Source organism: Momordica charantia (assembly GCF_013281855.1).
Source record: "Momordica charantia cultivar OHB3-1 chromosome 7 unlocalized genomic scaffold, Mcharantia_2.0 BLBB01000007.1, whole genome shotgun sequence".
NCBI classification, from domain to species: Eukaryota; Viridiplantae; Streptophyta; class Magnoliopsida; order Cucurbitales; family Cucurbitaceae; genus Momordica; species Momordica charantia.
The window spans coordinates 1172059-1244147 of record NW_028275165.1 but is presented as its reverse complement, the minus strand read 5'-3'; the positions used below and the strand labels follow the sequence as shown (position 1 = coordinate 1244147).

The 72089-nt window shown below is 35.4% G+C and overlaps 3 protein-coding genes across 3 annotated transcripts; all 3 read right to left on the bottom strand.

Moving 5' to 3' along the window:
• Positions 1–2331: 2331 nt before the first annotated feature.
• On the bottom strand, positions 2332–2724 carry LOC148209979 (uncharacterized). Its single transcript, XM_088126593.1, has one exon. The coding sequence runs from the start codon at positions 2722–2724 to the stop codon at positions 2332–2334; it is 393 nt and encodes a 130-aa protein (XP_087982719.1).
• Positions 2725–2748: 24 nt separating this feature from the next.
• On the bottom strand, positions 2749–4328 carry LOC111024288 (uncharacterized). Its single transcript, XM_088126592.1, has 2 exons — positions 3115–4328; positions 2749–3004 (listed from the first exon to the last, which is right to left on the bottom strand). The coding sequence occupies exons 1-2, from the start codon at positions 4326–4328 to the stop codon at positions 2749–2751; spliced, it is 1470 nt and encodes a 489-aa protein (XP_087982718.1).
• Positions 4329–45237: 40909 nt separating this feature from the next.
• Positions 45238–47643, bottom strand: LOC111024284 (uncharacterized). Its single transcript, XM_022301931.2, has 2 exons — positions 46727–47643; positions 45238–46270 (listed from the first exon to the last, which is right to left on the bottom strand). The coding sequence occupies exons 1-2, from the start codon at positions 47589–47591 to the stop codon at positions 45630–45632; spliced, it is 1506 nt and encodes a 501-aa protein (XP_022157623.1). The 5' UTR covers positions 47592–47643; the 3' UTR covers positions 45238–45629.
• Between the last annotated feature and the right edge of the window lie 24446 nt (positions 47644–72089).

The following is a 72089-nucleotide window of genomic DNA, read 5'->3' as shown; positions in this document are numbered from 1 at the left end:
AACCGGATCAATACTACTTGTGAGCTAGGAAAAGCACGGAAGGGATCCTCAAAGGGTCGACCTCCATAAAGAAATGGGTCGACAAATGGTTCTTCGCCTCCGGAGTGTGGTTGGCTAGGGACAAGTCCAACCAACCTTTTTACAACGTCCCCTGTAGGTTTGGGAATTTAGGTAAGGAATAGACTGTTCGCTTTCATCATCTTTTTTTTTTCTTTTATGTTCGGATTGCTTACTTTTCTATCTTTCACAGTTGTTGTCCGACCTATCCCTTAGCTCTCCTCGTCCACTTTCAATATCCTGAAATTTTACAAGGACCAATTCAAGAGCGATAGGAAAATCAGCAACTTCCTGACCGACAAGCTTATTGCGGCTTCAGGCCTACTCGACTACAACCCACTGCTCGTTCCTCCTAAAGCTCATAGACCCAACTCGGAATTAGGTAAGTCGTGCTCAATCTTTAATTCATAGTTTGTTTATGTTTTTTAGTCAACTAAGCTGGTTCATTTTCTTGCTTTAGCGATGGTTTGTGGTTTTTCTCAAGACATAAGGTGGAAACGTCCTCGTCAGGGGCAGTCTTCTAAATCGAAGGAGGCGCCGAGCTCAGCTCTGCCCGACCCACCTACCGAGGTCGAAATGGTCAATGTGGAGTACAAGGCCCCCACTTTGCAAGGCGCGCAGGCGGTTGACGCCTCTCTGGATCGAGAGATCCTTGATTTCTCTCCCTTTAGGGAGGTTCAGAGGAAGACCTCCCCAAAAAAGTCCAAGAAGAAGAAGTGCAAGGCTAACTCTTCCGAGGACGTTGTAGAGGAAGTTCAGGTTGGCCCGTGGTCTAGCTCTTTTGGAGATCTAATCGACGACCCGGCTGCAAGAATAGGTGGCACCTCCGACATCGAGATGAGATTTAAGGTTGAGCCGTCGAGCACTGGGGTAAAGGAAAAGGCCATGGAGATGTCGAACTACTGCTTCGACCGTTGCTAGAGGAGGGCTTCTAAGTTTGTTAGCACTCTCGGGTCGGCCATCCAACGACTGTTGGACTATAATGCTAAGGTGAGACCTGACCTGCATTCTTTTGCTTTTGTAGAATTACCTTTTATGCTAACACTTTGGTTTTATTTTCACACGCCCATAGGCTCACGTTGCGGCTTGCCAGACTGCTATTATGGTGAAGGCCGAGGTGGGTGGGCGCGACCTCTTGACTTTGAAGGAATGCGAAGTGTCATCGACCGCTCTCAAGACTGCCACGACTTTGGAAAGGGAACTCAAGGAGGCCCGAGCTAAAGCCCAAGCATGGAAATCTACCTCAGAGGCCGATAAGGCCGAGCTGTAGAGCGTGAAGGTGGAGGCTGACTAGCACATGGAGCATCTGAGAGGTGCGCACGCTGTGGCCAAGGGCCTGGAAAAGAAGAAGTTTCCGCTGAGGAAGGAGAATGATGAACTTTAGCGCTTCCGAGAAGACCTGGGAGGCAAGCTAAAAGTCTGTGACTCCGAGGACGGCAGAGCTGAAGGGCAAGCTTGAGCTGGCGAAGTCCAAACTCAGCAACAGGATTCTTCTGGAAGAAGCCTTTCGCCAGCACCCTGACTTCGACGAGTTCGCTAAAGACTTCAACGATGCTGGCTTCTGGTTCCTGATGAAGGGGTCAAGGAGGTAGCTCCCGAGATCAACCTTGCACCTATCAAACTCAGGTATGCCCAGAAGTGGGCCTCGGGTCCAAACAGGACTCCTACTCCCAAGAACTTTATGGAGCAATGCCTGAAGAAGCTCGAATCTGACACCAAGCTTAACAAGGGGGAGGACACAGGGTCTTCTTCCCAAGAGGCTGATGGGGCCCCCTTGCAGCTGCTGGCGTGAACTCCTCCCAAGAGGTTAGGATGATAGACTCTGAGGAGGTCGACATCCTAGGGTCTCAAGGCGAGTTCAGGTCGCACCTTGGAAGTAGTTGTGGCTTCTCCAACTCTTTCGACTTTCTTATCATATTTTCACTTTTTGATCATCTGTACTGGGTCTCGAGGTCTATACGCCTCGGCCCAAACTTTTAAGTATGCATATACTGTTTCCTTTTTAGTTCTTTCTAAGTTCGCTTCATCGTGTCTTGAACTTGTAATTTATAAAGCGTTAAATTTTTCTAAGTTTTAGTTCACATCTTAGTTCGAACTCGTAAGTTCTAGAGGCTTTAATTTTTCCAAGTTTTAATCCTCAGCCGGCCCCCATTTAATTTTACGTCGAACTCAGACCCTTAGGAGACATGGAATTAAACAACACGAAGCCCTTTAGTGGGGCTAACCCTTGAAAATCTTTACAAGTCCCGTTTACTTTTGGACCATTTCCACATTTCAAGGGTAATATCGCTTCAGATGCTCTGCGTTCCATGGATGCGGGAGTAACTTTCCTTCAAGATCGGCCAGCATGTATGTTTCAGGTCGTACTATGCCTTTGACTTCAAATAGCCCCTCCCAACTCGGCTCTAGCGTATCCACATGCTTCTGCACCTTACGGAGGACCAGGTTTCCGATCTGGAAACTCCGAGGCCAGACTCTCGAGTTGTAATGCCTTGACATTCGTCTTTGGTACTCTGCCAGGCGTAGTTGGGCCGCTTCTCTTTTCTCATCAAGGAGGTCGAGGTTGAGGAGTAGCTCTTCCTCGTTCCTTGCATGCTCGTAGTAGTCTATCTTCTCGGTTAGTAACCGAATTTCTACAGGCACCACGGCCTCGGAGTCGAAGGCCATAGTGAAGGGAGTTTCGCCAGTGGACTATCGGGGCGTAGTCCGATATGACCAGATCACCTCAGGCAGCTCCTCGACCCACCTGCCTCTCCTTGCATCCAGCCGTAGCTTAAGACCGCGCTTAATGATCTTGTTGACTACCTCTACTTGTCCGTTGGCTTTGGTGTGAGCTGGGGACGAGCAGGGGTGACTGATTTCGAGCTTACGGCAGAAGTCCTTGAACTTTGCGTTGTCGAACTGCTTGCCATTGTCCGTTATAATGGCATTGTCGAACTTTGCGTTTCTGTGGACAATGTTTGTCCGAATGAAGGTCGTGACCCTGGCTTCTGTGATTGTAGAGAGCGCCTCGGCCTCGGCCCACGTGGTAAATAATCCACAACAACCACGACATACTTGGTCTGCCCTTTGCCCAATGGGAAAGGTCCGATTAGATCGACTCCCCATTGTGCAAAGGGCCATGGTGTTGAGATCGGAGTCAGCAGCTCGGGAGGCTGATGGATGATATTCGCAAACCGTTGGCAGTTATCGCACGCTTTCACGAATTCCTTTGCGTCTTGATCAACCGTGGGCCAGTAGTAACCCTGACGAATGACCTTCGTCGATAATGACCTGGCCCCCAAATGGTTACCACAAACCCCTTCATGCACTTCCTTAAGAACATAACTTTCATCTTCTTTTGAAATGCACTTAAGGAGGGGTAAGGAGAACCCACGCTGGTACATTGTTTCATCTCGGAGCAAGTACCGAGCTGTTTTTCTTCTCATCTTTTTGGCTTCCTTCGGGTTTATTGGGATATTGCCTTCTAAGAAGTTCCTGATTGGATCCATCCATGACAGAGGCTTGGAATCAACTTCCATCATATCCAGCTCCAAAATGGAAGGGTTATCCAAGATTTTCACCAGGACTGATCTCGCTAGGTTGGTCTTGTAGGCAGATGCTAATTTGGCCAAGACATCGACATTGGAGTTTTGTGACCTCGGAATCTTGCTGATTTCGTAAGCTTGAAAATGGGTGAGGTGTGACCTGACCTTTCCCAGGTATTTCTCCATCCGAGAGTCTTTTGTCTTATACTCTTCTTTGATCTGATTCACTATCAGCTGAGAATCACTAAAAATTTGAAGGTGACTGGCTCCAAGTCCTCTTGTCATGCGCAGCACGGCCAACAAGGCTTCGTACTCGGCCTCATTGTTTGAGGTACGGAAGTAGAAGCGAAGGGCGTACTCAAAACGTATGTCATCCGGGGCGAGGAAGAGCACGCCTGCGCCGCATCCTTTTTCATTTGAAGACTCATACACGTACATCATCCACAGCTGGTCGAACTCGGACGTTGGAGTAGGAGAAAGAGTTAGCTCACCTATGAAGTCTGTGACAACTTGCCCCTTCACAGCTGTTTGAGGTTCGAATTGGATATCATACTTGCTCAGCTCTACAGCCGATTTCATTAAGCGGTCAGATGTCTTTGACTTGTGTAAAACTTGTTTCAAAGGCAAGTTTGTGAGCACGGTCACAGTGTGGGCTTGGAAGCACGGCCTCAGTCTTCGTGTCGAGGTGACCAAGGTGAGGGCCAGTTTCTCCATTTGAGGGTACCTGGTCTCGGCCTTGGTCATGGCCTTACTTGTGTAGTAAATAGGACTTTGCCGCACTCCGTCTTGTTTAATTAGGGCCGATCTGACTGCGTTGTCGGACACGACCAAACATAAGTGTAGTTTATCTCCTGGCATAGGCTTCGCGAGCAATGATGCCGAACAGAGGTACCTTTTGAGTTCTTCAAAGGCTGTTTCACATTCGACTGTCCACTCAAAAGGTCCTTTCTTTCTTAGGGTTTTGAAGAAAGGGATGCATTTATCCGTGGACTTGGAGACAAACCTGTTCAGGGCAGCGATTCTCCCGTTAAGGCACTATAGCTGCTTAAGGGTCCTTGGGGCTTACATCTCGAGCACGGCCCTTATCTTCTCTGGTTAACCTCTATGCCACGATTATTCACCATGAACCCCTGGAACTTGCCAGATGAGACTTCAAAGACGCACTTGGTAGGATTCAACTTCATCTGGTATTTCCAGACGACCTCGAAAGTTTCGATAACGTCGGCCAGGTGCGACTTGGACTGCTTGCTCTTGAAGAGCATGTCGTCCACGTAAACTTCTATATTGCGTCAGATTTGGTTGGTGAACATCTTGTTCACTATCCTTTGATAAGTTGCCCTTGCATTCTTTGTTGGCTTTTTGGCCTTAATCTCAAATTAATTAATTAATTAATGTTTTGATGATAACAAACTTAATTTTATTTATTGACATTTTGTGTATTTTAAAGTGTCCACAGTGTGGAGCTCGTTACAACGATTCCAACGACTGTTAGATCATCCAAATCGGAGCTCAAACAGAGAAGTTACGATCGAAACAAATTGGAAGGAAAAATACCCGAGAAGATGACGTGGACAGTTCGTAAGCTGACAAGTGACAAGCTTCTTTTTAAAGTATATATATATATATATATATATATTGAAAAAAAATGTCCCTTCACATTAAATGCTGTCACTTTAAAAAAAATATATAAAAAAAAAATTTGAAAAGTTACCGTTTCTCACATATATTATTATATATATATATATAATTAAAATAACTTGTCACATCACTTTTATATATATATATATATATTTTATTTTATTTTATCATTATTATATATATATATTATACTTAATTCTTTTTCAAAATTATCTCAACTCTTTATTCCTAATGATTAAGATCTAATGGTTTAAAATTAAACTTGATTTTTTTTTACCATTTTCTTCCCTCTATTTAAATTAAACTTCTCATTCAAAATCAAACAACAATTCTCTTATTCTCAATCCTCCATAACTTCAAAATTTTCTTTTTGCTAATCTCTCCAAGTTCTCAATTTTTCTTTCCATCTTATTTGTGAGAGAAAATTATTGGTGTGAGGATTGAAATTTTTGTGAGCTCAAATTTGTATATTTACTCTATTTGAGAGTTTGTAAGTGTGTGTTTCAAAATCTTCAACTCATTGTAACGGTGTGATCCTCACCGTGGAGAGGATCGTCTTTGCTCTTGTGAAGAGCAGTGTACCGGTTTGACTCCTACCGTGGAAAGAGTCAGAATTTCAATTTACAACCCAAGAGGTGCTTGGGAAGTGGAGTAGGACAGTTGTGCCGAACCACTATAAAAATTCCCGGTGTCAAATTTCTCTAACTCTCTCTCTTATTTATTTTTGCAATTAATCTTAGAATTTGATTGTTTGCTTGAAATTTCTCTTGTTTGCCTTAGAATTCATTTTATCTTACTTTTTTAAAATTGCATATCTCAAAAAGTGTATTATTTTTGTTTAAATTAGGCCCATTTATTAAAAAGATTATATTTTGTTAATTAAACTCTATTCACCCCCCCTTTAGGGTTGCCATACCAATCCAACAATTGGTATCAGAGCGAGGTTGCTCTTCTTTGATAAACTTAATTGTTTTTTGAGCTATGGCAACTTTAGGTTTCATCCCTTTTACTGGTAGTCAATCTATTACTAAGCCTCCTTTCTTTAATGGTAATAATTATAGTTATTGGAAAAATAGAATGAAATTTTTCTTGCTTTCTATTGACTATGATTTGTGGGATGTTGTTGAAGAGGGATTTAAAATTCCAACAAAAGATGTTGACGGTGTTAGAGTTGTAAAGCCTAAAGAAGAATGGTCTATAATTGAAAAGAAAGCATGTTCTTTAAATGCTAAAGCTATTAATTGCTTGTTTTGTGCTTTGAATGAAGTTGAGTATAATAGGGTGTCTATTTGTAAAACCGCTAAGGATATATGGGATAAATTAGAAATTACTCATGAAGGAACTAGTCAAGTAAAAGAAACAAAGATTGACATGTTAGTTCATCAATATGAAATGTTTAAAATTGATGAAAATGAAGCTATTTCCGATATGTTTATTAGATTTACTAACATTGTCAATGCTTTAGAAGGACTTGGAAAAGAATATTCAAATCTTGAGAAGGTAAAGAAGCTCTTATGGTCCTTGCCTAAACAATGGGAGCCTAAAGTCACCGCCATTCAAGAGGCAAAGGATCTCAAGACTCTCTCCATGGACGAACTCATTGGTTCGTTGATGACGCATGAGATAAAGATCAAGAAAAACATGGAGGATGAGAAGAAAAAGAAAGAGAAGAGCATAGCATTAAAGGCCATCACCTTGGAAGTTGACTCCGAAGGTGAGAATGCTCTTGATGAAGATGATGTGGCCTATCTCTCACGTAAGTATAAAAATTTCATCAAGAGAAAGAAACAATTCAAGAAGAATTTCTTCAACCAAAAAGAGTCAAAAAGTGAAAAGAGAAAAAAGGATGAGGTAATTTGTTATGAATGCAAAAAACCGGGTCATATTAGAACCGATTGTCCTCTTCTTAAATCATCCAAGAAATCCAAGAAGAAAGCAATGAAGGCTACTTGGGATGATAGTGATGAAAGTGGAAGTGAAAGTGAGAATGAAGAAGTGGCCAACTTTTGCTTCATGGCTCATAGTGACAAGGAGGATGAACAAGATGATGAGGTAACTCTTGATCCCCTTTCTTATAATGAGTTGTTTGAAGCTTTTGAGAATATGCAAAATGATTTAGAAAAGCTTGGTTCTAAATATGTTATGCTTAAAAAGAAATACAATGTCTTAACTAGTGAAAATAAGTCTTTACTTGATGATATTGCTTGCTTAAAAAAAAATGAGCATGATGTTGTAAATATCTCTTGTGATAAGCATGTTCTTGATTGTGATGAGAAAAATACATTACTTGATAAAATTAGATTTCTTGAGCATGATGGTTGTGAAAAAGATAATTTGATTAAATTGCTTAAGAAAAATGAATCAAATGCTTTAGTGGAACTTGATAAGGCTAAAGATTCTATTAAAAAATTAACAATAGGTGCTCAAAGGTTGGACAAGATTATTGAAGTAGGTAAACCTTATGGTGATAAAAGAGGTTTAGGCTATATTGATGAATGCTCTACTCCTTCAAGTTCTAAAACTATCTTTGTTAAAGCATCTTCTAATATGCCTAAGCTTGTTGCTCCTAAAGTTGTATCTAAACATGCTAAAATTAACTTTGTGCCTATATGTCATTATTGTGGTGTTGAAGGTCATATAAGACCTAAGTGCTTTAAATTAAAATATGCTCAAACTACTAGAAGAAATTTTTCTCAAAGAGCAAAGTTTCACAATGCTCCAAGAAAGATTTTCTCCAATAAAAGTAGGATGCATAAATTTGTTGCAAAAGATAATTCATTGCATAATATTGTTTGCTTTTCATGTGGCAAGTATGGACATAAATCTTATTCTTGTTACTTGTCTAAATCTCATGCTTTCAATAAAAATGCAAAAATGAAATGGATCCACAAGTTCTAGGACCCAAACAAGTATGGGTACCAAAGGATCAAATTTAAATTTTTGTGTTTGTAGGTTTGTTTGAAAGCTTCTTAGAAAAGTAAGTGGTACTTGGATAGTGGTTGCTCAAGGCACATGACGGGAGACCAATCCAAGTTTGTCACTTTCTCCAAAAAGGATGGAGGTTTTGTAACCTTTGGTGATAACAAGAAAGGTAAAATAATAGGTAAGGGTAGTATAGGTAATGAATCTTCTATTTTGATTGAAGATGTACTTTTGGTTGATAGTTTAAAGCATGACTTACTTAGTATTAGTCAATTGTGTGATAAAGGATTTAGAGTTGTGTTTGATAAAAAGAATTGCATCATTGAAAATGCTAGTGATAGAAAAGTTTTATTTGTTGGAAATAGAGATGAAAATGTGTATACTATTGATTTGAATGATTGTCCTATTAGTGATAAATGTTTATCGGTCTTGCATGATGATTCTTGGTTATGGCATAGAAGACTAGGACATGCTAGCATGCACTTAATTTCAAATATTTCCAAGAATTCTTTGGTTAGAGGTCTTCCCAAATTTAAATTTGAAAAAGATAAAGTTTGTGATGCTTGTCAAATGGGTAAGCAAACCAAGTCTTCTTTCAAATCTAAAAATATGATCTCTACTACAAGACCCCTACAACTATTACACATGGACTTATTTGGCCCTTCTAGAATTGCTAGTTTTGGAGGGAATTATTATGCCTTTGTGATAGTTGATGATTTTTCAAGATTTACTTGGGTTTTGATGCTAAAACAAAAGAATGATGCTTTGAAAAGTTTTTCTAGTTTTGCCAAAAGAGTTCAAAATGAAAAAGGATTTTTGATTTTTAAAATTAGGAGTGATCATGGAGGAGAATTTGATAGTAATGCTTTTGAAAATTTTTGTGAAGAAAATGGATTTTCTCATAACTTCTCCGCTCCAAGAACTCCTCAACAAAACGGTGTGGTTGAAAGGAAAAATCGTACTTTGCAAGAATTTGCTAGGTCAATGTTACATGAGTATGGTTTACCTTTTTATTTTTGGGCGGAGGCCGTTAATACCGCTTGTTATGTTTTAAATAGAGTTTTAATTAGACCCTCTTTAGATAAAACTCCTTATGAACTTTGGCATAACAAAATTCCAAATATTGGATATTTCAAAGTTTTTGGTTGCAAATGCTTTATCTTGAACAACAAAGAGAGACTTGGAAAATTTGATTCTAAGACGGATGTCGGTATTTTCCTTGGTTATTACTTTACTAGTAAAGCTTATAGAGTTTTCAATAAAAGAACCTTGGTAGTTGAGGAATCTATGCATGTGGTATTTGATGAATCTTTCAATGTTGTTTCTAATGATTCTTTTTGTAGTGATTCTTTAGAAAGAAATTTTGGAGATTTACTTGTTAGTGACAAAAGCAAAGAGATTGCTTCAAGTAAGCAAGAAGTGAGCATCAACGAAAATATGGTGGACGGTTTTTCATCCATGCCTAGGGAGTGGAAGTATGCTCCATCCCATCCTAAGAATTTAATTCTTGGTGATCCCGAACAAGGTGTGAAAACTCGTTCTTCCCTTAATATGTTTAATAACATTGCTTTTGTTTCTCAAATTGAACCAAAAAATTTTAAAGATGCCGAAAGTGATGAATTTTGGATTTTAGCTATGCAAGAAGAATTAAATCAATTTGAAAGAAACAAAGTTTGGGAATTAGTCCCTAGGCCTTCTAATGCTTCTATAATTGGGACTAAATGGGTCTTTAGAAATAAAATGGATGAAAATGGAAATATCATTAGAAATAAAGCTAGACTTGTAGCTCAAGGTTATTGTCAAGAAGAAGGAATAGATTATGAAGAAACTTTTGCACCCGTTGCTAGATTAGAAGCCATTAGAATGTTACTTGTTTTTGCTTCTTATAAGAATTTTATTTTGTACCAAATGGATGTGAAAAGTGCTTTTTTAAATGGTTATATTATGGAAGAAGTTTATGTGGAACAACCTCCGGGTTTTGAAAGTTTTGATTTTCCAAATCATGTTTTTAAGTTGAAAAAGGCTCTTTATGGTTTAAAACAAGCTCCAAGAGCTTGGTATGATAGACTTAGTAATTTTCTTATTGAGAATGGTTTTAAAATGGGTAAAATTAACACTACTCTCTTTATTAAGTCTAAAGAAAATGATATGCTTCTAGTGCAAATATATGTGGATGATATTATTTTTGGTTCTACTAATTCTTCTATGTGTGAGGAATTTTCTAAATGCATGCATAATGAATTTGAAATGAGTATGATGGGAGAACTTAGCTTCTTCCTTGGACTCCAAATCAAACAACTCAATGATGGTATCTTCATAAGTCAAGAGAAATACACAAGGGATTTGCTCAAAAGGTTCAAATTCAATGAAGGTAAAATTGCCAAAACTCCTATGAGCACATCCACTAAGCTTGACAAGGATGAGAAAGGTAAATGTGTGGATGTAAAGACTTATCGAGGTATGATTGGCTCTTTACTTTATTTAACCGCTAGTAGACCCGATATTATGTTTAGTGTATGTGTTTGTGCTAGATTTCAATCTTGTCCTAAAGAATCTCATGTGCATGCCGTTAAAAGAATTTTTAAATATTTGCTTGGAACTATTGATTTAGGCTTGTGGTATCCTAGAAATATTGAATTTAATTTGGTAGGATATTCTGATGCGGATTTTGCGGGTAGTTTACTTGACCGAAAGAGTACTAGTGGGACTTGCCAATTTCTTGGTAGTTCCTTAGTTTCATGGTTTAGTAAAAAGCAAAATTTGGTTGCTTTATCAACTACCGAAGCAGAATATATTGCGGTTGCTAGTTGTTGTGCTCAAATTCTTTGGATGAAACAAACTCTTTGTAATTTTGGATTAAAGTTTGAAAATGTGCCTATATTTTGTGATAATACAAGTGCCATAAATTTGACTAAAAATCCTATACATTATTCTAGGACTAAGCATATTGATATTAGGCATCACTTTATAAGAGAGCATGTGCAAAACGGTCATATTACTCTTGAATTTGTAAGCTGAAATAATCAATTAGCGGATATTTTTACCAAGCCTTTAAATGAAGAATGTTTTTGCAAAATTAGGCTTGAGCTTGGTATGATTCGTTGTGATGCATCTTGATTTTGTATTTGTTATTTTTTAAATGCATATTGATAAGGAGAGCATTTATGCAAAATTGTGTTCATATTTTTAGGGGGAGCTTTTTATGTTATTAATTTTTTTTTGTTCTTTTTGATGATTCCAAAGGGGGAGAAGTTTAAGAAAAACTTGTTCTAAACATGTTCATTAATCCATGGATGTATCAATTGAGGGGGAGAAATTAATCTTTGAATGTTTTTTAAGTAAGTATGATATTTTGGATTTAGTATGATGTCTATGTACTTTTCTTTGGAAGTTTGTCATCATCAAAAAGGGGGAGATTGTTGGCTTTTTGGCCTTAATCTCAAATTAATTAATTTTAATTAATTAATTAATTAATGTTTTGATGATAACAAACTTAATTTTATTTATTGACATTTTGTGTATTTTAAAGTGTCCACAGTGTAGAGCTCGTTACAACGATTCCAACGACTGTTAGATCATCCAAATCGGAGCTCAAACGGAGAAGTTACGATCGAAACAAATTGGAAGGAAAAATACCCGAGAAGATGACGTGGACAGTTCGTAAGCTGACAAGTGACAAGCTTCTTTTTAAAGTATATATATATATATATTGAAAAAGAAAAAAAAAAGATTAAAAATCAAAAAAAATCAAAAAAAAATTTTAAAAAAAAAGTCAAAAGTTACCGTTGGTAACTTTGTTAAAAAAAAATGTCACTTCACATTAAATGCTGTCAGTTTCAAAAAAAAAAAAGTTTTTTGAAAAGTTACCGTTTTCTCAACACACACCTATATATATATATATATATATATATATATATATATATATATATATATATTATTTTATTTTATCATTATTATATATATATTATTCTTAATTATTTTTCAAAATTATCTCAACCCTTCATTCCTAATGATTAAGATCTAATGGTTTAAAATTAAACTTGAATTTTTTTACCATTTTCTTCCCTCTATTTAAACTAAATTTCTCATTCAAAATCAAATAACAATTCTCTTATTCTCAATCCTCCATAACTTCAAAAATTTCATTTTGCTAATCTCTCCAAGTTCTCAATTTTTCTGTCCATCTTATTTGTGAGAGAAAATTATTGTTGTGAGGATTGAAATTTTTGTGAGCTCAAATTTGTATATTTACTCTATTTGAGAGTTTGTAAGTCTGTGTTTCAAAATCTTCAACTCATTGTAACGGTGTGATCCTCACCGTGGAGAGGATCGTCTTTGCTCTTGTGAAGAGCAGTGTACCGGTTTGACTCCTACCGTGGAAAGAGTCAGAATTTCAATTTACAACCCAAGAGGTGCTTGGGAAGTGGAGTAGGACAGTTGTGCCGAACCACTATAAAAATTTCCGGTGTCAAATTTCTCTAACTCTCTCTCTTATTTATTTTTGCAATTAATCTTAGAATTTGATTGTTTGCTTGAAATTTCTCTTGTTTGCCTTAGAATTCATTTTATCTTACTTTGTTAAAATTGCATATCTCAAAAAGTGTATTATTTTTGTTTAAATTGGGCTCATTTATTAAAAAGATTATATTTTGTTAATTAAACCCTATTCACCCCCCCCCCCCTCTAGGGTTGCCATACCGATCCAACATTCTTTAGATCGAAGGGCATGATCTTATAGTAGTATAGACCTTGATCCGTTATGAAAGAAGTGTGGACTTGATCTGGCTCATGCATCTTTATCTGGTTATATCCGGAGTAGGCATCTATGTAGGTGATCAGCTCGTGCCCGGCCGTAGTGTCCACGAGCTGGTCGATCCTTGGCAGTGGAAAACAATCTTCTGAACAAGCTTTCTTAAGATTGGTGAAATCTACGCACACTCTCCACTTTCCGTTGGATTTTTTAACTAAGACCATGTTACAGAGCCACCGGAGATACAAAATTTCTTTAATGTATTCAGCTTTTAAAAGTTTGCTTACTTCCTCAACAATTAGATCACTCCTCTCTCTATTTACAGGTCTTCTTTTTTGCTTGACAGGTTGGAAAGATGGGTCAATGTTGAGGCGATGGACCATGTTAGGGTGTACTTTTTACCGTAGAAACATATGTCGGTAGCCCTGTTTGACCACGTTTTTTACTCATTTCCCATTATTATTTGCCAAAAAGGACCACATATTCTTAAATTAGAACATATATAGATTATTTCTGCATAAAAGTCAAACTATGGTACTTTAGAAAAAATATGAGATAAATGCGGTCAAAGTTGGAAGAAAATAACAGAATTCTGTTTTTTGCAGATTTGCGCTCGGCGCATTTTTGGAGGGCAATTTGTCAAAACGCACGTTTTGATTAATGAAGGGCAATGAGGACATTTCTCACATGTTCAAAACCGTGAGTCCAAGTCCAAGTGAGGTGGTTAGGTGAATCTCAACCCTTTTCCAACTAAAATGGAGGGGAGTTTCAACCAACCTATGGTGTTATAAAAGGAAGTCATCCATCCCTCAGCAAATCATCCCTTCCATGCTTCATTTCATCTTCTTTTAGATACTCTCTAGTTATAGAACACGTTTTTAGGGTTTATGTTCATGTTCTAGTTGTTCATTTCTTTGTTTTTCACGTTCTTACCTTTCGTAATGCTTTTAATTCGAGTTCTTACTTCCGTTCTTTGTTCATTCTGTTATTTTAAAGTTCTTTAGCGAGTTTCAACTCCCCTCACGCTCGAGAGAGAAGAGGGTCAAGCTAGAACTTCTTGTACGGCTTATTTATTCATTTAAATTCAATGAAAAATACCTTCTTTATGTTTTCGTGCATTTAATTTCATTTAATTATGTTCTAAATTAGTTATCAACCTTCTTGTGGAATGCCTTAGTCAAATGATTTGATTTTCAATACGCTGGGGATTTTGGCCAGATTGCGCCTGACACTTTTTTGGGTTGGTTTCTAAAAACTTCTCTTTATGTATTTTTTCCATTTGGCTAGTGGGAACTTGATTTATATACCAAAGCCCAACCTTGGGAAAGGTGAGTTAGGTAAAATAATAGGAAACCAATATGGGATGTGATTTAGGAATAAGCGCATAAAACATGGTCCTAGGCATAAGCCCTCTGACCCATAATGGAAATGAGTTGGTAGATATTCTCTAGGATTGTAATCACACATAGGAATATGATTGTAGGCTACCCTAGCCTCTGCAGCAACCAAAAGCGGTAGTGAAAGAGTAGAACTCAAATCCCAAGAAAAGTCAGGAATTGCGCCTGGTGCATTTTCCCAACATAGTGTGGTTTCCATGTTTTTCATCAAAACTAAGGTAGGAGACAACGAGGTTGAGTTTCATTAAATTTCTTGTTAGTTAAAACCCCAAACAATAACATTTCACCACTATTTTCCTTCCTAAATTCCAATTGCATATTTGAACCATTTCATTGCATTACTTGATTTTGAAAAGCAACAAGTCCCTGAGGATTCGACCTTGGATTACTTCCGAGTATTACTTGTGACTGTGTGCACTTGCACGAGTCTCTAATCTTTTTAAAGGTAGAGAAAATCCCAACAGACCATAATCTTCAAATCTATGCCCAACATGTCCTCATGAGACCATGTGAACACGTCTGAGTTCGCCTTGAGGAATGAGATTAGCTCTTCTCTGTTCACGGCCCCCAGCTTCGTGCCTATGCTCACTTGCTTTTCTTGACTGAGTAAAGAGACAAGCTCCAACTCCTCCATAGGCGCAGCCACTTCTCGCTGGCTAGTTCTGGGCAGCTCGTCCTCGGAAGCTTGAGCTATTGGACTTAGAAGATTTGTCAATTCCTTCAGGGCGCAAACTGCTGATCCCTTTAGTGCAGAGGTATAGCACTTGTGGGACGTTTTCTGCTCTCCTCGGATCATGCCGACCCCATTGACTGTAGAATACTTCATGACCTGGTGCAGAGTTGCAGGAATAGCCCGAAGTGAGTGGATAATGGGTCGCCCGAAGATGGCATTGTAGGCCGATCTGCCGTCTATATCCACGAACTCAGCCATCTGGGTGACTTGGGTGTCACCCTAGCCGATGGTAATGGAAAGATCAATACAACCTTCGGGAGTGACAGTCTCTCCTGCAAATCCAACTAAGGGTGTTGGACTTTTTTTCAATTGTGCCCTGGTCCATCCTAGCGCCAAGTACGTGGTGAGAGATAGGATGTTAGCTGAAGCACCCCCATCCACCAGAGCATCGTTGTGGGGCAAGTGTACCCCCTCCAGGTCTGAATCGGAGAAGAAGATGGGGTAGGTCGGCTTCTGCTCCCGAATGACGCATTCACGTCGAGCTTCCCTAGCCAACTTCTTCCTCTTATTACTGGACTAGCCCCTGCTAGGGTATCCAAAGATGGTGTTGATGACCGCAGGTCGGTCATCCCTACGAGGTGGCGTCCTTGAACGCTTCCTCTCTTCTTTATTTTCTGCCGAGCTCGAGCCCGGCTTACCAACATATTTTTTCAAGTAGCCATCTTGAATTAGGTCTTCAATCTGGCGCTTCAGTTCCCAGCAGTTTGAGGTATCATGGCCGTGGTAGCGGTGGAAACGGTAGTATCTGTCCTTGCTGCACTTCTCAGGGTCTCCTCTAAGCTTATCAGATCGCTTGAGGAGTTTTTCCAATCCATTCTCCTCGATGTTGGTGAGGATCTCGGAGATCGGAATGGTGGTTAGGGTATACCTTTCATAAGGCCCCCTTCGGTTGGAATCCGAGCTGGATCTCCTGTAATCAGATCGGTCCTGGAAGGGCTGAGAAGACGACCCTTTGTCCTTGGACTTAGAATCGGACCTCCCTTTGTCTTGGCCGCCTGACTTTCTCTTGTCGGACCTCTTGTTCGTCCGACCTAGCTTGGTTCTGAGCAGCTCCTACCAATCTATGACTTTCTCGGCCTTGTGCAAGACCTCAGCGAAGGTTGACAGTGCTGCTTCACCCAGTTTAACCGTCAGAGTCTCGTCAACCAGGCCAGTAAGGAAGTAGCACATAGCCGAATCGTCAGAGCAATGCGCGACCTTAAGCTGCTCTTCCTAAAAGCGAGTCATGTATTCCCTCAAAGTCTCGCCTTCTTTCTGTCGGATGGTGGCGAGGTGGGTGGCAGTTTTCCAGTCATAATGCCGATAAGAGAATTGGCTAATGAACTCTTTCCTCAGCCGATTGTAGGTTGAGATCGACCTTACCAGCAGCCTTCTGTACCAAAGCCGAGCGTTCCCCGTGAGAGTGATCTGAAAGGCTCAGCACTTGATGGCGTCAGACGCCGCTTGGAAGTCCATAAGGCCTTCAAAGACCTCCACGTAATCCTTTGGGTCCTTATACCCATCGTAGGACTTCATGGCAGGCGTTTTGAACTTTGGAGGGATTGGGGCCTCCAAGACATCCGAGGTGAATGGTGATTCACCTATCTCGTCAGAGGCTGTTAACGGTATGTATTTTAACTAGGCCTTGAGGTCGGAGTTGGAGTATCTTTGAGAGCAGGATGGAGAGATCCTTGGACCTCGTGAGGCCTTCCTTTTCTTATCGACGAGGTGCTTCCGAAGGTCGTGATCCTTCAAACTATAGTCGATCCCTCCGTTGTTGGCGACGGGCTCATAGTCATTGAAGTGGATGGGGGGGATCTTAGTCATCTCTAAATTCTGGCAGGTCGTCTGCCCCGCCTGGGGCCTTGGAATGGGACCCCGTTCGGTTTGCCCTTATCATCTCATTATATGTCTCCTTCATGGTGAGCACTCGGTTGCACATATCATCTAACTCCCGCTGGGGAGTAGCAAGAACCTCAGGGTCCGCAGCTGGACGCGGCCCTTCGAGAAATATTTTTTGAGGTCTCACCTCGACCTCGGTTGGTCTTGCTGGGCCTCGGGTGTGTTGGGGGCAAGACGGTGTTGGAGTTGCGGGTGGACATCCGAGCTGGCTCCACTTCTTGCCCTGCCGCAAAAGCATTTTTTTATGTAAAATCAAATTTCTTCTAACAATTATATTTAACTATAATTTAGAGCTTTCTGAATTAATGTGACTATAGCGAACAAGAAATGTTTCACCTTTAATCTAAAATAATGCATACATATAATAAAAGGGAGGATGACAAAAATATTCTTTTGCAAAACAAAAAAAATAATAATAATAAATAAATAAAATCTACCCGAAATAAAGATACGATGTATTCCATTTTAAATAAAGTAACGAACAATCAATGTTCGAGAGAATTACAAAAAAAAGAAAAGAAAAAAGAAAAAAGAAAATAGAGCTTCTAGCATATTGATAGATTTTGCTAAGTTGCTTGCAAGTATGAACTGTTACTGGTGGACTTGCTTCAAGAAACCATTGCTATGCTCTTTAGTGACATTTTATGTGTAAATATGCATTTTCACCATCTTACCCTCTTACCTCCTCGTTACAAGAAAGTAGAACAGCAAAAGACGAGACCTTTGACTTTATCCAGATATCTTTATTGAATTTGTTTTTACGTTTACCATTTACCATATACACAGCATGTGATTGATGTTAAGCTTTGCAGCTCCTCATTTATAAATAATTTCTTAAACATCTTGCCTTGTTCCCTTTTTGTTTCTGTTTTTTTTTCCTATCATGGAAGATAAAGATAATGGGTCAATAGATTTATGAGCATGGAGGTTTCAATTTGGAGGTCCTCATTTGCACATAATTGTCTAAATATATATCTTGCATGGGTCCCTTTTTGGTTTTTTTCTTTTTTTTTTTTCCAACTACCATAAAAATTTTCATCTAATTTAATTTCTATTCCATTTACAAATAAGGGCCCCTTTGTTTTTCGGTAATATAGATGTCCGGCCGGTATCTATAGTTGCGTCGAATTTCAGATACCCGAAATTTTAGATGTCCGGCATCTTTAGATAACTACGTTTGTTTCGTAGGTAAATTTATAAGGATATTCGATAATATTTATTTGGATAGTCACGTTTGTTTCGTAGGATTTATTATTCGGAATGTGTTAAATTTAAAGAATGTTCCAAAATGCCCTTACAAATATATATATAATTTATAAATTCATTTAATATAATAGATTTATTTGAAATAATTTAAATTTTTTTATTTTTTTATATGTTATTTTGTAGAACAAATTAATTCATATTAACTTAATATATATTTCATTTTTAACTATAATAGTTTTCCAAAAAAAACAATTATATAATTTATGCTATTTTGGGTGAAATTTATTTATCCTATCATCACATTATATTTTTTTAAGAGGAAAAATATCACAGGTATGTTGGTCATAAAAAAAAAATGTTACTTTAAAATTATATATTTATGATAATAAATATTATTAATAATGTAATTCTTTCAAAATATTAAAAAATGAAGAGAGATATTATATAATTTAATTACAATTTATTTTACATGTAAATCTAATATTTAATAACATAAAGTTGTTTATTAATTATGAGTACATTAATTTATTTTAATTATAAATTTAAAATATTAAAATAAAGAAGGGTAAAATATTAAAAATTAAAAAAAATGGATTAAAGAAAATATATGGAGAAAAAAATGAAGGGCAAAAAAGTAAAACGTGAATGCCCTCAACACGGGAATCTTGGAAACCCGTGTTTCAAAAGGACATCCAAAATCCGTAAGATACCTCCCGTATGGGCATTCTAGGATACCCGGACATCTCAAGATTTCCGGGTATGTTACATTTCTGCAGCTCTAAATTTATTTTAAAATCATATGTTATTCTGTTCTTACCCCACTAACCAAAAAAATAATAATAAATAAATAAATAAATCAGAATTAAAAAAAACAAAGCTATTACTGATCGGATGTGGGCGAGGCTATTGTGTTCTACCAACCAGCCAAGTTTCTTGGATCCTAAACACATCACTAAAGCTTCTTACTAGTTTGGAATCCGATGTAGGATCGTTAGTGGTTTAAATTGTAATTATCTTTAATTTAATTTAATTTTGCTTAGTTTCCTAGATATTTTATTGAGGTGATTTAATTTTGTGGCAACCATGGTGGTCAATTCCCGTTTCCCTTAGCCCTAACCTGTTTATAAAGGCAGGGCTCCCTTCTGTAAACATTTTTTTTTCTTAATGAATAAAGTAGCTTCTTATTTATCAATGTCAATTAAATTTTAATATAAAATTCATTATTACAAAAATAATTAAACAATAAAAGTGAATAGTATAATTTATACCAAGGTTATTTCAATAAATAAAATTGTATTAATATATTTTTAATCGATGTGATTTAATTTTTAAAAAAACAGTTATTATTGGAGATAAAATCAACTTTTTAAATTAAAATCAAATAAACATAACAAACACATTATTAAATAGGTAACTATCGACTTATCCTTTTACCCAAAATATATATATATATATATATATATATATATATATATATATACACACTAGGTGACAAACATAGAGTTTATTTCAGGTTTAACTTTTATTTTTGTATGTGAACCTTTGTATTTTTTTCTCTCACCTTTAACTATGTTATTATCCTTAAACTTTACATTAAAATTTATTCAATCATTGTCAAAGGTTTTGCAATAATCATTTAATAAAATTTCTCAAGAAAAAAATATATTTAACAAAAAGTTGGAAGTTTTGTCTTCAAATTTTTATGTATTTACATACTCCACAAAGTATACGTGATGAGAAATTTTATGCGTAATTAATTAATTTCTATTATTCAAATATGAGCCTAGTTAACATATATTTTTAATCTCCCCTCAAAGGATTGCTGAACTTAATGATACATATTTTTGTGAATATATTTTAAAAACTAATATTATCAACCAAGATTATTTTTTAAAAAAAAATTATAAGATATAAGATTTAGTTATTATTATTTTTTAAAAAAATTTAGTTACTTATTTAGAAAGTTTATAATTCGATATATATTTATAGTAGATTCCATTCTTTTTTTATCTATGAGATAGTTGTTCCTGAAAGAGTAACTTTCATAATTGTTAAAATAATTAAAATTGAATCTTATATTTTATTTCCTAATCTTTAAATATATATTACGGTTTCTTTTGAACTCTAATACCATATTAGCTCATACACATGCTTCAACTTGAGGAAAATTAGTGATTAATTAATAATAAATATTTTTATAGGGGAAGACAAAATAATTGAATTCCACTGTGATGTAAAATAATAGCAAAAATAAAATTATTAGCAATAAATGAGTTTGTGATATAATTGAAAAATGAATGGATTGGGATTTTGAACCATAGTGGAAAAGGGAAAAAGATAATAATTATTTTTCAAAATAATAAAATAAACCGTTCTATCTCCCACAGTCAAAATATTGATTTTTAAAATTTACATCCTTTTATTTTAAAATAATTAATTACATTTATAATAAAATCTTTAAATAAATCTAATATTATTTTGTCATATTAAATTTAATAATTTTTTTGACTTCTAATTTAATATTATTTGGTAACAAGACAATAATTTTTAAAAAAGATAAAATATATCATATGGTAATTTAAAATTTATTATATAATATACAGTTTTATTAAAGAATTTATCTTATAATATTATTTTAAATTTATTACATTACCTTTAGTAATTATTACGATTTTAATAGTTATTCTTTAAAAGAATAGTTATTTTAAAAGAACAATAATGTGAAAAATATATATTAAAACTACGAATTCAAATCTATCCTTAATCAAAAAATTAATAAATAAGAATATGAAGGGTTAGAATATAAAAAAAAGGTGAATATTAAGAAACTTGTCAAATAATCTTTTCTAAAAATTAATTCTACGATTTATGATTAATTTGGAATTCTAAAATTTTAAAAATTTAGCAGTTCAATAATTTTTAAATATAAAAGTATAATAGTACATTAAAATTAATCATTTAAATACATATATTTAATTGACATAAAAATATAAAAAGTAGAATATAAGAGAGTTTCTATCAATTAATTATTTATAGTCTAGATGTGTAATAAATATATATATATATATATTTTTGTGATATTAACCTTAAATTTTTGATACTTAAATTATCATAGGTTTATTTTTAAAGACGTATTATACATTTCATTATAAATAAAAGTAGAGTAGTAAAAGACGACAAAGTAAGAGACAAAAAGACTTTACTGACATATCCTGACATATCTTTAATTATTTCATTTCTAAGTTTTCATAATTCAATTTTTTTCTTTTCGAAAAATTGTACTTTTCTGAAAGCAAATTTCTTTGGAGTGCACTAAGGTCTTCTCCCATCGATGCATTCTTATTTGCTTATTAATAGTATTCAATTTTTCGTTCTATATCTTCAACATCTTGATATTGATTAAGTAACTACCAATTAGTAATGCATATTTTCTTTTTCTTTTTCTAATGTTTTTATATATTGTTCTTTTAACACACCCTATAGTTACAATATTTATCTCAAATGTCTTAATATCATCTCATAGAAAAAGGTAATCAAATGAGGACCATGAGCCACGTGTCCCATCATTTCAAGCTAATCCAATTTGGCCTTAACCCATACACACCATGTGATTGATATTAAGTTTTGGAGGGCCTCATTTGTACATAATTTTTTGAATATATTGCTTTGGTCCCCTTTTGTTATTTTCCTATCATTGAAGATAATGACAATATGTCAATAGATATACCAGTGAGGTTTCTATTTGTCGTTTACTTTTCTTAAAACTTTCGTGTGTTGTTGAAAAATAAAATTGGTAAAGTTAAGATTTCTCTACTAATCGCAAGACACATACTACCCATAAATAATATCATGAAGGATTATTGTGAAATAATTTGGATTTTGGACCCGCTGCAAGGAACAATTACGGTGGTCTGTAGCGATGTTTATGTGAGTATGCATTTTTACCATCTTGTCCTCTTTCCTCCTCGATCGCCACAAGCAAGCAAAGCAGTAAAAGACAATAAAGTGAAAGAGACAAGACCAGATGAGGACATATCGACACATCTAAATACCTTTTAATTTGATCCTTTGTAATAGAAAAAGGTAATCAAACGAGGACCGTAAGCCATGTTTTCCATCATCTCAAGCTAATCCAATCTTTCGTTGTGTTATCCTCAATTTGGCCTTTACCATACAAATCAGTGATTGATGTTAAAAGTTTTGGATGTTTCGGTTTGACATAATTTTCTAAAGATCTTTTTTGTTTTATATTTGGAATGATGGATTGAACTCATAACTTTTTTGTTCGAGATGTATGTCAATTACCACTGAGCTATGTTCGTTTTGACCCTATTAATTATATGGACTACAAAATTTATTGTGTCAATAAATTTATGATTTTTGGAAGTTCGATGTGTCATTTAATTTTCTTCAAACTTTATGAAAATTGGCGGGGTCTAACATTTCTTTGCTACTACAACACACAGGCTACCAATAGATAATGCTATTAGATTGTAAAGTTTTTGGAGGGTTTTCATATAGGTTACTATACAATTAATTTATATATAGATATCTCAACATAAAATTATATAGGAAAACAATTAAGCTCTTCTAATGTAATAAATTTTGTCATTCTTTATCTGGTCCTTACGAAAATCGAATAAACACCCATGATAAAATTATTCTAGTGTAACTAAATTTATCATTGTCGTCTTATCTTGAGTTTAGACAATATGATGCCTTACCACACACCACGTGATTCATGTTACGCTTTAAGTTTCAATCTAGCCAGGCAAAAACTACCCTAAAAATTTCAACTAATTTCATTTATACCCTATTTTACAAATAAATTTATTTTAAAAACCATATTATCTTCTCAAAGGGCAAAAAAAGAGTAATTTTATTTTATCATTGCCAAATGCCCCTCTTTGCGTGTAACAATTTGCTATTTTCAACCATTTAATTTGGGGACTGAGTTTGGAGGGAAAACATCACAATTATTCAATATTATTGCAAATTAAATCCTATGCTTCGTTTTGTTTTTTTTTTTACATGGAACCTACTTTAATGCCTTATTTGTTCGGAATGAATTAATTCACTTCTTGTTCTCCTATTAATTAAAGTAAAATGATCTCGATCTCAAACCAAACTAAACGTAATTTCAAAAGATTTAAAGATAATAAATAAAAACTAAGCTAAAATGATAAATTAGTAACTTAACATGTCGTTTTTAATTTTTATCTAAAAATTATGATTGAAAAATTATAATAGTACATTCTTTTTTTTTTCTCCAGAGTTTAGTTTGATATCACTATTGGGAAATTAAATAATCTGCCCTTCTACAGAAAATATCCAATACAACCAACAATATGCAAATAGGAAGAAAATAGTAAAGCACAAACGACAAAACAAATTATACTGGTTCACCACTGAGAGCTATGTCCAGTCTTCCACTCAGATGTGAGTAATTCACTAATATTGTTAAGGATTGGATACACTAACACTCCCCAAAATATGCCATAGAGGTCTCAATAAAGGCCCCCTAGCTTCTATGTATTTTACACAATTAATACTTAGGAACAGGAATGAAAAACTCACAATAATCAAGATCTAATTACCCCGAATATGTTGATCCTAATGAGCCCCAATGCCTCTGCCAATTCCCGAGCCTCTCTTTTGAGAACTGTCATGAAACCCTCTGAAAAAGGGCTCAAAATCGGCTGCAAAATAACTCTTTTTCAGCTGAAAACCCTAAACCCGAAACTACACTTTTATAAACATCGAAACAGCTATCCCCTAGCGCCGCAGCGCTGCCTCCTCGGCTTGTGTGGCCTGCAGCTTTCACTCCCCTGTTTTCATGATCCCAACGCGTCCCAACTTGATCCCGACTCATCCCTAGCTCGATCTAACATCGTTTTGACTCCACCAATCCCAACAATCTCTCACCAAAATGTTGTGATTTCGAATCCCCAACTTCACGGTTCGATGTATTACAAAAAAATTCAAACCAACATCTAAAGAAGAAATTTCAATCATAATCATTTTAATTTGTTGTGATGTTGGAAAGAGATGTACAAGATTGCATTCACATTGCATCAAAGTGGATAATCCTCTAAGTTAGAATATTAAATTTTTGTTGACTTATCGATATTTCTATATGTTTATGCGTTCAACATCCACATAAAGGGCGAATTGACATTTTCATACTATTGTAAAAAAAAAAAACAAAAAAATCCATAAATTATAATTAACAAAATTAATAAAATTCAAGTAATTTGACTAAGGTTAATATTTACAATTTTTAACTTATTTAAAAAAATATAAAATGCTTTATGTGTTAATTTAAATATCTCCGAGAGAGAGAAGAATCGCCCAGCTCATTTCCTTGCTAGAGAGGCAATTCGGTCTTTTAAAAAGAATAAGACCAAATTAACAATGTGCTATCCTTTTTTGTGGCTTTTTCGATTTTCCAATTTGGCTTCTTTAAGCAGTGGAAAATGATGTAGCCTTAATCGTATGCTGTGCGTTAAATGAATTATCTTTTCAAAGAAAAAAAAATAAATTTCATTAACTTTTTTCCGAAATATTAATTATATCGACATTCATTAAGGGAAAAAAAAACACATACGCATTAATCCTGAAAATATTTAAAAAACAAGATTGTTTGATAACCAATTCAATTTTCTGTTTTTTGTTTTTCAAAAACCATTTTGAAATTCTATGTAAATTTCAAAAAAAAAAAAAAAAAGTAATTTTCAAAAACAAACATTTTTTCTTATAATACTCAATTTTTTTTCTTTCTCATATTTATCTCTAAAAAATTTATTTTTCACTTTAAAATTTTTTTATTTCTAAATTTCTATCTACAAACTTTATTTTTCTCTTTAAAAAATTTTTATATTTTGAATATTTATTGTTATTTGTCCCTCTCCAAATTTTTCTATATTTTGTTTTTTTTAATAGACAAGTTTCATTTCTCTCTCTAAAATTTAATATTTTAATTTTTTTCTCTCTAAAATTTCATATTTTATAACTTTATTTATCTTCGTAATCTATTTTTTCCTCTAAAAATTATATTTTATTTTCTTGTTCAATTTTCTTTAACGGTAACTTTTATTTGTATTTATTTATTTTCTATAAAAATTATATTTTGGATCTTTTTTTATCTCTAAATTTGTTTCCACTATAATAATTTTTTTTATTTCTTTATAATTTCTTTTTTTCTTTAACATATCTTTTTCTCTCGACTTTATTTTTTTCTCCAAAATTTTTCTCTTTTTGTCTTTAACTTTTCTTTCACTATTTTTTTCTAAATATTTTTATTTATCTCTTTAAAATTTATCTTCCAAAAGTTTACTTATATCTCTATTTTCATGTCTCTACATCACGAGAAGACAAAAATTTCCACAGGCTCGGGTACCAAAAATATAAAATGCATGTCCCGACCCATCTCCGTCCCTGATTCCATTTTTCAAATAATTAATATATATTTATTACACTTTTTATACTTAAATTCTAAAAATAATTAAAAACAATTATAAAATTGATAATTTTTCTCGAGAACATCTCTTGGACCCAGAACGAGGTGGAGACAGAGACGTTAAAATTTTCACGAGCTCGAGAATGGGGGAGAGCATCCTCACTCGCACTCACATCGTCTCTACTGTACATAAAATTTTTCTCTCTCTAATATATATTTTCAATTTTCTAACTTTTTAAAAACAAAAAACTAAAAATGGATACCAAACATGTCTTGATTTTTTGTTTTTTAAAACCAAAAACGAAAAAATGGTTATCAAACATATATATGGTTTTTTATTTTTAAAAACAGAAAATCAAAAACCAAAAACTAAAAAAAAAAAAACAAAAAAATCAAAAACTAAAGTTAAACAGCCCTAATTGATTTTCAGCTGGGTATCATTAGCTTTTCAATTGACAATATGGTTAGATTTTTTATATTATGAGATGTTTTTTTAGTAATTATAAAATTAATATACTATTAAGAGTATAGGTGACAAAAATAGAGTTTAGTTAAGGTTTAAAGTTTATTTTTTATCTTAGCTTTTGTATTTATTCTCCCACCTTTAAATATGTTATTATGATCCACAAACTTTACATTAAAACTTATTCAATCATTGTCAAAGATTTCGAAATAATCATGTAACAAAAATTTTCAAAAAATATATATATAAAAAAAATTGGGAGTTGTGTTCAAGTTCTTATGTATTTAAATATACTCTATGGAGTATATACTTAATGAAAAATTTTATAAATAAATAAATAATTTTTATTATTTAAATTTAAGCATAATTCAACTAGTTAAAGACATATATATTTTTTACCAAGATGTTGGATATTTTAATCTCCACCTCCACGATGTATTGAACTTAAAAAAACTAATTAATTACTTTGTCAAATTACTCAAATGAATGAGTAGCTTATGTGTTTTTCTTTATGCATAAAATTTTATATTTTCAATATGAGTTTATAAATATATATATATTTTTGTGAATATATTTAAAAAATTAATATTATCTAACGAAGAATTTTCTTAAGAAAATTATAAGATATAAGATTTAGTTATTTATTTTTTAATAACATTGAATTACTTATTTAGAAAGTTTATAATTCAGTATATATTTATAGAATCTTTCATTCATAATAATCTATGAGAGGTATTTGTACATGAAAGAATAAATTTCATAATTTTTAAAATTATTCAAATTGAATCTTACATTTTATTTTCCAGTCCTCAAATTGTCATCTGATTTGAACTGTGATACCATATTGGCCCATACATATGCTTCCACTTGACGAAAAGTGGCTAATTATTAATAAATATTTTAACAATGAAATAAAAAAATAATACTAAAAAAGAAACAAAATAATTGAGTTTATCACATGTGATGTAAAATGATTGGAAGAAGGAAAACAAAATTATTAGCTATCGATGAGTTGTGATAGGATTGAAAACGACTAATAATAATAATTGAGTTCATCATCGTGATGTAAAATAATTTGAACAATATTAATATTCACTAGTTCCATCAAACAATCAATTGGTCATGAAAATGAGGAGAACCCATATCTATTATAAACTATTGTCGTAAAGTCTCTTATTTTTTCAATATGAGATTTTTAACAAACAAGAAACAAAATTATTAGTCATCAATAAGTTGTGATAGGATTGAAAAAGAACCAATAATATAATTTTCAAATGAATGGATTGTCGTGAAATAATATTGTTTTTGAACTATAATGGAAAAAAGATTTACCATACAATAGTCCAGATATTGAAAATATAATCTTTATCGGTGGAAGGTTTACTTACTTCTTCTGTTTTTAGTTCAACGCAGGTAGGTTGAAGATTTACTATATAACCTTATTTTATAGTATGGATTTGAGTTAGAATGATATGAGTCCTTTTTTCTCGAGTTGAATAATTTGTAGGATAGAAGATTAATAAATAACATACCATCAGAGTTCCGACAAAGTGAAAGAGACAGAAAAGTCTTTATCAAAACATATGGTGTTGACATTTATTGTCCTTTCAAGTTTGTCTCTCGTAACAGAAAAAAGGTATAATAAAATGAGGACCATGAGCCATGTACCATACACATCAGTTTTGGATGTCTCCATGTGTACATAATTTTCTAAAGATCCTTGAATTGGTCCCTTTTTATTTTTGCCAAGTTTCTGCAACACCCATACTATCAATAGATATAGTGTCAATAGATTGTAATTATTTTATTTTATTTTTTATTTTTTTTTAGGGTTTTCATTACTAAAGTCTTGGACATGATTAAATCACTTAAATGTAACAGAACAAAAAATAAAAATAATTAATATTGGCAATGTGAATCCCCACTCATACGTGTTGTTGTTAAAAAATAACAAAAAAATAAAAATAAAAATTCAAGCCAACATCTCGAGAGTACATGTTAATCATAATCATTTTGGTTTGTTGTGAGGTCGGTAAGAGAGGTACAAGAATCAATTCACATTGCATCAAAGTGGGTAATCCTATAAATTAGGATATTCAATTTTTGTTCATGTGTCGATATTTTCATATGTTTTTATGAGTTCAACATCGATGTAAGGGTAAATTGCATTTTCATACTATTACGAAAATATCTATATAATATAAAAATAATCAACAAAATATAACTAATATTGACATAATGTTAATAATAATAATTTTTAATTTATTTAAAAAGAAGGTGAAATGCGGTGTTAATTTACATATTTTTCATTAATTTATTCTCAAATATTAATTGATATCTACATTTTATTTATATTACCATCAACATTTCTATAAGTTTGAGAGCTCGGTAAAGCTTTGCCTAAAACTCTTTATGAATAAAAAAAAAAACTTTGTCTAAAACCTTGCAATCATTGTTTAAAAAAAAAAAACTTGAAATAGTTGATAGTAATTATCTATAATAATAAGGTGAGTTCGTCTTCTAGTATGTTTCTCACATACTCCATTATCAATAAAGATTTTTTATTAAAACAACATCCATAAAAAATTTCTTGAATGAATAAGAAATTTATCAACATCTTTACGGTTAAAAGATTGAATCTCTCACCCTCCATTTGTTAATGAACTAAAAGCAAAAATACAAAATAAAAAATAAAAATAAAATAGGGCCAAATTTTTCATAATCAAGCTTATATCTATTTTAAAATATTACATTGATAAAAATTTGAACCTATAACTTCGTTAAGGAAAAAGAAAACAAAAAAAGATAGGGATACATTGAACCTAAAAGAGATTTTCAATTGATTTTCAGCTAGATCTCCTTAGCTTTTGAAGTGACAACATCCTTAAACTTTTTGTTTTTATAATATGTTTTTTTAGTGATTATAAAACTAATATACTATTGAGAGTGCTAAAGCGAATATAACTCAACGATAATTATTAAGAAGTTGTGAGTTCAATCTCCATCCCTACGTGTTTTACTAAAAATAAAAAAATAAAAATATATTTTCAAAACAAAGAAAATATACTATTGAGAGTATTGGTGACAAAAACATAATTTACTTTGATGACGTAGAAATTTTCGTGTTGCGGATGGTTTTCATTGCTAAAATCTTAAACATGTTTAAATAACAAATGAACCCAAAAACTTAAGTTTAGGTATTAAGATAAATTTAATTCAGATATAGATATCTAAACACAAAATATATAAAAAAAACAATTAAGGTCTTCTAATATACAAAAATATTATCATTTGCTTATCATAATTTTTTAAATATATATCTTGTGTTGCTTATCATAAAAAATATTATTATGATTATTATTTTTTCTAGGAGCGAGAGAAGTTTCAATCTAGCTAGACAAAAACTACCATAAAAATTTTCAACTATAATTTCATTTCTACTCAATTTTATAAATAAATTTATTTTAAAAACGATATTCTCTTCAAACAGCGCAAAAAAGAGTAATCTTATTGCCAAACGCCCCTATTTGCCCGAAACAATTTGATATTTTCAACCATTTCATTCGGGGCTGGTTTCATAATTATGCTTTTAATTTTTGAAAAAAGATGCTTTTAAATTTCAAGAAAAATAATACAAAATTTTTAAAAACAGATTTCTATTTTTCAAAATCTCATTTTTTCTTCTGCAACTCATCTTTTTCTTTTCCTTTGGCATTACCTCTAACAAATTTACTACTCACTCTAAAAATTTTTTCTATATAAATATCTCTCTAAAAAATTTATTTTTCTCCCTAAATTTTAGTATTTTAAATATTTATCATTATTTCTCGTTCTCTCTAAATTTTTCATCTCTATGTATTTTTTTTTTCTTTTGTTCAAATAGATCACTCTCATCCCCCGTCTAAAAATTTAATATTTTCTTAAAATTTTCTCTTTAAAATTTTATCTATGTTCCTAATCTATTTTTTATCAGAAAATTATACCTTCTATTCTCGTTCAATTTTCTTATACTATAACTTTTATTTATCTTTGTATTTATTTATTTTATCGAACGAATGTATTTCAGTTTTGTTTTTATCTCTACATTTTTTCTCACTGTAATTTTTCTTTTTCTCTCTATTTTTTTCTTTAGCGTATATTTTCCTCTCAACTTTACTTTTTTTTTTCTAAAATTTATCTCTTTTTGTCTTTAACTTTTCTTTCACTGTATTTTTAAAAATCTTTTTCTTTGTTTCTCTAAAATTTCTTTCATAAATTTATTTTCATCTCTCTAAACTTGTGTTTTCATGTCTTTACATTTGGGATGACAAAAATTCTCGCAAGGCCCGATCAACGCCTCAAGAATATAAAATGCATGTCCTGACCCGATCCCTAATTCCATTTTTTGAATAGTTAAAATATATATTATTGACATATTTACTAAAGTGTGAATAAAATATCAAATATTTTTTAAAACTAATTATTTATACTAGTAAATAATAATTCTAGCAAGGATTAATATATATTTATTATACTTTTTTATTTTTTAAATTCTAAAAATAACTAAAATAATTATAAAACTAGCAATTTTCCTCGCGAATATCCCCGTCCCCAAATAAGGATTCTTTAACTTGGATCTCAATTCTTGGATCGAAGAACGAAGTGAAGACGGATGACTAAAAATTTGTAGGAGTAGGAGAATGAAAGAGGACCCACACAATTGTAATCTCTACTCTACATAGAATTTTATCACTCTAATATATATTTTCAATTTTCCAACTTTTTAAAAACAAAAAACAAAAAATAGTTATCGTTTGGTTTTTTGTTTTTGAAAAACAAAAAATCAAAAATCAAAAAACCAAAAATCAACAACAGATTTTTTTATCAAACGGCTGTAGGGACTGAGTTTGGAGGGAAAACATAACAGACTTTTTTGATCAAACTTATTTAAAAAGCAATCAAATTTGTCATAATCTAACCTATATATTTTAAAATAGTACATTAGAAAAATGGGATAAAAATTTGAACCTACAATTCATTAAGTACAAAAAAAAAATTATTAAAAAAAAACAAACATAGAGACGCATTAATCCTAAAAGAGATTTTTAATTGATTTTGAGCTAGGTATCGGTAGCTTTTGAAGTGACAATATGGTGATGTTTTTTTTATATTATAATATGTTTTTTTAGTAATAAAAAAATTAATATACTATTGAGAGTATTGGTGACAAAAATAGAGTTTATTTAAGGTTTAAGTTTATTTTTTATGGGATATGTTATTATCCTCCATGAACTTTACATTAAAATTTATTCAATCATCGATTTATCATATAATAGTCAAGATATTTAAAATCTATTGGTAGAAGATTTATTACTTTTTTTCTCTTTCCTAGGTCGTCTAAGATCTACCATAACCTTATTGATTTCAGTTAGAATTATACGAGTCTTTTTTTCTCGAATTCAATAATTTGTTGGATAAAGAACTAATAAACAACTAACAATCAATATTTCAGAAAATTAGTCTAATGGATTGCTTTTCTTCTCAAAGGGGAAAGAAAAATGAAATGTGAAAATAAAGCTTCTAGGCATATTTATAGAATTTTGCTAAGTTATTTGCAAGTATGAACGATTATTGGTGGACCTGCTGCAAGAAACCATTGCCTTTCCACTATCCTGCTCTCTTCCCTTCTCGCCACAAGCAGGTCAGTAAAAGACGATAAAATAGAAGAGACAAAAAGACTTTGTCAAATAAGGACATATCTAAACATATCTCGATGTATGTTTAATTGTTGTCAAACGAGGACCATAAGCCACGTGTCCCATCGTCTCAAGTGGCCTTTACCATACACATAAGTGACTGACAGTTTTGGATGCCTCCATTTGTACATAACTTTCCAGAGATCCTTTATATTTTTGCCCTAAAGATGTTGTGTCAATAAATTTATAATTTTTGAAATTTTCTATGTCATCTAATTTTCTTGTAATTTAAGTGAATGAATTAGGAAAATTTTAATTCATATACCCGTATCTCAATAAAAAATTATACAAAAAATTATTACACTTTTCTAATATATTAAATTATTATTTATTCGGCCCTTATTAAAATCAAAGAAATACACACGATAAAATTATTATAATATAACCAACTTTATCATTATCGTCTTATCTTAAATTTGGCGAATATAATACGATACCTCATACCATGTGATCCATACCCTTGGGAGGTCGTCAATTTTCTATATCCTTTTGTTTTTTTCCTTTCTAAAGAACAGATAAGTTTCGATCTAAAAACCTACCATAAAAAATTTCAACTAATTTCATTTCTGCCCTATTTTATAAATTAATTTAGTTTAGAAATCACAATCTCTTTTCAAACTGCAAAAAGAGTAATTTTATTTTCTCATCGCCAAATGTCCCTCTTTGCGTGTAACAATTTGCTATTTTTAACCATTTGAGTTTGGAGGGAAAACATAACCATTCTTTTATATTATTGCAAAAATTAAATACTATGTTTCCTCGTTTAACTTTTTTTTTTTAATAGAACGCATTTTATTGCTTTTTTTATTATTATTATTATTTTTTATTTTTTAGAAACATTTTGTTACTTTATTTGTTCATTTGTCCAGAATGAATTTCAATTGAATTCACTCCTTGTTCTCCTATTTAAAATAAAATTATCTCAAACCAAACTAAAAATGATTCCAAAATCTTGTTCTTATCCAAAATTTAAAAAAAAAAAACTAAGATAAAATGATAAATTACTAATTTAACGTTTTTTAGTTTTTATCTACAAATTATGATTGAAAAGTTTTATTTGTGTATACTTTTGTTTGTTGTCGACCTAAATTTAGATTCATGACTATGACCAAATGGTCGTGAGTTTGAATCCCCGTCCTCTCGTGTTGTTGTATTCAAAAGAAAAAAAAGGAAAGTTGTATTGGGTAGCAAAATTTTTATACATATTTATAAAAATGTTGTATTTTGAAAATATGGCAAAATATTTTAATTTTAATTTTCGAAATTTTTATTATTCCAATTTTATCCTTATGACATATGATATACACATCTAATGTCTATCTGATATACTTCCGATCTACATCTGATGTACCTCTATTTATGATACATTATATATATTTGTAACTGATATACTAAATATAGCAATATCAAATGTTGAGTTTTCAATGGTATATCAACTGTTTAAGTTATAGTTTATCACTGCGATTTTTTTATTGATGTACTAATACTTACAAAAATATTGATTGTTATATCACTACTATTTAATCTATACGAATATTAATTAGTTACTCAATATAAGGGATATCAGCGGTTTACATTTATAAAGTATATCAGATCATTAACTTGTTTCTTTTTTTTTAGACGTGGATGGTCCAGATCAATCTTTTATGCCATAACCTTAGATTTCATTTTTTTTTCACCATTGGTTTCATTTGAAAATAAATTAGTGGATATATTAAAAATATATCAACAAACAGATAACATAGTTATATCAGTAGATATCATATTTATATTAGAGGTATATCAGTGGTAAATTAGAGGCATATTAAGTATATATCGAAGATATATCAATGTTATATTAGTGGTAAATCATATAATCATATAAGAAGTTACATTAGTAGATATCATAGTTATAGAAGTGATATATCATTTGTATATGAGCAGTAAATTAGAGGCATATCAAGTATATATCAAATATACATAAGTGTGGTAAATCAATGGTAAATCATATAATCATATCAGAACTTATATTAGTAGAAATCATAATTATATCATGCATATAGCAGTGGTAAACCATATTAGAAGTTATATTAGTAGATATCGTATTTATATCAAAAGTAAATCAATTGTATATCAGTATTATATCAATGGTATATCAGAGACATATCAAGTATATATTATAAATACATTAGTGGTAAATCAATAGTGAAAATGATATAAAAAAAATATATTAGTAGATATAATAGTTATATAAGTGATTCATCAGTAATAAATCAGAGGTACATCAAGTATATATCAGATATATAGATCAGTAGTATATCAGTGCTATAAGGGTAAATTTGACATTTTATTATTTAGACCTCCGTTTTTTTCAAAACATTAGCTATATTTGAAAAACTAAAATGTAGGTGTCGATATTTTCATATGTTTATGAGTTCGACATCGACATAAAGGGCGAATAGAACTTTTCATACTATTGCAAAAAAAAAAAAAAATCAATAAAATATGAAAAAAAATAAACAAAATATCCCTAATGTGAACCTAATATTAATAATTATAATTTTGAACTTATTTAAAAAGAAGGTAAAATGCTTATGTGTAAATTTAAATAATTTTCATTAATTTTTTTTCTAAAATATTCATTACATTGACATTTAATCTATATTCACATCTGATATTTCCATAAAGATTGAAACCTCGATAAAGCTTTGCCTAGGATTCTTTGTTAATAAAAAAAAAAAAAAAACTTTGACTAAAAACCATGCAACCATTGTTAAAAAAAGGGACTCAAAATAGTGGACGGTTATTATATATTATAATAAGGTGTGGTTCGAGTCTCACGGGAGACGTAGTCGAGGCTTCCCCCACTCCATTCGGAGACGAGCTCTGCAAGGTGACCATCAAAACCCCTCAGTTATAGGTAATTTGGAGTAATTATATGTTAGGTGATCTCCAAAAAAAAAACGTCAATAATTAAGATACTTATCATTATCTTAAAGTTAAAATTCAATATTCTCCCCGCGAACAAGCAGAGCAGTAAAAGACGATAAAATGAAAAGGACAGAAGAGACTTTATCAAATCATATTTATTGAATTTTCTTTTAATGAAGCCTAAATTGTCCTATTGAAATTTCTAGACATGTCTTCAATCATTGTCCTTATAATTGTCTTTTCTTACCAAGAAAAGATAATCAAATGAGGACCATGAGCCATGTGTCCCATCATCACAGGCAAATCTAAAGATTCCCTTTTTATTTTTGCCCCGTTAATCATATGGACAAAAGATATTGAGTCAATAAATTTATGATTTTTGGAAGTTTCGATGTGTCATTTAATTTTCTTAGAGTTTGGGGAAGTTTGATGGGGCTAACATTTCTTTGCTATTGCAACACACACCTGCTACCAATAGATAATGTTATTAGATTCCAAAGATTTTGGAGGTTTTCATTGTGTAATTTTGAACATAATTAATTCATATATACATATATCAATATAAAATTATATAAAAAACAATTAAGTTCTTCTAATGCAATAAATGATCCCTTACCCCACACCACGCCGTCTTATCTCCAGTTTGGCCAATTTGATCCCTTACCCCACACCACGTCGTCTTATCTTCAGTTTGGCCAATATGATCCCTTACTCCACACCACACGCCGTCTTATCTTCAGATTGGCCAATATGATCAATTACCATACACCACATGATCCACATTACACTTTGGAGGTTGTCGTTTGCAGATAATTTTCTAAATATATATTTTGCATCGGTCCCCTTTTTTTTTTCTTTCCTAGGGAAGAGATAAGTTTCAAACAAGCCAAGAAAAAACTGATTAGGATCCCATATTAAAAAGAAAAGGGACCTAACAATGGTTTATAATAAACATGAACTACTCCTCTCCTGTCATAGCCAATTGACTTTGAGATCGAACCCCATGTATATTAATAAAAACTGACAAAATTTCAACTAATTTCATTTCTACCCTATTTTACAAATAAATTTATTTTAAAAATCATATTCTCCTCTCAATGCTCAAAAAGAGTAATCTTATTTTATCATTGCCAAATGCCCCTCTTTGCGCGTAACAATTTGCTATTTTCAACCATTTAATTTGGGGACTGAGTTTGGAGGGAAAACATCACAATTATTCAATATTATTGCAAATTAAACCATATGCTTCATAATTTATTTTTTTAATGGAATGTACTTTAATGCCTTATTTGTTTGGAATGAATTAATTCACTTCTTGTTCTCCTATTAACTAAAGTAAAATGATCTCCACCTCAAACCAAACTAAACGTAATTTCAACAGATTTAAAAAATAAAAAAAAACTAAACTAAAATGATAAAGTACTAATTTAACATTGTCGTTTCCAATTTTTATCTAAAAATTATGATTTAAATATTATAGTAGGATATTCTTTTTTTTTTCGCCAACGTGGGTTTAGTTTTATATTTGTGACCAAAAGGTTGTGAATTCGAATCTCCATCCTCACGGTTTGCTATATTAAAAAAAAAAATCAAGCCGAGGTCTAAAGGAGAAATTTTTAATCATAATCATTTTAGTTTGTGTGAGATTGGAAAGAGAGCACTACTAGAAATTCGGTCTACCGTGACCTTTTTTGGAGTCACAAAAATTTTTCGTGACATTTTTATTGGCGTCACGTATACGCCAATCACGAAAGGTATACGAGACGTTTAAAAAACGTCACCAAAATTAGCACATGTGACGGTTAATTAGCGTCACGAAAGACATGGACTTCCACGATGTTCATAAACCGTCATGTAAAATGATTTCGTGACGATTATAGAATGTAACGGAAAGACCTTAAAAAGGGTAGGAGAGGTCACGTGACAACCGTCACGAAAATTGTATTTCGTGACGGTGTTTACACGTCACGAAAAGTGAATTTCGTGATGTTTGATAATCGTCCTAAAAAATATTTTGGTGACAATTTAAAAACGTCACTAATGACTTCATTTTGTGACGATAAAAAGAGGGTCACTGAATACGTATTGAATTTTGATTGTAGATGTCGCGGAATATAAATATCATATTGTTAAATTGTCGTTCGAACACGCAAATATATTAATTTACCATAACAAAGTTGAAATATATTAAACATGAACAAGGAAGGTAATATATTAATTTAGAATGTATTAGTATTCTCAAACACAAATTACATAATTACAGAATTAAACTTGTTCTTTACACACCAACCCCAACAACGATGCTCAGCCACCAATTAGTTGCATTTCTAATTGTCGACATATTTGGGTTAAGAAAGACCTAATGAAAAAACAATAGTCAAGTTAGATAAATGATTAAACAAAAACCAACCTACTCATCAACATTCATAGTCTTCCTTATCAACTTATTCGATAATATAATAAAACAACCAACATAACGACCAAACAGAAGAAGCGCGATTCAAATAAACGACATGCCTACACTTTTTCTACATCCTTAAATTACATAGCACAAAATATCAGTACAATCATCCTGTAAGGAAAGTATCAATATGATATGATAACCAACAAAATGATCAAACAAAGTTCCAACATAACTGAAGAGGTTACAATAACAAAAATAACCGAACACTTATTCTATATCCTTCAGCAGCATAGCACAAAATGAACTTAAACAATATAACACAAACTAGCTAAAATAGCAGAGGGATTGTAAACGTACATTCCTCGTCTATAATCAATAATCAATATTTCTTGTAAACGTACTCAATAATATAGCTATAGTCCCAGCATATAACAAGTTCGATTCATAAGTATTTAATATTCAAATGCTATAGTATGAATGATGACGAAAAGCTTAAAATAGCTTACCTGTGTTATGATGGAACTTTGAATGAAACGGGCACAACATGCTTCAGCTCACCCGAACGCAGTTCGACAAGCATTTCTAGTGCGAAGATTGCTCCTGTCATCTAAACCAATAATAAGCAACTTAGGAAAATGAGCTTTCTAAAAAACTTGACATAAACAATAACATCCAAACAAAGTTTTAAATAATACAGTACCGCATATGCATTGAGCTACGAAGCCAACCAAAAATTTATTGTCTGACAAAATAGATACGTCAAAGTAGTGTGTATGACGAAGTAGTCCTACCAGAAAATTTAAATATTCAGATTACTCTAAGTACTACACCTTCAAATGAATAAACAGTGATATAGTTAACAACTCACACCAAAGTTTTTCTCTTCGTCTTGAAAGTATAAGGTGGCCAGCATTCCAAAAATAAGCGAGACAAAAGTGTTGCTACCAATACATCAACCATGAACTCGAACAATGTGCAAGCAAAAAAGAATATTATATGCAACATGAGTTCATGGTCGGCCAAAAAAAGTAAATACACATCTTATGAAAAAGTAAGGTAGGACCCAACAAACTCGGCCCACTCCAATTCTTCTGATAGATTCGCGTACCCCTTTCGTGACAACCTGTGGTTGTACACATGCATTCCCCGCAATTCTCTATTTCGTTCACTTAAGCGTTTATAATAGTGCATAAATTCGTATCAGTTTTAGATGCATCTGTCTATATAAATTAAACAAAAAGTACTGATATATATCATCACCATCAGATTCCCACACTTCAAACAAGGACATCAGATGGAATTAGAACTATTGGCATGACTCAACCCAAATTCAATGAATGTTTAACTCCTACTTCATACTCTTTGGACAATCTATTTTTCTTCATCCATGACTTATCCATTTCACTACTAACATGTTGACGATAGAAGATCAATAAGACGTGCGTAGCATAAAAAACACAACTTGTAAATATTAAATTCCAAACGTTTATTACCAAGACCGCATCATTAATCAAGAAAAGAAGTAAAAAATGTCAATATAGCACGCTTTAAACTCAAACAAAGAAATCCAGCATCCATTTTCAAGCTTTCATGGGATCGTTCCAAACATTAAACCAAAACAACACCAACATGCTTTTAAAAAAAAATGAATCGCAACATCGAACGATTTCGGTTTCTAGCAGAAGCAGATCCCAACTAAAACTCACTAACATACTTAGGATAGCCAACAAGGTTATATACATCGTTCTTACAAACTCATGATACACTCTCCACACAACAACCATGCAACAGTTCATTCTCAAATCCACTGACAAACTTAGGGTAGCCAACAAGTTTCTACATCATTAAACAATTTTACCATATCTCCCAACACAACAAAATACTTTCATAAATGTACCAACAGAAACTAAATGTCAAACCCTATATGGTTAATTAAGGAAAGATAGAAAGGAATAGTACCCAAAGATTGACGAAGAGCGCGGTGGTCAGCCCTGATGTTTTCTACCAGTGGCAACTATAGGAAGCTCAACAACTTCACGACCAAAGATTCTAAGAAGACTAGCCGATACAACTAGACGACGAGTCCAAAGCTGGAAAACTTTAAGGTCCAAAACTCTCTAGTTCAGAAAGACACCAAGCTGCAAAACAACAGACATCAAGTTAAGTTATATAGAAAAGTAAAGGGAAAAAACGCAAAGTAGGTGCCTCCAATATGAACAAAGCTTTCACTAACTCCGAGGGAATGAAAAAGGGAAAGAAATGAGGAAGAACAAAGAATACAAACAAACCTCTTCTTCCAACATATAGAACAGGTGATCAAAAATCACGTTTCACATGAAATCATTAAAAAACGTATGGAAATAATTTGAAGAACTATTGAACAGCTACACGAAACAAGCAAGCAAAAGATAAATAAAAACAAGAAACAAATAAGTATTTCTCAAAATAAACCTAGCTAAAAGCTTCATGTCTCTTCTTTATGAATTCTATTATACTTGGAAAAGTTTCATAGTAGCCAAATTAGAAGAACCCGAAAAGAAAATATAGCAATAATTATAATAAAAATCAAACTAAAATCATACTAAAAAACAAGCATAGTTTTTAAGATCAATCAATCATATCGAAACGAAATTTAAGGCAGAACTTTCTACAATTCCAAAAAGGCATCATACTCATAACAAAAGAACAACTAATTAAATCCAACACACTAACGTAACAACTTTACTTATATAACAAATAAACTAATAAGTCACTTATCGACGCACCAACCATAAAGAAGTTAGGTTTCATTGAATATTTCATATTTATAGCAAAAATTAATCAAATCAACAACCAATACAAATTAGTTCACAACGTACCTTAAATACAAGCAACAATGAAAACCGGAATGCACCACGAAATGAAGAAGATTTAGCTCAAGATTGATCAAAATAACTTAAAAACAAACCTCAAACAAGTCACAAGTTATTTTCTGTAACATTCAAAAAAAATTAGGAATAGTGATTAATCCAGTTTAATGAAAACCATGTTAATAGAAAGAATTCGTACGTTCTTAAAAAATTGAAGCACATGTGAACTTGGTTAAAATTTTCACGCTTGAGATCTTCTCAAGAACCATTGCATTATTATCCAAAGTTGCACAATTTTTTTGAATTTTCTCACACAAAATTAACTATGAATTTAAATAGGGACACATCTCGACAGCTTCTCAAGTCTTTAATTAACCACCGAACTTCTTATTTAGGAAAGAAAATAAAATAAAATTAATTAAGCAAGCTGGAAGAAATAGGAAGAGTTTAAATAGGAAGATTTGTATAATAGTTAAAAATATGGGTATCTCTAGATTCCAAGTTAGTAATGAAAAACTAACTATCACACCTACACTATGCATACAACTAATAGGCTCACCAATAAATTACACTTTACGGTCTCAAACCAATGCAAATATGTTTCATAATTACTAAATTATAGTCATCAATTAAATCTTCAAAGTAAAAGATTTTAACATGATGAATCAAAAGTCCACATCAATTACCTTTTTGTGCACTTGTTTCCATTTTGTGAAGCAGGTACACAAAGGATTATTTAGAACCATAAAAGTTAGTCTAACAATGGATGAGATACCATGAAGAAGTTAAAAACTAGTCTTCTTAAGGACAAAACTTGCCTACTAATTGCCATTTTGGAGATTTTCAAATGTGTTTAAAAAAAAAAAAGTTTTTGTCTCTCCCTCTTTAGAGTCTCAACTCCCCTATATCAAAATCTCGAGAGTTGTGTCAAAATCTCAAGAGTTGGGTAGCATTGTATAACTCTTTTTTAAATATAGACCTTTGAATACATGCAATACAAAAATCATTGCAATCAAAATTGTCAATCAATTAATGGGGCAAAGCACAAAAGAGTCAAATGGAGATAGAAATTTGTTGATGAAACTAAATAGAAACTAAATGCAATGGGACAAAGCACCAAACAATCAAATAAAATATTTATGATGAAATGAATAATTACCAATTTCAAACGCAAGTTTAGAAAAAGCAGAGCAACCGTGTCCATCGGTGAGCCAGAGAAGGAGAGAGTCGGAGTCTAAAAAATAGTGAAACAACTGGACTTCCTTCGAATCCCCCACCCCACGTATATGTAATTTCAAATCCAACAAAATTTCCCCTTCCTATTTCTCACTCAAACCATAGAGAGAAGCATAAGAAATTAACTAATCCGGTTTCAAGTACAAAAGGAGGAGGAAAAATGTTTAAAGAAAATATTTACTTCACGAGTGACTGACGGCAAGGAGCGGCGGCCACAGACGACGGATGGCGAACAACGAACCAGGAACGACAATAATAGGGAGAGGAAAGTTGATTTGGAGGGTGGGCGCAAATGAGGAAGAATGGTGAAGGGTGAAAAGCAGCAGCCATGGACGGTGGACGATGGATGGTGGCGACAGTGCAGGGCTACGAACAGACGAACGGCGAGGAGTGACTGTGCTTGGGCGATGGCGATGAAAAATCGATTTGGGGGGTGAGAATGAATGAGAGACAGAAATGAATTTGGGGATTATTTTTAAAGCACCGTCCCCACATATTTACCAAAATCTTTAAGTTAATTTACCTCTTTTTCTCTATTCCTTTTCTATACTTTGTAATTAAATTTGAAAAAAAATAATTTGTATTTTCATTTTTCCAAGATTTGTAATTTCAAATTTCAATCCTTCGTATTGAAATTATAAGCATTAATTAAATCTTTTTCGATGGAAGAAAAAAAAAATCTATGAAATTCTCTTTGTAAAATTATCTTGATTAAAATCCTTCGTCTATAATTGATTAAAATTCTCTGTGTAAAATTCGTTAACTTAATTTATCTTGGTCCAATAAAATTAAACTTAAATTCTAATTAAATGCTAACTTACCCAAAAATAGAATCCTAAATTTAGAAAATCGAAAGATTTAAATTATCAGCTTAGGAGAAAATCCGACGGGAAAATCCGAAAACACAAATTAAGTCTTAAAAGCAAACTAACGCGAACGCGAGTCGTTACATTTAGGGTGAAAAATAATATAAAATAATGGAAATTGACTCATTCCTAAATATGTTTTCTTTTAAAATGAAATAGAAATACAAAAATAATATTTATTTTTAATGGGATTCAAAATTTACTTAGTGAGAATTTCTACCACCTAAATTTTAGATTTTTATGTTTTGTTAACTTAAATTCTAACAATGCCTAAAAAAAATAATATATTCCATCAAATTAGCTTGAAAGAGTTTAAGTTAATTAATTATTTTTTTAATCTATTTTTCACTATGTTTTTTAAATGTCACGAAAAACTAACTTTTTGACTACCATTTCGTGACAGTTAGAAAAACGTCACGAAAAGTAAAAAATTTGGAACACTCCGTCATTTCCCGCCAAAAACGCACCTCAACCTTTCGTGACAGTTTTTAAACGTCACGAAAAACCAACTTTTTGACGATCATTTCGTGACGGTTAGAAAAACGTCACAAAAAGTCAAAAATTTGGAACACTCCATCATTTCCCGCCAAAAACGCGCATCAATCTTTCGTGACGTTTTTTAGTTGTCATGAAAAACCAACTTTTTGACCACCATTTTGTGACGGTTAAAAAACGTCACGAAAGGTCAAATATTTGGAAATCTCCGTTTTTTTCGTCCAAAAATGCATTTTTTTGCCTTTCGTGACATATATTTTTATTTTGAACAGTATTTAGTACTATTCATGAGCGTCATGAAAACCCAATTTTCTAGTAGTGGAGGTACAATAATGCATTCACATCCCATCAATGGATAATCCATGTGTCCGTGAGTTTGATATCTACAGAAGGGGTGAATTGACACCCAAATATTGCTAAAAAAGCAAAAAATAAAAAATAAAAAACAAAAAACAACAAATTTTAAAATCCATAAAATATAAAAAATAAACAACAAAATATCAGTAATTTGGACATAATGTTAATATTTACGATTTTTAACATTTAAAAAGAATATGAAATGCTTATGTGTTAATTTAATATTCTCGAGAGAGAAGAATCGTCAATTCGGTCTGGTTATCCACTTTTGTGGTTTTTTTATTTTACAATTTGGCTTCTTCAAGCAGTGGAAAATTGTAGCCTTAATGGTATGCTGTTTGTTTAAATGAAGTATCTTTTCAATAAAATAAATAAATAAATATTTTTTATTAATTTTTTCTGACATATTAAGTATATCGAGATTTACCAATACTTTCATGGATATTTCCATCAAATTGAGAGCACAGCAAAGTTTTTGCCTTAAATTTTTTCTAAAAATAGAAAAATAAAAGCACATTACCTAAAGCCAGGCCAGCATTGTTAAAAAAAAAACGACTTAAAATAGTTGATAATTATATCTAGAATAATGTGCATTTTCTCACATACTAGCTCCTTGATGGTAAATAATGTGATTTTTTATCAAAAAAAAAAGTGCACTTTCCAATGAAATATTCATAAATATCATATAAATATAAATTTTCTTAACTCGAAGCAAATGCCAACTTGAATGTAGCTCAATGGTATATATTAACATCTATCTCCAACATGAGATTGTGAGTTTGAATCCTCACCCCACTTGTTACAAAAAAAAAATTAAAAATAAAACTTGGAGCAATTGTATGTTAAAAGAAAAATGTCCTAAATAAATAGAACACTTATCAATATTTTTGCGATTCAATGTCTCCTCCTCTATTTACTGAACTAAAAGGAAAAAAAATAATAAATAAAAACAATTGCCAAATTTGTCATAATCTAACCTACATATATTTTAAAATAGTACATTAGAAAAATGGGATAAAAATTTGAACCTACCATTCATCAAGTAAAAAAATAAAAAAAAAAACAATAATAGATATACCCATTAATCTTGAAAGGGATTTTTAATTGATTTTCAGCAATTAAGAGGTCACCCGACCGAAGATTGCTCTAAGTCAATAAAGTACAATTGTGTAAAATTAACCGCTGCATAAAAAAGAAGGTATCAATCATGAGCACAAATCTTGAAGAAGGATCAAAAAGTTTAACCTGCCTTTGGAACCTCTGATTTAAAAGGATTTGCAAAGAACAGTAATTTTACCATCATTTATGCGGTTTGATAGTAAGAAAAAGAAGATTGTTTGATTAGTAAGAAAAATAATGAATTTGAAATCATAAAAAAATTTGAAATCAAGTTTTGCTAAAAAAAAAAAAAAATTCGGTTCAAAATACGTTGGATTTAAAAGGATTTTGAATTAAAAAGTAACAAAATGCAAATTTATCTTATTTTATATGAGAAAATAAATTTATCTTGTTTACAAAATTTAGTTACATCACTCTACCTTTGTTTTATTATGCAAATTGCACACAGATCATTTTCTCTTTTGCCTCCATTCTACCTACAGTTTTTTGGATAACCATTCAATCAAAATACAAATTTTTTTCTATTTGGCTTGGTATTGTCTTCTTTCGGTTTTGTATCTTTTTATTTCAATTTTTATAACACTAATTTGGGTAAAAAAAACTCCTTTAAGAGAAATACAGAAGGGTAAAAATTCAGTTTCAAATAAATTTGCAAAGTAATGGGTAGTTTGATATATTTAAAATCTCTCTTTGATCTTTTAAAACTATTTTTGACTTCTTTTTTAGTATTTTTATTAGTTGGTATTTTTATTAGTTGAAGTATTATTTTGACAAGGAAAAAAAAAAGTAGGGCACGATAATAAAAAAGATAATAAATAAAAAATATGAGGAAAAGTTGGATTATGGTTAAGTTTGTTTAGTTATAATAAATATATTGTATTTTGGTTTAGATTTAAAATAATTCGCATTTTAAGTTTTTTAAAAATACATATTTCAAGAGAGACCTTTACAAATTTTTTTGTTTTTGTTTTTAGTTTTTAAAAAAATTTCATTCGCAATTTTTAATTTATTAAGTTGATTTGATTAAATGATTTCATTGTTATATGGTGTTGAAATTACTATTTCATTTTAACACATTATATTATTATTATTTATTTATACAATATCATGCTCCGGTATCTTTTCCAGAAGAGAAACAAACTCATCCAAATAAAAACAATGGAATAAAAAAAAAAGGAAGAAAGTTATTTATACTAATATAATTCTCCCATGACTAATTCGAAAATATTCAAATGATCAAAAAACGAGTTTATTATCCGACATTCAAAAGTTACATCACATAAATAAACACCAAACACATAGCAGTAAAGCAGATTCATCCTATGACAAAATGTTGTTGGCTCCATCCTTCCTTCGATCTGTTTGGCTCGAGAGAAACAAGCAAACGTTCACGGATTGTCCCTCTTCATCCGCCATCCTTTGGGAAGATATTAAAGTTCTTACTTCCTCTTAGTCCATAAAATCCTCCCATTTTTTGTCATTACGACGTATCTACCATTTCGCTAAATAAATACCAAACACATACCATACTACCAAACAAATCAAACTTGGTTTCTCAACCATTATTCTTCACAAACAACAGAGAAAATTACCTTAAGAAAGAAAGTGAAAGTAGCTTAACAAATTTACCCTTGTGGTGACTCCATTGGCACAGCTCTAGAACTGAATTCATAGTCGTAGGAGTTGACACCAGTGAAAAGTCCATCGCTGTAATAAGAAGTAACCGTACGGCCATTGTAGAAAACATCATTTCTACGGTAGGTGAAAGGAACTTTGCACATCCCTTGTTTCACCACAGCACTAATCTCCACTCTGGACATTGGAGGCACAGTCACAGGATAAGTAAGTTCAATTATACTTTTATGTTTATCGGTTTTTCCCCATGAATATTCAGTCCCAAGCTCAGTTGAAATTTCAATACTTCCACTTCCAATAATAGGGATCCCATTTAATTTAAATTTTGTGGTCAGACCAATCTTGGATGACAGGGTAGCACTCCAGGTTGTCTTCATTTTCTTCTCATAATAAAATTTAAAGGTTACTGTGTCGATTTCTTTTGTCTTGTTGATAGCGTCTCCTTTGGCCATGCTCAACACCTTTTGATCATAAATTGTTGCATCATTCAGCTTGTACCTCAGCATATCAATGGTCCTTGACACTACAGGCTCCTCTACTTCCATGTGCGCCAGGCTTGAAAGTAAACTCGCATCAGCATTCAAACAATCCGTATAGGTGCTAGTGGATCTCACGCAGAAACGATCGTTACCTGTTAAAAAATATGAATAAAAAAGATTAATTTTTTACTCTAACTCAGCTATATATATGGTTAAGGATCTCATATTTGTAAGATAAGAGACCTAGCAATGGTTTATAATATAGGTGGGCTACTTCTTTCATTGTCAATTGATTTTGAGATGGAATTCGGCCTAGAAAATAAAGCTTAAGCTTTTAAATTGAGTGAATGCTGCTAAGAATCCACATTGAAAAGAAAATAAATCTTACATCGATTTATAATAGATATGCATTACTCCTCTCATTGTGTAATATTGGTTTTGAGATGGAACCAAATCCATATACATATGGTATCAGAGTGCAAAAGCTCAAATGAGATCCAGCCACAATCGATGGCTCAAAAGAGCCACGATCTTAAGGAGGTAGGGCTACTCCTCCCATTGCCAATTGGTTTTGAGATGGAACCCCATAAATATTAATAAACGCTTACCCAAATTACGAAAAGCCACGATGTTGTCTTGAACTTTGAAGGGCCAAAACAAGGCGTTGGGATCGTTGGTATTAGCATCTATTATTTTGGCGATTATCCAATTACGACGACCACGAAACCAAAGCACACTCGATGTAGCATGCTTCATACGAATATTGCCATCTTTTGTAGGGAGGATCTCATAAACAATAGAACTATCTTTAGCATTAGAGCCTGCACATTGAAGAAGATTTTCCCAATTAAACTCGAGGTACTGCCCATTGGTTCCCTTCAAGATCACATACTTGGGCAGTATAAAGATGGAGTCCCAATCCACGATGGTGTAGAATGCTTGCTTAGAATCCTGCTTGCCTTGGGGATTGGCAGCATTAGGAATTTCGGGGACTTCGGGACTATTGTATATATACACGAGTTTGGAAAGCTGATAGTGGCGAAGTTGATGCCCCTTGTTTTTGGAATCATATAAGGGTTCGTACAACGTACATCTCCAATCAGAAGGGTCATTTACAGGATCGGAGGCAGTCGCGACGATATATGATGATTTCTCGTCGCGACGAACCAAATATCTGTTGTTGTAACAGCATCTTATGTGGAAGCATCCCTTGACGTTGGAATGCACGAACTCGAACTTGGTGTATGGACTTATCATTCTTCCGCCGGTGAATTGGAGAACACCGTCGAATGATTCGTTGCTGTCGTAGTTTATGTACCGCAAGTACTTGTCATTGTGGCTCGATTTGATGGCGAAACGCCGGGGAAATTTGTTGCCAGCGACGTAGTTCTTTTCTTCTTCCTCCATCCTCCTCCGGTAATCGGCCTCCCTCGCTCCCTCTTCTGCAGCCATTGCAAATACCCCATCAAGCATTTTTGCCGATCTGAGTTTGTAATTGTGAATTACTCTTTGGTTGTACAAACCCCAAAACCACTGCTCCTATTTATACACAAGTCAAGAGAATCGTGTCCATGCATACATCTACTAGAGATAAGATAGAGATAAAATAATAGTATTGATAAATAATTTTTTTTTTGCAAGGGCTTGAAGTCTCTTAGTCAAATAGGTTTAAATGTTTCAAGTTCGAGCGTTCAAGAATTTACAATAAACATTTGATGTCTCTTGAGTCCGGATCTTAGGCGGACGCGGGTGGCCCCCGGTTAATGAATTTGATAGATGACAAGTACGGTTTGAACTCATTCCTTTTAAATTCTTTAGAATTTTGAGGGGCGCTCTCACCCACCCGTTCTTCTCTATTGACACTGTATTTATGAAAAAACTGATGGGTGTATGCACCTTGAGATTAGAACAAAACATAAAGAAAAAAAAATCAAAACACAAAACAAAAAGACAGAAAAAGAGAGGACCTGTGCAACAGATGATAGGAGATAGGAAATGGGGGTAGATAGATTAAGTGTTGTATGTGATATGAAAGAAGAAAAAAAAATCAATTTTAAACTTTTACCTCTAAACATGACATTGAAAAACAGTATCAATTTCATAAAATAGTAAAAATCTCCCTTAATTTGCTAATAGAATCAAACCTTCCCCAAAATTAAAATCAATTAATACATGAAATCGACCCTTTGAACAAATCTCCTAATACTAATATTTAAGAACTAATAAAAATTCTAGCTCTAGTGTCATTGTATTTTGTTATGAAATTTCATTAATTTTATACGAGACATATGTTTTATAATTTATTAAACTCACGGAACAAATTTATTTTTAAAAGTTTTTAAACAAATATTTATTTAGGAGTTAAAAATTGAATACTACTCATCAAATTCTATAATCTAATTTGATGGAATCCAAAGTTTATGTTTGTTTATGCAAGGATATGCACAACAGTGTATTTCAGGTTGCAGCTCGAACTCGGCCTCCGGACCGATCTGAATACTTGGGCGGACCTACACAAAAAGGTGAGCACTCCGACGATCAAGTCAGTATAGGTCGGATTCCCAGTTTAGTTCGAGGTCAGAAATCATCGTACCTGATCGTGGAGTGAAGTCCTCTACTTATGGGTGGTAGTCCCGCTAATCTCGCGATGGTTACACCCGGTAATCTCGGGACCGTCGGTTACACCCGTTAATCTCGGAACCGACGGTTACACCCGATAATCACGCTGCTGACAGTAGCTCACATCGGCCCCCACCGAGCTTCCCGGTAGGTCGGACCTCGGCCAGGTTCACCTCGGCCCTCATACTTAGCATCTGTCAACGCTAGTGGTGGTGATCTCGGCGGGCCGAGCTGGGGCATGACTCATGGGTCACCCTGGAGCACCAATGGCTGTCCTCCACGTGTCCAGGGTATTCTTTCCCCCAAACATTGGCCCCTTCTCTGTCTGGTCCGATCTCGACCTGGCAGAAAAGTTCATTTGATTCGCTTCAGACACGTGGCGACTTCCTATTCGTGGGAAAACATAACCGTTGCGGTGCATTTATCGTTGGAATATTCAAATATTCCGACGCTTCGGATTTTCGGGAGGATCCCAGCCGCTCGTTGATTACACGTGTACGGTGGGGAAACTTTTTCGATGAGCTACAAATACCCCCAATCATTCAGGTCATACCTTACGTTTCCTGAATTCTTGGAGTTCGATCTGAAGGCAGCTCGAACCTTTGGTAGGTCGGTCTCTTCCCTCATTTTCTCTTTCGAACGTAGTTGCCATGTCGTCCTCTCTTAGCAGCAACTTAGGATCCGATGAGGATTTAGCTCGTAGGTTAGAGTCCAAGCTCGAAGAGATAGAAACTTTAGGTTCTCCGATGACGGGGAGGATAGTGATGCCTCCACCTCGGGTCAGGGTTTGGAATACCCTTCTAGGATACCCGAGCACTACCTCGGATCCCTTCGTAGGGGGTTCGCTATCCCTGAGAACATCCTCCTTAGGATTCCGGAGGAGGGGGAGAGAGCTGACAATCCTCCAGAGGGATGGGTCAGTCTCTACTTCAAAATGTTTGAGTACGGCCTCAGACTTCCCCTTCACCCTTTCGTCCAAGAGTTTCTTTTCCGAACTGGGCTGGCTCCGGCTCAAGTGGCCCCCAATGGGTGGGGTGTCATTTTCGCTTTGGCCATCCTCTTTTGGCTACGAGCTCGAGATAGTGAAGAGGCCGAGCTGTTGGACGTAGACCAGCTCCTCGCGTGCTTCAAAGCGAAAAGGATATTTAAGAAGCCTGGTCGGTTCTATATGTGCGCAAGGAAAGGCGCAGACGGTATAGTTAAGGGGCCGACCTCCATCAAGGGATGGGTGAGGAAGTGGTTCTACGCTTCTGGGGAATGGCTTGCAAAGGACGAGTCAGGTCGTTCCTTCTTTGACGTTCCCACTAGGTTTGGGAACCTAGGTACGGAGTAGTTCTTTCTTTTTGTGATTTTCTTTCCTGTCATTCAGGTCTAACTCGGATTTTGTCATCGTGTAGTTTCAATCTGACCAGTCCCCGAGCTTACGCAAGCCTCCTTCGACACGTTGAAATATTACAAGGAGCATTTTCCGAGGGGTAGGAAAGTCGGAACCTTGGTGACCGACAAGCTGCTGCTTGAGTCCGGACTGCTAGATTACAACCCTGCAGTTCGTCCCATTGAATCCTCAAGGCCGAACTCCGAATTAGGTATGCCGAGCTCGCTATCCCCTCCTTTTCCTCTAACTTTGTGCTGATTTCTTTCCTTTGTTTTGCAGCCATGGTTTGCGGGTTTGCGAGTAACATGAAACACAAGTCCAAGGGCCCCAGAGTTCGAAATCTGCCACTCCTGCTGTGGTAGGGCCAGCCTCGGAAGATCCAACCCCAGTGATCGAGCTGGAGTCTTCTGGGGGTCCTTCGAGGGAGAAGCGCCCTAGGGATCAGACCGAGGCGGTGGACGTCTCGCCCTTGGGCGAGGTGGTGAGGGAGGAAGTCCCTCTGAAGCGAAGGAGGAAGAAGAAGAAGACCACCTCCCCCTTGGAGGTCGGAGCTCGTGGGGTCTTGCCTGCGAGCTTCGCAGATCGGGTGGACGATCCTGAGGCCAGGATGGGCGGGACGTCCGACGTGACAGCACGGTTCAGAATCAAGCCGTCAAGTTCTGGGGTGAGGGACCAGGTGTCCCGCATCTCGGCTGCAAGTTTGGACCGCTGCCTCAGAAGAGCGTCCAAATTTGTAAGTGACTCGGGGTCCGTCCTGTAGAGGACCATCGACTACGCCGCTGAGGTAAGATTGGTGTCTTTATTTTTGCTTAATTTACCTAACAGGTAGCTCGGTCTAACTTTCTTCTTCGTGTTTTTCCTCAGGCGTTTGTTGCTTCCATTCAATCGGCTCTGGCTGTAAAGGCCGAACTGGATGGGAGGGATGTTCTGGCAACGAGGGAGAAAGAGGAGTTCTCTGCTGCCTTGGAGGCTGCTTCCTCCACCATGAAGGATGAGCTGCTGAAGGCTCACTCTGAGGTGGAAATTTTGAAGGCCGAGGTGGAGACCAAGGCCGAGCTACTGAAGAAGGAAAAGGACAGACGCAAGGCCCAGCTCCGAGCTGCCCATGCTATCACCAAGGGCTTGGAGAAGGAGAAGTTCCAACTCCTCAAGGAGAAGGACGACATGCTCCAGGCGCTTGAAGCGAAGGAGGAGGAGCTGAAGCACGCGACTGCTGAGCTGGAGATGGTGAAGGAGCGTCTCAGCAATGGAGCCCTATTGGAGGAATCGTTCAGGCAACATCCCGACTTCGATGGATTTGCCAAAGACTTCTCTGACGCGGGCTTCAAGTTTCTCATGAAGGTCATTGCTTCCGACATGCCTGACCTTCAGATCGATCTCGGTGGTCTGAAGAAGAAGTATGCTGAGCAGTGGGCGTCTGGGCCTAGTGGCACCCCTGGCCCCCAAGCGTTGGTGGATAAGTACGTCAGAGATCTGGACTCTGACTACTCCGACCTCGAAGAGGACCAGGTTGGCACCACTCAGGAGGGTGCTCTTCAGGCAGGCTCTTAGGCGATCATCCTTCATGAGGCATTTCTCTGTCTTTCTTCTCTTCTCCTTTGTTTGTAAGTGTCAGGGCAGAGCTGCAAGGTCTATAAGCCTTGGCTCTGCTCTCCATTCAATAAAGAAGCTCTCATTTGTTTTTACTTTGTTGCCTTCCTTTCTTTGCTTTTTCTTTAAGCTAAAGCTAATGTCACCTCGCACCTCGTACTTTTGAGGTCGCGCCTTAAAAAATACTTGAAATTTTGAATTCGAATCTCTGTCTAGTATTCAATACATTGCACCAACTCTGGATTTTTTAACATCGCACCCTTGACTTAAAAACGTTAAAAGGCTAAAAATCTAAGTCCGTAGCTGTTCTTCATATCGTACATCGTACCCTCAGGTTCAGAGACTTGATCATTTTGAACTTTCACATCGTCCCTTTACCTTGAAGGTTTGAATTTTAAGTTCATCAGTGGTTTTGGCATCACACCTCGTACCCTTAGGTTTTGGAGGATTGAATTTTAACCGACTGCTGAAATATGATCGTGTGGGAGTTCGTGGACCCCATTTAATTTCTGGTCGAACTCGGAATCATGAAATTAAATCATCACATTTCCGATTGAAATAGTTTTTACAGATCCACTGAAAACCATTTCGGGATTTCAAGGATAATAACGCTTCAGGTGCTCCGCGTTCCATGGGTGCGCGAGGACGTCTCCTTTCAGATCGGCCAACATGTACGTCCCAGGTCGGACTATTCCCTTGACTTCAAACGGCCCCTCCCAGGTCGGGTCAAGGGCACCCACATGGGTTCGGACCCTCCTTAAGACCAGATGTCCGACCTGGAAGGTCCGAGGTCGAACGCGGGCGTTGTAATGTCTGGCCATTCTGCCCTGATATTCCGCCAGGCGTAGCTGGGCCATTGCTCTTCTTTCTTCCAACAAGTCGAGGTTGAGGAGCAGCTCTTCCTCATTTGCTGTAGGCTCGTAATGCTCTACTCTGTCAGATGGCATGCCGATCTCAACCGGTACTACAGCTTTGGAGCCGAAGGCCAGGGAGAACGGGGTCTCACCCGTCGATTCTCTTTGGGTGGTCCGGTACGACCATAGAACCTCTGGTAGCTCCTCGGCCCACCTGCCTTTCTTGGAGTCCAGTCTAAGTTTGATGCCTCGCTTGATGATCTTGTTCACTGCCTCCACCTGCCCATTTGCTTGCGGATATGCGGGGGACGAGCTAAGGTGACTTATGCCAAGCTTGCTGCAAAAGTCTTTGAACTTGGCGTTGTCAAACTGCTTCCCATTGTCTGTCACAATGGCTTGCGGTATACCAAAGCGACATATGATATTTGTCCATACAAAGGACGTGACTCTGGCTTCCGTTATGTGGGAGAGCGCCTCGGCCTCGGCCCACTTTGTGAAGTAATCCACAGCAACCACAGCGAACTTGGTCTGGCCCTTGCCCAAAGGGAAAGGACCAATGATATCTACCCCCCACTGCGCGAATGGCCACGAGGCCGAGATGGGGGTGAGCAGCTTGGGAGGTTCGTGGATTATGTTTCCGTAGCGTTGGCAATTGTCGCAAGTTCTAACGAACTTCTTGGCGTCCTGGCTGAGGGTCGGCCAATAGTATCATTGTCGGATCACTTTGGCTAACAGCGACCGGGCGCCTGAGTGATTGCCGCACACTCCTTCGTAGATTTCTCTGAGGATGTATAGGCCCTCTTCAGGGGTTAGGCATCTCAATAGAGGCAGGGAAAAGCCGCGTCGGTACAATGCTCCACCTCGGACCACGAACCGAGCTGCTCGCCTTGCCAACTTTCTGCGCTCCTTGGGGTCTTGTGGTGAATTGCCCCTAATGAAGTCCACTATTGGGTCCATCCATGAGGGCTCTGGAGCTCCGATTTTCATCAGAACTGGCTTCGAGATCGAGGGATTATCTAAGATCTCGACGGGGACAGACCTGGCCAGGTCAGTCTCGTACGCTGATGCTAACTTGGCCAAGACGTCAGCATTAGAATTTTCTGCTCGGGGAACCCGACTTACTTCGTAAGTTCGAAACTGGGCGAGGTACGATTTGACCTTGCCCAAATATTTCTCCATTCGGGAGTCTTTGGCTTGGTACTCTTCCTTGATCTGGCTCACAACCAGCTGGGAGTCGCTGAAGACCTTAACACAAGAGGCCCCCAATGCTCTAGCGATTCGCAGACCGGCAATAAATGCTTCATACTCAGCCTCGTTGTTAGAAGTCCGGAAGCCGAACCGCAAGGCATACTCAAATCTCTCGCCTCCTGGTCCGAGCAAGAGGACCCCGGCCCCGCACCCCTTCTCATTGGAGGATCCGTCGACATAGATTGTCCACGGTAGGTCGGACTCGCTCAGCTCGGAAGGTGGTGTGAGCTCGGCTATGAAATCTGCCGCTGCTTGTTCTTTCAACGCAGTTCTGGGTTCGAACTGGATGTCGTACTCACTTAGCTCCATTGCCCACTTCATCAGGCGTCCAGAAGCTTCTGGCTTATGGAAGATGTTTTTTAGGGGCAAGTTAGTGAGCACCACCACAGTATGGGCTTGGAAGTATGGTCTAAGCCGTCGGGCCGAGGTGACTAAAGCGAGAGCCAACTTTTCCATTTGAGGGTATCTGGTCTCGGCTTCGGTCATAGCCTTGCTTGTGTAGTAGATCGAGTTTTGCCGCGCTTCCTCTTGCCTGATTAGGGCCGAGCTGACGGCACTGTCAGACACTGCCAAGTACAACTGGAGCTTATCCCCTGGCAGGGGCTTGGCGAGCAAAGGTGCCGAGCAGAGGTAGCTCTTCAATTGCTGAAATGCTTGCTCGCACTCTGCTGTCCATTCAAACGGCCCTTTCTTTCGTAGTACTTTGAAGAAAGGAAGGCACTTATCTGTCGATCTTGAAACAAACCGGTTCAGGGCCGCAATCCTGCCATTGAGGCACTGAAGCTGCTTCAGCGTCTTAGGTGCCTCCATCTCGAGCACGACTTTAATCTATTCGGGGTTGGCCTCGATCCCCCGATTGTTCACCATGAAGCCAAGGATTTTTCCTGAAGAGACTCCAAAGGCACATTTAGTTGGGTTGAGCTTCATTTGATATGTCCTTAGAACCTCGAAGGCTTCGGTCAGATCAGAAAGATGCGACTTAGACCGCTTGCTCTTGACGAGCATGTCGTCCACATACACTTCCATATTCCGGCCGATCTGCTTGGCGAACATTTTGTTCACCATTCTTTGGTAGGTCGTTCCTGCGTTCTTTAAACTGAAGGGCATGACCTTGTAACAATACAGACCTTGGTCTGTTATGAATGCGGTATGATCTTGATCTGGGACATGCATCTTGATTTGGTTGTACCCAGAGTAGGCGTCCATGAAGGTGAGCAGTTCGTGCCCGGCTGTGGCGTCCACGAGCTGATCAATCCTCGGCAGTGGGAAGCAATCTTTCGGGCATGCCTTATTTAAGTTCGTAAAATCTACGCACATTCTCCACTTTCCGTTAGATTTTTTAACTAATACAACATTGGAGAGCCACTCGGGATACAAAATTTCTCTTATGTATTCAGCTTTCAAAAGTTTGCTAACTTCCTTAACAATTACATCACTCCTCTCCTTGTTTATATGTCTTCTTTTTTGCTTTACAGGTCGGAATGATGGATCTATGCTGAGGCGATGCGTCATAATCTTTGGGTCAATGCCAGGCATGTCCTCGTGAGACCACGCAAAGACGTCCGAGTTGGATCTGAGAAAGTGGATCAGCTCCTCTCTGTCGGTGCCCCCAGCTTGGTTCCTATGCTTACTTGCTTCTCGGGGCTAAGCAGAGGAACAAGCTCGAGCTCCTCAGTGGGTGCGGCAAACTCCTTCCTCGGCAGGTCGGCCTCGAACTCGAGCGTCCCATCCCCACTGGCGAGAGTTTCGATGGCGCAGACCGATGAGCCTTTGAGCGCGGAGGCATAGCACTCCCTCGAAGCGGTCTGTTCTCCTCGGACCGTGCCCACGCCATTGGGGGTGGAATACTTCAAAACTTGATGAAGTGTTGAGGGAATGGCCCGCAATGAGTGGATGACGGGTCTCCCAAAGATGGCGTTATAGGCCGATCTACCGTCAATTACCACGAACTCGGCCATTTGGGTGACCTGAGTTTGGTCCTGCCCAAGTGTGACCGGCAAGTCGATGCAACCTTCTGGGATGACCGATTCTCTAGAGAACCCAACCAGCGGTGTCGGGCTTTTCTTCAATTGCGACCTCGTCCATCCCAGGGCGAGGTAGGTCGGTAAGGACAAGATGTTAGCAGATGCGCCTCCATCTACCAGCACCCTCCTGACCACCACATGATCAATCAAGGGAGCGATCACAAGTGCATCATTGTGGGGCAGGTGGACCTCCTCTAAGTCTGCACTGTCGAAGGTGATTGGGCAGGTCGGCCTCTGCTCCCTAATGATGCACACCTCGCGCCTGGCTGCACGAGCTAACTCCTTTCTTTTATGTCCGGACTGACCCCCGCTTGCCCTCCGAAAATGGTATTGATGACCGCAGGTCGGTCAGTGCGCCGGGGCGGCGTCCTCAAACGCTTCCGCTCTTCTTTTTTCTCTGCCGAGCTGGTCCTGGGCTTTCCCACAAATTTCTTGAAGTAACCATCTTGAATTAGATCCTCAATTTGGCGCTTCAACTCCCAGCAGTCCGACGTGTTGTGGCCGTGCTCCCGATGGAAGCGGCAATACTTGTCCTTGCTGCGCCTCTCCGGGGCTCCCCGAAGCTTCTCAGGACGCTTGAGTAATTTTTCCATTCCAGACTCCTCGATGTTCGTTAGGATCTCGGAAATTGGAACCGTGGTCGGGGTGAAGCGTTCGTAAGGTCGGCTCCTGGTAGGTCCCTTCTCTGCCCTTCGATACTCAGCTCGGCCGCTGGAAAAGGATCCCTTGTCCTTGGACTTGGGATCTGCCTTTTCTATATCTTTTCCACTTCTGCCCCGGCCGATCTTTCGTTCTGGTTGGCCGGTTTTGGTTCGGAGGAGCTCCTGTCCATCGATGACTTTCTTCGCCTTCTGAAGCACCTCGACGAAGGTGGCCGGGGCCTCCTCTCCAAGTTTCACCGTGAGGGCTTCGTCGGCTAGACCGGTGAGAAAATAGCACATGGCCGAGTCATCGGAGCAGTGTGCGACCTTCAATTGCTCCTCCTGGAATCTGGTGACATATTCTCGCAGCGTCTCACCCTCCTTCTGTCTGATGGTGGCGAGATGGGTCGCTGTCTTTTTGTCATAATGCCGAGAAGAGAACTGGGCGAGGAACTCCCTTCTCAGCTGAGAGTAGGTCGAGATCGACCTGGCTGGCAGTCTTCGATACCACAATCGCGCGCTGCCAGTAAGCGCGATCTGAAAGGCACGACATTTGATTGCGTCTGATGCCGCTTGGAAATCCATGAGGCCTTCAAAGACCTCAACATAATCCTTGGGGTCCTTCGACCATCATAAGGCTTTACAGTAGGAGCTTTGAACTTTAGAGGGATCGGTGCTTCCAAAACGTTCGAGGTGAAGGGCGATTCTCCCAAGTCGCCATCGTTCAGTGGAGCTTCTTTCTGCTCACATTTGGCCTTTAAGGCCTCCACCTGAGCGTCGAGCTTGCCCCTCAGTTGGTCGAACTCCGCCCTTGTGATCACCCCTGCGGGAGTTGCTGGATTGTGAGAGGATTCGGCCTGCTGGTTGGAGCTCCGGTGTGAGCGAGATGGTGACTGTCCTTTCCGGAGAGATGAGCCTCTCTTTCTGTTGAGATGTTCACGGAGGTCTCCCCCCCGGCGAGTGTGTCCCTCGCTCTCGTTGTCTTCGGGATGTTCCTCCTCGACTGGGCCGAGGTGGGAACCCCTTTGCTCGCGTATGTCAATGTGCGTCATTCGATTTTCAGATCGGGACCCTGCGCCTGCAGCTAGTATCATCTCGTTATACATTTCCTCCATGGACCGCATTTGTGTGCACATTGCCTCCATTCCTCTCTGGAGTGCGTCAAAGTTCTCACTTGTTGGAGCCGGAGCTAGACCCCGGGCGCCCTTCTTAGAGGTTCCACCTCGGCCACGGGTGGCCTTAAATGTCCTTGGGGGGTGCGCAGGTGGTAGAACAGGCGCGGTGATTCGTGCCGACCTGCGGAGGGGTTCTGTTGCTAGGCCGTCGTGACCTTGCCCCTCTACCACTGCTGCTCCGACCTCCCTCTGGTGGGCATCGCTGGCAGCTAGAGTCCTTCGATTTGCCGTATTGGTCGAGTTTGCTGGTTGAACCATGTTCGCTCGCGTGTTGGTTTAAAAGAATTGGGATGACTTAGATTGTCGATCCCCACAGACGGCGCCAAATATTTATGCAAGGATATGCACAACAGTGTATTTCAGGTTGCAGCTCGAACTCGGCCTCCGGACCGATCTGAATACTTGGGCGGACCTGCACAAAAAGGTGAGCACTCTGACGATCAAGTCAGTATAGGTCGGATTCCCAGTTTAGTTCGAGGTCAGAAATCATCGTACCTGATCGTGGAGTGAAGTCCTCTACTTATGGGTGGTAGTCCCGCTAATCTCGCGATGGTTACACCCGGTAATCTCGGGACCGTCGGTTACACCCGTTAATCTCGGGACCGACGGTTACACCCGATAATCACGCTACTGACAGTAGCTCACATCGGCCCCCACCGAGCTTCCCGGTAGGTCGGACCTTGGCCAGGTTCACCTCGGCCCTCATACTTAGCATCTGTCAACGCTAGTGGTGGTGATCTCGGCGGGCCGAGCTGGGGCATGACTCATGGGTCACCCTGGAGCACCAATGGCTGTCCTCCACGTGTCCAGGGTATTCTTTCCCCCAAACAATGTTCAAACAAAATTGGTACACCTTGTGATCTTTAGGATAAATTTTGATATTTTCCCTCAGAAAATAGAGAACTTCTACAGGACAGGTTGAAGGAGAGAGAGGAAAATTGATGCTGATGATGAATTTCTCTTATTAAGAAGAAAAAAAAAAGCAAAATCTCATCCTATTATCGAGGGAGAGAAATCTAGGCCATTCAAGATTACATAGCTGCATATGGAAGTGATTGCCACCTATAGAAGATGGACAGTGGGTCCCACGGATTTGGCCTGTGATACCGTTTCCACAATTGCTAGACAATTATAGACGGTTGCATAAGATACCTTATGTAAAACTTTCAGTTGGCTCTCGAGCTACTAGGTAGACTCTCGTTGATAAGCTTAGACACTATGTACTTTCGAGATAATCAGGGAAAGATTTATTGGGATAAATAGTTAATTTTATGCACCAATCATATCAAACAAGTACAGGATACAATAATTTTAATGTGCAAAAATCTCCTCAAGACAAAGAGTAAAAAACCATATACTAAAGTCAAAATCTCCACTATAATCAATAATAGGCTACAATAAGTTCTCCTTCTAGTTGACTAGAGACGTACAATAATAGGTATCGCGAGACAATAAATCTCGACAAACAAAATAATAAAATCGGGGAAGAAAATTAGAAATATCTCACTTAAAGGTGGCACGTCCACTCCACCCACTATATCTAACTGTAGGCATATCCAAAGAAATTTCCACTCTCTATATTCAAGACCTTCGTGTTGTGAACACGCTATCAAAATTTCACCATAAAAACAATATGGTTTATACATGGGCAGTATAAACATGGGTCTACAATACATTGGTTCCTTTCAAAATTTCACCTCATTTTAAATCAATATGGTTTTGTCCTCATGTTTTACAAAGAAAGGATTGTTTTTCCACATTTTTTAAAAAATGGTTTATCATTTTAAGCAAATAAATATATTTTCTTTAAAAATAAAAAATAAAAACATATGCTTTTCGTTCTTGTAAATCTTCTTTTATAAGGAAAATTTTGTTGCGAAAAAAACATGATAAAAAATTTCTCATAAAGCTAGACATTTCCTCCTAAAAATTTCAATACTTTTAAATGCATTTACGACATTTCTAAAAAATAACAAATCAAATCTTTGTCATTAATATTCTTTCTAAAAAATTCCTATGACGGAAATCGAGGAATTCGAAAGGTCGATTCCCTAATACTCTGGAGGTGATTGATTTTTTTTGGGAGGTCAAATTAAATTCAAATAAACAAAATTTTCTTAATGACTTTAGGCCACTCATAATTATTTACCTTATGAATAATGATCAATAAAACGTGGGACATTTAAAAATAAAAATAAAATTCTTCAGACATTTTTCTTGAAAATAATATGAAAAATAAATTATTGTTCATTGAGTGTTGTGGGGTGCTAATACCTTCCCCATACACAAAAGACCGCCGAACCTAAATCCTTTTGTGCAGATCAACTTATCCATGCATTTGGGTGTCCAGTCACACCCTATAAATAAAGAGTGGTGACGACTCCATTTTTCTCCTATCGGGAAGAAAGTCGACCGCTCCACGTCCAAACCCGTAGCGACAGTTTGGCGACTCCACTGGGGACTTCATCTTTTAAGTGGGTAAAATTTTTTTTTTGGTATTATTTTCTATGTGGCCTCATTTTATTTTTATTTTTATTTTGATACGCACATACACAAGCCTCCTACCCGGGCTTTACCATTAAGTTCAGAATTGAGGATGAGTAGTGGCGACCTTCGTGGAGTATTGGACTCCCGTGTAGGACATGAAAATCCTCACTCGGGGCGACCTTAATCAGGAGGCTGATAAGTGTGCCTCTATTTTTTCCTGGATAAGGAGGGAATCGAGGACAACTTGGAGACCTTTATCCTCTAGAACGTAGAGACTAACCACACTAAATATTCGTTGATTACATATCTGTCCATATATATATTATTTGTGATTATAATTTTTCTTCATTTTTTTTCTTTTCCTCTCTCATGTTTTTCTTTCTCAAACTTTTATTTTCTCCTTACTTCACACATATGCCCATCATCTACTGTGCATGAAAATTAAAAAAAAAAAACTTATTTCTTTCTTTATTTTTATTATTAAAAAAGAATGCCACAAAATTTATTAGTTAGTTGTGTAAAATATAAATAAATGGAGTCTTTTAGGCTTTGTGATTCTCGTAATAAAAATCTATCTTGAAGGTCCTAAAACTACTCTTCACATTTTCTGAGGAATGTTTTTTGGATAGGTAAATTAACTTATTCTCATTTTTCTTAATAAATAACTACGGTGATTTAAATCATATTTAAACAAAGTATAGTCATGTTTGTAAAGAAAAAAGGAGGAAGAAAAAAGTCAAAAATAAAAAAACGAAAGTGAAAAAAAAAAGTCAAAAAGAATGAAGGGAGAAAATTTGAATGCCTTCATGGTCTCTCGAACAACTACAGGGATTTTCTATTGAGCTTTGTTTTGATGTTAAGATCTCCACCTTGACCATTTTTGTCCCAAATTTCATTCTCATTAAATTTCATATCCTACTAGTTAAAACCCTACCAAGTATCTTTGACCCAATTATCCTTCCAAGCCTAACATGCCACTATTCTGGTCATTCAAACTCAAACTTTGAGTTGAAAAAGGTCCATACCACAATACTGGGACATTTGGCCATTAACCTTTGCCATACCACTACATATATTGTGGCAATTGACCATTAACTTTCACCTTAACTCTATAGTGGGGCAAATTTGCAATCTTTCTTGACCTATGATATAATACTACTATAGTTGGGCAATTGGCTATTTTTATTATTATCACCCATATATATTTGCCATATCCAATACTTTTAACACCTTTGAAAAAGCCTGGCTCATATGCTATAAGGTAACTTTAAAAGTAATAAATAGTATTTGTCTCTTATTTACTCCATTTCAAGTCATGATTGCAATTTGTTCTGCTACTTCTTATATATCTCAAGTTTCCCAAGCATAGTTCTTATACTCATTGTGTGTTCAAATTCTTTGATTTTATTTAAAAATTCTTGCTCAAAGTCAAATATTCCTCTCTACTCGAACATTTTGTATCCTCCCTTAAATAAAGTGAGTCATTGTTGTCAAGGATAATCATTCTATGGATCAGATATGCTAGCAACCAAGAGTTAATCTCACTGGAGAGATAAGTTTGAGATCAAAGTGCAGGCAGATAATGAGATACAAGCCAATTTGATCAGGGCTACGTCTGGAATATTATCTCTTTCATTACTTCTTTCACGACGAGGGAATTACATCCACATCCGCATTAGCTGAAATGGTGGAGTGCCCTTCTCCCTAACTCTCAAGCTTTTGTTTCAGTGACACGATACCCTCTTGAAAGAAGCAGCAACAACATACTAGCAATATGGAGTGAACTGAATGACCCAAAGTGTCAGCCATAAACCCAACAGGAGATGAAATTCCATATTTAAACCGATGATCAACCTACAATTAAGATGCAAATCAAATTCCACTGGACTTATGGTTGAATGGAAGTAGGCCGTTTCTGACACACCTTGCTTCTTGGCTCTATTATGCCGTGAGATTTCATTTACTTGCTTGCACCTATCAGAAGGAAGAGAGATTCTTAATTATCGAGAAAGCAAGGACGTTGTAAGCATTTGCTAATGTTAGCAAAAAAAAAAAAAGAATAGTCGCAAGAGGTTTTTTAAACCAAAAGAGAGATTTTGTCTTTTCCAATTAGTTTTCCAAACAACTTATTGAAATATCAAAAGAAGCGAGGCACATGAAAAGACAAGAGATGATTGAATCTTTTGAATTTCTCGTGTACTTTGACAAGTTAGCCCTCCATATCATGTGCGAGTTGTTGAACTTCATCAGTTTTGAATGTCCTCCTAATATTAAATGCTCTGCTACGAGATTCCATATTCAACTTATAGAGGAATGAGCAAATATGTCATTAATGGCTGAAAGGAAAATGTTCACATGTTTTAGTGAGTCGTATCAAGCCATCATATCCTTTTTTCTAGCATTGATGTAATAGCTTAAACATCCATATTTATGGATGTTCTATCATGAAGTTGATGCAGACAAGTGAAGTAGAGAAAGTGTTCAAATGACAAGGCAGTGACCCAATAATCATATTCATCGTCTCCCACCTATGAATTTTAAATTTTAAAGGTTAGAAAAAACTATTAAATTTCAGAATCTAAATTAACAAAATTTTAATAATTTTTTTTTTATTTATCTACTTTCGAAGTTTGATTTCAAAATATAGAGCATAAAATTTAAATTAGATTTTAGTGATCGACCGTTCGAACACTCTGTTTATCCCGAGGTTTGCTTAGTCGCCGACTAGAAGGCCATTACAAATCCATCCTAAATCAGTGTGTCATCGAATTTTTTTGTTTGTTGCGGGTGGTCAATGGATCTTTGTAGAGAATATGATCCGCAAAGGGAACCATACTGCCACTGGGTCACTGAATTTGAGTGATGCGAAATTTAGGTGTGAATTCTTTTAAATATGCATATATAATATATATCTGGATATATTTTATATCTATTATTAAATACCAAATTGCAAGATACAATCCAATTATGTTTCTTTTTAATTGCTGCCTGAAAACTTTTGATGTTATACTTCCTAATATCATTAAATCGTGGGTATATTTTTCAACTATTTTGAATTTGAAATTGTGGGTAAATCTACACATTAATTAATTGAGAAATTGAAATTATTATAATCTTTTTGGAATTAATATAGGTTATCCATGTACTAATGTCATTAATATATGAATGAGTGAATTAAGGGATTAAGGAAAAAATTGGTTTTAAGCACAAGTGAACTAATCTTTAGGAAATCCTTACAAATGGCTACACACAGGTTATCGTTAAGAAAAATGGCCAATGTTTTTCTAAATGGCCAAAATTGGTTTCCTAAAATTTGGGGAGGTATATAATTCCTTATTTATCCCTCCACACATTTCATGCCCATATTGCCATTGCACTCTTTCTCCATTTTACCCATCCACGTTTTAGGTCTCCCACATTCCCTTAAATTTGTCCCTAACTAGCAATGTTATAGACTTAATATTGAAACCACCTTAACTACAAAATCTACATAATTCCTAAAATCTTTCCACAAAATTTAAACCACAAAATCTACCTATATCATACTTAATATTGAAACCACCTTTAACTACAAAATCTATATAATTCCTAAAATCTTTCCACAAAATTTAAACCACAAAATCTACATATATGATTCAAACAAGTTCAAAATGTGTTTAATTTTTTTAAACAAACCTAACTAATTGGTTTGAACATTCCACTGTAATCAGCAACCTTAAATACAATGTTTGTTTAATATTCTTACACAAGGTATCATTAATCCTCACCCATTTTATTTTTTTTTTCATTTTTTCAAGAATTAAATCAATCAATGTGGGGACATTATGCGATCATTGTTAGCCACGGTTTTAGTTGGGAGGAGCACAACAATTATCAAGGGTTCATTACCGGGTACGTTTCAATTCCATTCGATTCCACCCTACAACAACTCTGTGAATGTATCTCTAGAGATCTTCATTTTCCAAAAGGAAAAAAAATTACACATCTTTCACTTTTCAGAAATGGTGCTGGCAAGTCGATAATTATGAGGGCTGTTAGTAGATAGGGACGTGGCGTGTGCCATATCCCTGTGGGCTGATGTCAGGTCCAGCGACTACTGCATAGTTGTAGATACTAACCTCGTATATAACACCATCTACAGGGGTAGTGAAAGTTCAGACGCCGAAAATAGATTGAAAACTATCTGCAGAAAATAGCCATATTTTGCATCACATAATCTTTCTTTATCACTGCATCGGAACAAAGATCAATGCATAAAATATGGCAAAAAGGTAACCAAAACCAACAAAATCAAAAATGCATATTAGCCGTCAAGGAAACATATATTAATATTTACCTGAGGGAAGATACGATGGATGTGTAAATATATAGCTACTAGAGGTTATTTCACAAAATAAGCAAGAGACGTCAATACAACGGGGTAGATATAGGATTCTATAGAGTAGATGGCCATTTTGACTGGGTTATCCTTGTCCATCAACATTCATGACTAATATGCCTTGATTATTACATTCTAAGAAGTTGCATTTTAATTCTTGATATATGAGAATTAGTCATCGAGTTACTGAAACATTACTCGAAAGAATCTTCCTATTGCAACAAACCCAGTTCTTAGAAACTTAGATTATTAACGAAAAAAGAAAACTCCACAAGATTCAACCATTGAATCAAGCCCAAAAAAATTCGTCCGGTACAACCAACAAATAATAATGCATATTCCTAATATTGTTAAAATTAATTAGTTCCTAATGAGTATCAATTAGTACCACATATTATATTCCTAATGAGTATCAATTAGTTCTACGGGAATCTAATTGGATGTTCTTGATTTTTTTACAATAAATTTTAAATGTTCAACAATAAAATGGTTACATTGAGCTAAAAAACATCAGAATTGACAAGTTTTAGGTACTAATGATATTTATTGAAACATCAGAATTGAGGTCTGAGTTTAAATTTATTGAAATTTGAAATTTAAGATGAGATTTAAGATTGGAAATTTATTTAAATTTTTTTTTTGCAAACTAAACTACCTGACAATCTAATTTTAACAATATTTTTATTATTTATTATTTAATATAAACTATATTTTCAATATAATCTCCCCAACTGACCATATCTACAAGGTATCCTAAAAACAGGTTGCGTCCAACAAAATCCCTTGAATATCGGAGGTTGCTAACAAATGGTCAATTATTTAAACCTCATTTATTTAAACAACATTCAAAATCGATCGATGAATACCCTTGTTGGATAACAAAAACAATGAGGTTTGGAGTATTACAAAATAGTCGATTACAAAAAAAAAAAAAAAAACAATCGACTACTTACCCTTGAAGGAGGAACGTCGAAGTTTGGAGGATTTCGAAAGGAACGCCGATGGATGATTTCAATTTTTGATTTCAATGGATTTTGTACCCGAAAGCTTCAAGGGATTTTGCCGAAGGAATGCCAGAATCTAAAATTGGGATTTTGTACCCAATTTGAAATCACACACGATTTCAATTGAAGCTTCAAAATTGAAATCACACAATCACCTAGAATTTCAATTTTTTATTTCAAAGGATTTTGCCTAAAGCTATCCACCCATTGAAATCAAGGGATTTTGATTTCAACTAGAGGAATCAGAGATCACGAAGCTACAAGATTGTGTACCCCAAGAGGAACACCGAAAGCTTACTCGAAGGAGGTTCTTTAGGTTCTGGCAAGAATGGGAAGATGGATGCCGAAGATTGTGTATGCCGAAGAGGGACGCCAAAAGCTTGAGGCGCACGAGGCTTGAGGGGCTTGAGACTTGATTGAATAAAATTTTATTTGATTTTAGGAAGGAAGAGTTAGGGCAAGTGTGGGAAGAATAAGTTAAGGGCAAAAGTGGGAAGGAGTCATTTGAGTTGTCTTCTCCTTCATAATGGATCCTTATTAATCTTCAACTACTCCATCTATATTTTTAATAACAGTACTTTACAACTTCAATCTTTATTTTTCCACTTTTCTAATTTGATTTTACGTTTTTTAGTCTATTTTACAGTTTGATTCAATCTTTTTTTTTTAATTTCAAAGTATGCATTCAACAGATTTTATCTCACATTTTTTTTAATTTCTAAATCTAGATGTTATTTAAAAATTTTGAACGGTATAATTTTTATTTACTATCTTGTTTCCTAGAATTTAGGTGTACTAAAGATTTTGATGATGGGTATTTTCGTCACAATTTTATAGGGGTAGTGTCAAGATAAATTTACCTATTTTGATTGGAGGGTAAATTTGTCCACATAAAATCTCGTAGTTCAACTCTAACTGCCTTTTAGCGATTTTCGTGATATCTGATTATTTTGGCCATTTTTCAAATCAAACTATTAAATATAGTCATTTCTCTAGTTGCCCCGTAATCTTTCCACATAAATTCAAAAGTAGTGTAAAAAGGTTTAGCATGAAATGCACAAAGAAGAAAGATCTATAAAATTACAATATAATTGATTGAATTTCTTGTCTTCAGAAGCTAAACCTAGACAATTGTTAAATAGACATTTAAGAGAATAAATAAGGTAATTTTACACATATTGACCTTCATGATTTTCTACTAAGGAAATAATAGCAACCGTAAAATGAAGAAAAAGATTCTAGATAATATGGAAGGTTTGGCTGCAACAATTAAGGCAATAGTTGGCAATGAGGAGAATGATTTGAGGAAGATTATTCTCCAACTGTATGGTCATATCTTTTACTGATATGGGCTGAGATTGAATAAAAACAACCCGTTAATGGTTGCCATAAATATTGCCTATTATTGACCTGGAAGTTAAGGTATTGCTGATGTGGCTGTTGCTTGGTGTTCATATTTGCATTTTTCTTTTACATCCTTTCTCAAACTCAAGGTAGTGATTGAACGAACGCCGAGTTTGTTCCTTAATTCCTTGAAAACAGTTTTGGTGAGAGGTTTGGTAAATATATCTGCTATTTGTTGCTTTGATGGAACAAACTTGGTCATAAGTGCTCCAAGGGCAACTTTCTCTCGAACAAAGTGATAGTCCATCTCAATGTGTTTTGTTCTTGCATGGAACACTAGATTTATCGACATGTGAAGTGCACTCATATTGTCACAATATAGTTGAGGTGTTTGGAGGAGAGGAATGCCGATGTCACGGAGGATGGAACTTATCCAAGTTAGCTCAGCTGTTGTGCTTGCCATAGCTCGATATTCTGCTTCTGAGCTTGATCTAGCAATAGTAGGTTGTTTCTTAGACGACCAAGAGATACAATTTGATCCAAGAAAAATGCAAAAACCAGTGGTACTTCGTCTTGTTAATGGACACCCTCCCCAATCTGCATCACAAAAACCATACAAATTATAAAAGCTATGTTTATAAAGCATAATACCATGATCTAGAGTTCCGTTGATGTAGCGCAAGATTCTTTTCACGGCCTTGAAGTCCTTTATAGTAGGGTTTTGCACTTGTTGGCATACTTTATTCACAGCTTGCACAATATCTGGTCTCGTAAGTGTGAGATATTGAAAGGATCCCACAATAATTCTGAATTGTTTTGCATCAATTAGTTGTCTGTCTGATGGTGAGTCTTGTGTGGATGTAGCCATAGGTGTACTAATTGATGATGCTCCCAGCATTTGGGCCATTTTAAGAAGGTCATGGGCATATTTTCCTTGAGTTAAAGTTATTCCCTTCGAAACTTGTTTAACTTCAATCCCAAGAAAGTAGTGCAAGGTTTCCAAATCTTTCAATGCAAATTCTGACCCTAAAGTTTGTATAAGTTGTTGGATAGAAGCTGCATTATTTCCTGTAAGAATGATGTCATCTACATATATTAGCATGAACATCAATAATGAGTCAGTTTTAAGGATAAAGAGAGAAGGATCAGATCTACTACATATAAACCCAATATGGAGCAGAAAATTAGAAAGCCTATCAAACCAAGCTCGTGGTGCTTGTTTTAAACCATAAATGGACTTTTGAAGTTTGCACACATATGTAGGATAACGATGATTAGCAAAACCTGGAGGTTTTTCCATGTATACTTGTTCCTTTAGGTGTCCATGAAGAAAAGCATTTTTGACGTCTAGTTGACGTATTGGCCAATTTGCACTTGTAGCTAGGGATAGAATTAACCTGATTGTAGCAGGCTTAACTACTGGACTGTAAGTTTCTTCATAGTCCAAACCTTCTACTTGAGAGTATCCTTGGGCCACCAAGCGAGCTTTGTAGCGATCGATGGTCCCATCCTCCTTGTATTTTGTTTTAAAAATCCACTTTGAGCCAACTATGTTGAATTCATGAGGTCTTGGTACAAGGCTCCACGTTTGGTTTTGTACTAGAGCCTTCATTTCTTCTTCCATAGCATTTTTCCAATGAGGTTGTGTTACAGCCACCTTGTAATTCTTTGGCTCAGTTTGAAGATTCTCAATAAGATAAGAGTGATGAGTTTGTGTAGTTCTCAGGTGGTTGATTTCCTTAGATAAAGTAGGATCTAAAGATGGATCAATTGCCAACTTCCTTCTTGTGATCATCTGATGGGTGGAAGTGAGTGATTGATTGTTCTCATTTGTTGGCTTGAGTGAAATTCCTGCACAAGAAATAGGTAAATCAACAAAGAGTTGGTTACTTATATCAGGTAAAGAGGAAGAGTTCACTTGGTTGGAGTGGTGAGAAGTATCATTTTGGATAAGAGATGGCATGATCGATTTTTCAAGTTGCTCTGTTGTGTGCTTGGCTTCATCTGCTAAGGCAATGTCAAGACTTTGGTGATCAGTATCCTCATTTGTTGTATGTGAATTGTCTTCATGTGTTTCAATTGTGTCTTTTCTTCTTGGATCAGTAGCTGGGTTGGGGGTTTCAGGTTCTTCAAGAGATATATGAGTTCTGACATTGTTGGCCAACACATCATTTATTTCCTTTTGGGTTGATACCTCACTTTTGTCTAACATCCCTGCAAAATCAGTTAGAAAAAGAGGGAAAACACTCCTATTGGCGTTATTAGGAGTTTTGTCATTGCAAGGAAAACCTTCTTCATCAAACACAACATGCCTTGAAAATAAATTCTATTGTTCATTGGATCAAGACACCTATATCCTTTGTGTTCCATGCTATATCCAACAAAGATGCAAGGATATGTCCGTTTTGAAAATTTGTTTTTGTAAGGATTATCTCTTAGATATGGAAAGCACCTACATCCAAAAATTCTTATATTGTCCTAGTTAAGTTCTTTACAATATAATTTTTGGAAAGGAGAATTCATACATAAAGCTTGTGTAGGCATGTGATTTATGAGGTAAACGACAGTTAAAAAGGAATCAACCCAATACTTTAGAGGCATATGAGCTTGAAAAATAAGAGATAAACCTGTTTCTACAATGTGCCTATGTTCTTTCTACTGCTCCATTCTGTTGAGGAGTGTAAGGAGAAGAGTATTGATGATGGATCCCATTTTGTTCCAAGATATTTTTAAAGGCAATAGATTGAAATTCTCCACCACCATCACTTTGAAAAACCTTTATTTTGCCTTCAAATTGATTTTCTACTAAGAGTTTGAATTTAACAAAGCAAGTAAGAAAATCAGACTTCTTTCTTAAGGGATAAAGCCACACAAATCTTGAATAATCATCTATGAAATTGACATAATATTTAAAAAATTGACAAGAAGCTACAGGAGTGGGTCCCCAAAGATCACAATGTATTTTATCTATAGGTTTCTCACGATGATTTTCAATAGATTTAAAAGGAAGCTTACAACTTTTTCCAAGTTGACAACTAGTGCATACTTGTTGTTCCTTTTTCCAACTTGTCACATTAATGAGTTGTTTATTAGCAAGAATTTTTAAGAAATTGCCATTTAAATGACCTAATCTTTTATGCCAAATAGAACAAAAACTTGAAGCTTTATTAGCAATCAAAGCAGAATCAATTGGTGCATTGTTGTAAGAAACTAAATAAGATTTTAAAAAAGCAGTAGATGAAGCAAGGTAGGCAGCTGGATTATCTTTATGTTTGGTCTGTAATTCTCCCAAATGATATAGCCTTTTTCTTTTGTAGCCTTCAGCAAGCACTTGTCCCTGTCGGTCCTTAATAAGAAATTTATTAGCAAAGAAGGTAATTGAACAATTATTATCATGAGTCAATTTGCTGATAGATAAGAGGTTCTTTTTTATTTCAGGCACAATGAGTACATTTTTAAGATGTAATTGACCTTTTGGAGTTTTAAATAAAGTTTGACCCGTGTGGGTGATATTCAAACCTTTACCATCACCAACAAATAGTTTGTCAGAACCATAATAGGAGCGAGCAAATTGTACTGTACCTGGATCATTCACTACGTGTGACGTTGCTCCAGAATCAGCATAGATGTTGTTATCCTCAACTTCATTTAACGTTAGTGCAGCAAGGGCTTCTGGGATATCCTCAGATTGGTAAGCATGATCGAAGCGCTTCCAACATTCAAGAGCCGTGTGGTTATGTTTACTACATATTTGGCATATTATTCCTTTGTCTTGCTTGAAAACTGCCATGTTACTAACACCTTGGTGTGAGATATTGTTTTTCAAAGGAGAGTAAGTACCTTGCTGAGATTTGTTGTGATCCTTTGGTTGCCTACTATGATGGAATCCTCTTCCTCGAGAGGAGAATTGTCGTCCTCTCCCATTACCTCTTCCTCGGTTTGAGTAGAAAGCTTGATTAACTTGAATTTGGCTAGCTTTTTCTTCTGCCTCTTCAATAGAAAGAAGTTGATCATGTGTTTTCAAGGCAAGAACAAATTGATTGTAAGACGGATAAGGAGGTTTAGACAACATAGCTGTCCTAAAATCCTTATATTTGCTCCCCAATCCTCTAGCTAAGTGAAAGACTTTTGACACATCTTCTAAAGGCCTTTTCATAGCAGCAAGCTTATCACACAAACTCTTAAATTTCTTGATTTACTCATCAAGAGACAAGGTTCCATTTTTCAAAGTGAGTAAGGCTTCGTTAATGTGTATTTCATTCTCTTTAGTCATAGTTAATAGTTGATCTTCAAGAGAATGCCATACCTCTTTTGCAGTTTCAGTACCTTCAATCAATGCTAACACATCTTCAACAATGATTCCTAGTAGCTAAGATGTTAAGAGGCCATCATTGTTGGTCCATATGTTGAGTTGAGGGTTGGTCACTGCATTGCCATCCTTGTCTTTGATTGAATCTACTGTGGGAGCCTTTTCGGTAAGGTGATGCTCCAAGCCAAGTGTTCGTATAAGCGGTAGCACCTGTGACTTCCACAGTAGGTAATTTGAGGAATTCAACTTGATAGAGATGAGACTTGCGCATTGGTGGAATGATTGTATAGTCAATGAGATTTCTTTTTTCTGCCATGAGAAAAAAAAAAGTAGAGAGGAAAAATGTGTGTGATAGAGGATTTTAGAATGAAGGTCAATTGAAACTCAACTGAGTTCTCTTTTCGTGTCAAAGAAGAAAGATCTATAAAATTATAATATAATTGATTGAATTTCTTGTCTTCAGAAGCTAAACCAAGACAATTGTTAAATAGACATTTAAAAGAATAAATAAGGTAATTTTACACATATTGACCTTCATGATTTTCTACTAAGGAAATAATAGCAACCGTAAAATGAAGAAAAATATTCTAGATAATATGGAAGGTTTGGCTGCAACAATTACTGATAGTAGACTTAACGTCACGCTTTGTTTTTGTTTTTGTTTTCTTTTTCTAGCTCACTACTTTTTAAGTCAACATTAAGAACACATGTTGGAAGTAATTTAATAATTAATTAATATGTGGATAACAAATTAAAGAGCGATTATATTTGGACTATTTAATGATCATATAAGTGAGGTTGATTATGGGCCCATGACTTCTCCTTTAGTGGTGTGGTCTACTGAGTAGAATCTAGCCTATTAATCTTAGGATATTATGGAAACCTTAGGATTAACATAGAAATATATGATTATGGTCCCCAAT

What these genes read in the sequence shown, in the direction of transcription:
- LOC148209979 (XM_088126593.1), bottom strand. Translation starts at nt 2,724, where the DNA reads ATGGCCTTCGACTCCGAGGCCGTGGTGCCTGTAGAAATTCGGTTACTA.
- LOC111024288 (XM_088126592.1), bottom strand. Translation starts at nt 4,328, where the DNA reads ATGACCAAGGCCGAGACCAGGTACCCTCAAATGGAGAAACTGGCCCTC. An exon ending in TTGGGCAAAGGGCAGACCAA is followed by an intron (nt 3,005 to 3,114) that starts GTATGTCGTGGT and finishes CATTGTCCACAG; the next exon opens with AAACGCAAAGTTCGACAATG.
- LOC111024284 (XM_022301931.2), bottom strand. Translation starts at nt 47,591, where the DNA reads ATGCTTGATGGGGTATTTGCAATGGCTGCAGAAGAGGGAGCGAGGGAG. An exon ending in CGTGGCTTTTCGTAATTTGG is followed by an intron (nt 46,271 to 46,726) that starts GTAAGCGTTTAT and finishes ATTTTTTAACAG; the next exon opens with GTAACGATCGTTTCTGCGTG.